Source organism: Biomphalaria glabrata, chromosome 11 (assembly GCF_947242115.1).
Source record: "Biomphalaria glabrata chromosome 11, xgBioGlab47.1, whole genome shotgun sequence".
NCBI lineage: Eukaryota > Metazoa > Mollusca > Gastropoda > Planorbidae > Biomphalaria > Biomphalaria glabrata.
The window spans coordinates 112902-184990 of NC_074721.1; the positions used below are offsets into that span (position 1 = coordinate 112902).

Here is a 72089-nt window from a genome sequence, read left to right on the forward strand (position 1 = left end):
GCCCGCGACACGAGTGTTAGAAATTAAAATGGCCCGCAGGCCGTATAAGGTTGGGCATCACTGGTATAGACAATTCAGCATGAATAGTATTGCATCTTCTATACTTCTTGACGGTTTATAAGCGAACTGGTGCGGTCAAGACCTGTTTCGACTTCTTTCAGTAGATGTTTTAAAATCATTTTCTCCAGACAATTCATTGGAATTGATGTAAGTGCTACTGGACGTAGGTTGATGTTGGAAACAATGATCTTCTTTTTAGGTACTGGAATTATTTGTCATTTGCCAGGACTTGTTGAATATAGCACAAAAGATATAAGCCAGTTATTCCGCACATAGCTTTACAAGTTTGCCACTTACTTTGTGGGGTCCCAAGGCTTTGGCGGTGTTTACTTGTTTAAATATCGTTAGTCACTTCTTGTTTATTGAACAGTTCTTGAGACTGGTTTTTTATTACTGTTTTCAAATGATGCCAATAAATCATGGTGGTCTTTCTCAAGCAGTCAAATCGGCAGTAGAAATCATTTAATTCATTGACAAATTTGTTATTGTCAGCGACGCACGTTGGTTTGCGCTTGGGTACGTAGCCAGTAATTTGTTTCAAGCCACTCCAACAAGCTTTAGAGTTATTTTTCTTGAAAGAGCTTTCAATTTTTTCCTTGAATCTCTCTTTTCCTTCAAATAATTTCTTTTTAAGGGCTCTTTTGGCTAAGATGAATTCAGAAGAACTGCTCTTGAACATTCTTTTCTTGTATAGAATCGCTTCCTTTATTTCTTTGGTCATCCAGGGTCAATTATTACTGAATGTTTTAATTTTCTTCTTTGGTACAATCTTGTTTTCACAAAACTGGATATACGAATTAATGGTTGTGGTAAGTTCATCTATGTCAGGGCAGTTGTTTACAAACATGTCTCAATCTGTTTGCTCCAGACAACTTTGTAGCTGTAAAACAGCGTCGTCAGACCATGACTGGATGGACTGTACTACGGGTTTTGTTGTTTTTAAAATCGGTTTGTACTTGGGTGTAAGATGGATCATTGTGTGGTCCAACTCTCCGATAAATAACGATCGAGATGTGTAGGCCATTTTTATGTTGCTATAACACATGTCCAAGGTTTTATCAAGCCTTGTAGGACAATTAACATATTGACATGTTGTTTTTTTATAACAATAAGCTATAATGTCAGTAGTCATAGATTTGACAAAGACAAAAAAATATATGTTATTTCTAGTTTACTAAATTCTTACATCTTTGAGTTTTTTTTCTCTTCTTGAAGACTTTTAATCTTAGAACTCAACTCTGACTTCTCTGTGTAATGATTATCAAGTATTTTTTGAAGTCTGAAAGTAAAGAAAGGTTAACATTCCTAGTGAATCACAAGAGTTATAAAAATCTAGATCCGTCATCAACCTTTTTTTTTTTCACTCTTTTATATAATAAACACACTTCTATCATGCAAACATTTTGGGAATTATGTAACAAGGATTCAACTGCCTTGTTTTCATTGATCCTTTACATAATGTTAAGTTATACTTTACAATCAATATAGTAATATAGTATTGTCTCTGAAAGATTATGTTGGAGTGTGGTTTTATATGTGGTTACACATACCAGTGATGGGAATAGACTTTACAATAATTTTAAGAAATTTTGCTCCAATTCCCACTCTCCCCGCCTTTGTAAACTGGCCTGTAGCAGTGACTTAAAATAAGATGTTGCAGAAATTTAAAATATTTTCCTAGCATGTAACTAATGTTCTTATACATAGGTTATATAAGTTACTGCAGAGTTCAGCGACAATGAAAACATTTCCATCTACAGCTGACAATCCCTCAAGGCCAATCTAGAATCAGTCCTCTTCAAAATGAATTTGTTTCAACTTAAGTTCATCAAAAAATAATGAGAACTCTCACTGAGCTTCAATACTTTCTTTCTCCTGGAGTAGATTCTTAAATTTGGCATCGAGCTCTCTGTTTCTCTGCTGCTCCTGTTTCACCTCATGCTCTTTTTCTTTCAATGAACTTTCTAGAGACTTGACCCAGAGATCAAGAAAAAAAAATTGAAACTAAATAGTAAAGTAGACAATGTACAGAACAAAAGGAGGGTAATAAAAAGGCTCTTTAATGAAGATATTGTTCTATTCATATAGAATTGAGAACCCTGTTTTATTTGTCTCACATTTTAAGTAAGAAAAAAAACATATTCATATATTTAATAAAAACTTGGTAAAAAAAATAAGTAAATAAATATATTTTTCAAGACTCACAGATTGTCAGCTGTTATATCCAGTTTCTTTACTTCACGCATTCTCTTCCTAAGGTTTTCTTTAGTTCTTTTTGGCTCCTCTAGTTCAACCTGTCAAAACAAACAGCAACTACTACTCTCCAATGAACTTAAGAAACAAAAAAGTGTAAATCAGACTTTCCTAATTAAGAGTAATATAGTTGATTCAAGTGAAAGAATACAATGAGCCCTGCATTCTAAAGTTCAAGCATCAGAAAATGATGACAACGTTTTTTTACAAGTGTGAAGGCAAAGAAAGATGGTTGGGACCTGGTCTTTCAAGATGGAAAAGTTTTTTTTGTGAGACATGGCGGTGTATTTGTCAGAGTGGCACTAAACGGACTTAATAAAGCGAGCCTGGGTGAGGAAGAGAGTACAGAAGATGATGAGGAGAACACAGAAACGATTCAAGACGTCGTCAAGAGTGGTGTAAGCGAAATATTTGATGGAGATTGTGAACTTATTAGAGATGAAAGTAACACAAGGACAGACATTCATTTTGTAGCTTGTTTGAAGCCAAATGAACAAACAGAATACAGAATGGAAGCCTTTTAGAAAAAAAAAAGTTTTGTGAATACAATGAATAGTTGAAAATCTGGGCAGAGACCAGTAACATTCTGTAGGATCATAGCTCAAGTAGGAAGAAAACAATTTTTGTCATGGTACAGGAAATAATGTTAAGTGACTTAATTCCAAGAATAAGTTAACTAGTCCAGTGGGCTAAAAGTGGAGTGTGTGAGTGAACGACTAGGTAAATAGGTCATTCTTTTAGATGACCTTGAAGAGATGTTTAGGTAAACATGCATGAGTAGTCAGGACTAGGTAGAAGACTAAGAATTATGTAGCAAGAAAGGCCAGGCAACACGAAGCTTCCTAGATGAGTCATTGTTCAGTGGTCATTATTCGACTAGTAGTTTATGTACTTCAGTTATTTGACAATATTGTAAGATAGCCAGCTATTTCATAAAAGTGAGTCATGTTAATTTTTGTATTGTTGGATAGCTTATTTGATTGAATCAAGTTTGAAGAAATTAAACTCAAGAAAGATATATTCTAATTAGATTTCTTCAGTGTGATTGAATAGAGACAATACTACTCTGCAAAAGAGCTCATGACAGTGAGGACAAATACAATATATGCTTGAATCTTACATAAAATTTTTCTATTGCAGATTCCAATAGATGAATATGGTTTGTGTTGTTATCAACTACTTCTTCAAATAAATAGTCAGCTCTTTAGTGGGTGGAGGCGCGGTGGCTGAGTGATAAAGTGCTTGGCTTCCGAACCGGGGACTGGGGTTCGAATCCTGGTGAAGACTGGGATTTTTAATTTTGGGATACGCGGGTGCCTCTGAGTCCACCCAGCTCTAATGGGTACCTGACAGACATTAGTTAGGGAAATGTAAAGGCGGTTGGTCGTTGTGCTGGACACATGACACCCTTGTTAACCGTAGGCCACAGAAACAGATGACATTTACATCATCTGCCCTATAGACCACAAGGTCTGAAAGGGGAACTTTACTTTACTTTTCTTTAGTAGGTGCACTGCACTCGATAGGTCTCTTACAGCTGGCGGTATCTTTGGTGGGTTGACAGGAGTAGGTCTGTAAAGAAGCTCTTGGAAATGATCGACCAGTCTCTTCTTTTGTCCTCTTCGTCTGTTATCAAGTCACCATTTTTGTCCTTTACTGGCCTCTCTGACATGGCAAATTTTCCAGATATATTTTTGATGACTGGTTACAGTTCTTTGGTACTGTTCTGAAGAGCTGTTTCTTTTGCTAGTGCTTCAATGTAGGTTTGCCTGTCTGTTCTGATGCTATGCTTGATCATTGTGCTTTTCCTTTTGCTGCTCTTGTTTTACTGTTGTTCATGCCTGCTTTCTTCTCTCTTCTTTCCTTGATCTTCTGAAGAGTTTCTGCTGAACTCCACTCCTTGTGGGTGTATGACTTGAGACCCAGTACTTCTTGGCATGTGAAGGTTACTGGGTTTTTTTTCAGTTTCTGACATGTCTGTTCTACTGTCTCCTCTTCTAGGAGCTGGAACTTGTTTGATAAGGTGATCTTCAACTCTTCCTGTTTTGTGCAGTCTTTCAGTGCAATGGTATTGTAATGTGGAAGTTGGCTGGGCTCACTTGTTCAAGTCTTCTTCAGCTAGCACATTGACCTCCAGCTTTTAGCCTTCATTCCGAACCTAGTGAGTCAGGTACAGTGGCTACTAAGCTTGCCATATTTCCAACAAGCTGGGACAGAGCTGCGTGGCTATTTTACATTGGTCGTGGCCATGAAACCACAACCAAAAAAAAAAACAGTTCTTCTTGACCACCCCAGGGCAACCACAATGAGGTGGGGGCTGGAATCACACTAACCAGAAGTGTGTATAAATTCCATAATAATATACTAAATATCTCTACCATTCTAAAAAAGTCTATAAAGTATATATTAAACACAGAATACAGCTAGAAACTAATCTAGATTACTACTACTAGACTAAATTAGATAGTCTCCATGCCATGATAGAATATAGAGACTGACCAAGTTAAGATCTAAATTCAGAGTAGTTCTTATAGTATTGGATCTTCTTATAGTTTTAGATCTTACCTAGATTCTAAAAATCTTTATCAATTTTTAGTATCATCTACTCTGTCACTATGTAAAGTCTAAATCTAGAGTAGATTTTCCAGATCTAGACATCTAGCTTAATCGTGACGCTAGTCTAGATGACTAGATCTAAATTAATGATATAATGATTAGATCCTAAAATTTACTAGATTTAGTAATTAGTATAAAATTTAGATTAAATTATAATCTAATATTTGTTGATCTAGAACAGTGATGGCAAATGGGGTTGTTCCAAATTTCTTCTGAGTCACGTGGTTATGTTTACATCACATGGTTGTGTTTACATCTCATGCTCTGCTTACTTTTGTTAATTTATAGTGGGAAGCTGAAGTGTTTTAGAACAATAATTGGTGGTTTTAATTAATTAATTAGTGCCAAACTATAATTTGTTAATAATAGGAGAACTTAGATGTTTATCTTTTTTATAGTTTCAACTTAAAACAGATGGTTAAACATTTGACAGATGGTTCGGAAGCGTTGGCCTATATAATAGATTCTATAGTCTGCAGTACTGAGATCTAGATTTCTTGACTTACACATTTACAGTTATCTGCTCAGAGCATCTGGGTAATCAACTCTAGAAAAAAAAAAGTAACACTTTCATCTACACCCCTCCCTCTCTGCCCTAAAATAAACAGGCTAGAACACTAAATGTTGGACAGTAGACCATAAATGTGTGTTGTATTGTCAGATAGGTCTAGTGATTCTAGTCTAGTCGATTATTTGCTTTAAATGATGAAAAGACTGCCAGGTGTTTTTCCTTGTGTATAATAAGGTTGAGTTGTCTAGCAAACAAATAACACATCTGATAGTCAAGGATAAATCTAGATATACTTTTACTCAGTTCATATGTGTTTTATCCAGGACTAGATTTAGGAAGTAGAGCAAAAGGTTAATAGAAGACTTTTTTTGCAGCTCTTGAGTCAGGTCGGCTTTAGTTTCTGAAGTAGTAGATGTTTAGATAATACAACATTCAACAGTTATCTTCATTACGTATTAAACTTCTTGTTCGACATTGTTCATCAGCATTAACTGCCTTAATATTTTTGGCCTTACACCTGTGTTATTTCCTTATTATAGTCTTACCTCTGATTAGACTTATCTATACAAGACAAAGAGAAGAGGTGCCTAGAAATTAAGATGCAGTCCTTAATATAAGAATTACATTCTATAATTTAGCACATCATATGTGTAAGCTACCTTGAGTATTAAAAGAGGGTAAAGCTCTTCGCTCACATGAAAATCAATAGAAAAATCAAGAAAAAGAATTGAATGAAGGCCTACAAGCGAAAGGTCATAGAAAAACCTGTGATAGTAAGTGAATGTGTTTTGAGTGGCTGGTAGTGCAGTGTGTGTGCCTGTGTAAGAAATGACCAGTTGATCTTCATTGTAAATGGTTGAGTGAACAGCAAAGAAAGTGTGTAAGTCAGGACTGTGTGTAAAAGTGGGTCAGACTCATAACAAGATGCTGGAGTAAAGGAGACGAATGGAAGACTAAAAAAATTCAATGTGTTAATTGAGACTCTTGTTGTTATAGTCTATTACAAAGCCTTTCACCTTTCAAAAGTAAAAGAACCTCTTCTTGAATTCATAGCAATGTAATAGATAGCCTATAGGGGTGCACCGGATAGTCGCTCCGGCTTCTGTCAAATATTTGGCCTTTTTTCCCCATTCTGCCATATTTGGCTCCGGTCGAATATCACTGCCAGGTAGTTGGCCGAATAGTAAAAAGTACACCTATTTAATATGCGCAAAGTGGACCTCCTTCCATCAATGTCTGTTATAGAATGTATTAATGTTAATATTAAAACATAATAATGTGCTTAAAAATAGAGCCTACATGAATATGTACCAAACATCAAATATTATAAAGACAAGGTGTGTTAATATAAATAAAAATGAAACTGTACATTACATATGTGTTTTACATATAGAGCAACAAATGATATGCAATTTCATTTTGTCTTGACCTTTGAGGGGGTTAGTTAACATGTTAAGATGTTATATCCCTTGACTACGTCATGCTGTGCGGGTATATCTCCAGATGTAGAAATGAACAACTCCCACCCCTCTCTTTATTTGTTTAGTCCATCACATTGAGTCTATTGATAGGTGACAACAATTCAAATACGATGGATGTAGGTTTAATGCCAGCATATTGACACTCTCTAGAGGTCACACCTTACGAGAGAGTTTGTTTACTTGGTAGTAAATCATTAGTAGGGGGGTGGACTTCAAGCCACACCTCTATACGGGTAACCAGGTATATTTTCAGGGGTAGAGATGAAAAACTCCCACTCCCTTTTATTTTAGTCCATCACATTGAGTTCAATGATTGACAGGTGACCACAAGTCAGATACGATGGAAAGGGGCATATGGGGGAACTGAGTTTGTTTACTTGGTAGTAAATCTTAATTAGGGAGCCACACCTCTACACGGGTAACTGGACAATAAGTTTGCTTATTTGTAGAAAAATCTCAATCATGTGACTGTACTAGTGGCCACACCTCTTCCTGTGTGCCTAGTTACTTGGATATAAATCTCAGTTAGCTGGAATAACTAAATGAGTGACCTTTTGCTACACAGAACAAACTCAAAGCATAGCCCAGTTATCCAGTAACTAATTATTTTGTAGAAAAAGTACAAGTCTCAGATTTGTGTATATTGGCGTAAAAGACATGACCAGGCCTATTTTATTTCACTCAATTTACTGATAGAGATTGAACATTTTTAAGCCAGAATGGAAAAACACAATGTGCTAAGGAAGCATACTACACTGTAAATAAATATTACGGTTGATCTAATTTTCCTAACACCTATAGGCTTATTACCGTGCCATTTTGTTACAGTTACAGAAACCACAATAAAATCAGAAATAATTAAGGAAGATGTGTTTTTTTACATAGGCATAGGTTCTTTGCACAATAAAATAAAACAAAGATGTGCATATGAAGAAAGTTCATTTCATTGTTTAATTCTATTGACTTATTTTATAATGGAAAAGCTTACAGTAAAGTTTAAAATCACATAAAAGAAATTGATCTACGGCACGCAATAAAATCTAGCAAAGAAATAACAAACATATACTGGAGTGTTAAGAAACACTTAACCCCTGTAATTAGTGTGCGAGTATACTAAGTCTACATGCTTGATTGACCAGGCCAATCCTTTTGCCTGACGACCACTCAACACTGTTGCATATGCCCAAGGTAAAAAAACGTGTGATGGTCAACACCATCAACAATACAAACTACACTAGGACTATATGTGTAAGCCCACTACATCTATCTGACCAGGTTGTTACAATCAGTCAAACATACAGTCTATTTATGGGTTTTTTTGGTAGGGAGGGTGTGGAGTTTTTTTTTCTTCTATATTTGGTTTTCCTAAAGCTCTTAGACCTATACAACTGTAGATCTAAACAGATCTCAATAATAGGCCTAAAGACTACAATTAAAACTATGTTTCGGCACCATCTAAGGTTCAAGCTATAAATAGGTATTATTGATGCTCCCGCTGTTAACCTAATATCATTTACATCAAATGGATTAATCTAAAACAATAAATATTGATCTACAACGCTTCAGATTCCAACTAACGCTTCAGATTCCAACTATTAACTAACAGCTATTATCAGTATAAATCCCTTGAAACCAGAACCAGAAGCGGTCTTTGGACTTTAAATTTAAAGTCTGATGATCAGCTTTTGGTCTGAAATTCATGAATACATACATCTACCCACTATACAAGCCAGATTTTACTTTTGAAAAATTTACTTTAGTAACTAGTTACATATTTTCATTGACCCTCCCACACACACCCTCTACAGTTGGTTGCACATACACAGACACTCATGCTACACAGATTAGTTAATTAGGCAGGGTTGGGTTAGGGCCCTAACCCTAACCAGTAACAAGAGTTTAAAACAATATGGTATATACAAGGAAAAAAAAATATAGGTATGTTATTTAACAGTTTTGCAAAATTTTCATCAACACAAGGTATTTACAAGACATGTAGGTATCCAGATTCGGACGAATATCATATTTTACTATTCTGCAATATTCAGCTCCGGCCAAATATAAAAAAGTACTATCCGGTGCAAGCAAGCCTTACATCTGATAACAGAATATATTTGTAAATGGGAAAAAAAAAAGGATTACCTCGTTTCCATCGCCTCTGTTTCCTTCATCTATTTCAGCAGTTCCTTTCGTTCAGTATAATTTTTCATCCACTATAGGAAACATAAAGATGTTAAGAGGTGGCTTAGTAAAGCATTCTGGATTAAAATACAACTACATTCATGATTCTGAAATCAAGAAATATCAATTTTAATATTTAAAAAAAAAAGATATGTTGTATGCATAGTTATTTGCTTGTTTCATAATCTAGAAATCTAGAACTTGTCCAAAAAAAAACAACAAAAAAACAATTAATTAGTTTCAATAATAATACATTCTGAAGTGGATGTTGTCATCTGTGGAGAGCTGATGTGTTCCTCATGTTCGTCCAAGATCCTCTGACTTTTATAGCCTTTTGGGACCTGAAAGAAGGAAAAAATTTCAGAATAAAAAAAAATAAATTTTGCACTAGTTTATTTTGTCTCTTAATTCAGTCTTTAAAAATCTGATCAGTTCAAATCAGACTTAATGTTTTAATATTATGTATTAATCCCATATTATTATTATTTACAAGCACATTTCAGTTTGAACATTTGTCCAATGGCTACTTTTTTATACATTCTATAAGTTGCAGATATTACATTTTGGATTAAAAACAAATCACAATTGTGAGTGGTCAAACTGTAATGTACCAGGTCATGGAGTCTCACATAATCTCAACAGATAATGCCTTAGGCCTGGCAATACACTTATCAATCTAAAAAATGGTTTTATATCCAACTTTTTTTTTTAAATCAACTTAAATACTACTAAAATCAAACATAAACTTTTCAAGAATGCACATCATTTAAGAGGAAAATGACAATGCTGTAAACATATAAGACAGACTCATGCCAAAGGGAAGGACAAAACAACTTAAATGCACCTTAAACGTGTCCTGGTATGATAAAGTCAGTCATCTCCAATATGGTATATCTTGATTGCACCTGGAGATTTGGTCGCTCACTTTTTTTTTAGCCAAAGGGAGGGGGAGAAAAGATCACCTTCACAATAAAATAAATCCCCTGTGAAACACAAAATTGAAAAAACATTAAACATCAGTTTGAAAATAAGCACGAGGCCCAATGGCTGAACAGTAAAGCCCTTGGCTTCTGAACCAGGGGGCCACAGAAACATATGACCTTTACATCATCTTGCGTTTTGATTGCAAGGTTGGAAAGGGAACTTTAACCATACTTTTTAAAGCTGGATAGTACAATCCTTCAACATGATTTTCTGTGTCAAGCAGAAGGTTGTACTTTTCTTACAGCCCCTAACAACAACAACAAAAAAACAACTAACCAACCCCTGCTAATACTCCAAGATTAGCCTTCTTCACCACCACCGACACATCATTTCCTGTATGACCAGGTGTTGGCCCTATTTCTACATCCTCATCTATGTTGAAGGGCATCCCCTGCAGGAAGAACAAATAAGACCTGCAGTATCAAGAATAAATAAAGAAAAGTTTATCCATAATGTGCAGTGACGCAGGGTAGGACTCAGAAAGATATTTGTAAAAAAGTAAACATGAGATATTCACTTAACTGATGGCTTCTTCAAGCTATTTCAAGATTGAAATGATGTTTTTATGCAAACAAAATGATTTGTATTTTTATTTATTAAGAAATTAATTTGTTCTGATTTTTTATACTAAGTTCTATTTTTTTTTATACTAAGAAATTAGCACATAGAAAGGATCTGACATATAAATTCATCATACTCTGTGTTGCCCCCGAACTTAAAGGAAAGGATAATGATGACACTCTATGTAGTTCAGCAGGCAAAGATATTTAAAGAAATGAAACATTGTATGCAATTATTAATGACAAATGAAAAGTAGTTGATAAAACAAGCCAATTGCTTTATTTACTAACAAATGAAGGAAATAGGGAAAAATTACTTAGCTATATTTAAACAGTCAGTGTAACAATGAAGTTTTCTATTTCTTATCTTGTTTTACACAAAAATAACTAATGTCTAAATCAGGCTACATCATAATGCCATGGTATAGCAGAAGAGGAATTTAAATGGAATGTGATGAGTTGGATAGTTTGATTCTGTTTGAGAACTGCCTTAAGATTTGAGAACATTTATGAATGTTTGAGTGTTTAAGAATAAATTTGTAGAACAATCACATTTTCTGTCTACATTAAGATGTCTGTCCAATCTTTCCATAGAAAAGTTACATTTAAGACCTGATTAGAATAATCTCTGAGTTTGACAAAGAGCTCTTCAAATGGCCCAGCGACTGATGAACTTTTACTTCACCAGCTATATGGATATTAAGATAGCAAAGGGAAGCTTCGCTAGTTGCATTATTATGTCTACAAAATCTTTATCTATGCAACTACTACAATCATAGGGGAGCAATACAAAGAATTTAAACTGTGCCTGCACAAAACACTAAAAACAAAAAATATTAGTCTGTAGATACCTCTTTCAACTCATGCAGTAAGTACTGATTGTCGCGTAGTATAGACAAGTGTCTACTTCTTTCTCCTAACTCTGTGTTTTTTATTTCCTCTACTGGTAGTACGTGTACGGGGCGAGAGTGTCTTGTATTTTTTTTGTTTTGAATTGTTTTGCTACGTCACAAAGTCCGGTGACATCTATCGGTCATTCTTTGTCATGAGGCAGTTCACCCTCTGAGTTTGATTGTAACGGACGGTGTGTTGGCCCGTAAAACGTTATTTGTCTGTACCAGTTTCTCAGACTTATTATTCAGTTGGATTCTTGGGACCCCTGTTTAGGGTGAGTTATTCGTTTGAGATATCTATTATTGTATGTTGTATGAGGTTGTCACTATTTCTATTTTTAGTGTAGAAGTTGAGAGTATTGTGTTTATTTCGTTTATAGGGTGCCAGTGTTGGAGTTGTGGGCGTCGCTTGCCGTCTCAGAAATACATATTGCAGTTTTTTTCATTGTCATTGTCAAACTTTACTATTACCGAGGTTGGCAGTGTTGTGACGCCAGTCGGTCAGAGTCTGGTGGACCATAAAGCCAGGGTGACAAGTTAATAGCCGTAGCAAAGGTGCTTAAATTAATTATTGTATAATATCTTTATATATACCTATTATATATATATATATATATATATATATATATATATATATATATATATATATATATATATATATATATATATATATCTAATATATATACTGTCTATTTGTCATCCTCATTGTACATACACATATATGTTTCATACAATTAAATTCATTTATTTTTGTTGTTATTTAAACTATTCACCTAGTTGTTTACTGTATGTACGACTGTGTGTGAGTGATGTTCTTGTCAGGTTGAACCCCGGGACCTTAACAGTATACAGGTAGTTAAAAACGCAAATAAATCCTAAACCTGACACTGATCATGTTGACAAATATCATAGCCTACACAATGGACAGCTCCAGAGAAGAGGTTGAGGTTGCCAATCTGTTTTATGTGTCCTTTTAAGCAAATAACATAGTGGATGTCTTCAGGTTTCAAACCCTGGTCACTCAAAGCTGCAGAGCATACACAGATTCTAAATAGTAAAAAAAGATCTTAACTCTTATTTTATGTAAGTCAGATCTTATGTATGTGAATTATGTTGGAGAAAGTTATTTTAGGTTGTCAAAATGCAGGCCAGATGACTAGTCGCAAGAAAATGATGTACTGGAATTGTCTCATGAATGGCTTGGCCTCAAAGAGAAGAGTACTTGTCTTAAACTAAAGAGTACTTGGCCTAAAAAGAAAAGGGTACTTGGCCTCAAAGACAAATGCACTTGACCTTAAAGAAAAAAAAGTATGTGGCCTCAAAGGGAAGAGTACAGTATTTAAATGTTTCAAAGTAGTAACAATATGAAGACAAATATAAATTGTGTCTAAACATCTGTTTTAGTTAAAAAAACAACAACATTATTTGTACTGTGACAAGTGTTTTAAAGTTGATTCCTTATCATGGTGCCCTATTGACTACTGATAAAACCATAAACAATGTATGGTCATGTTACAACATCATTTGTCCTTCATCTGGTGAATTATAAAGGGGGAAAGAATCAAGCAAGGAGTGGACAGAACTGACTCTGTGACTGTCATTCTGAGTGCAGAGAGGGATGCAAGCAACTAGGAAACAGAAGAGATGGCTGCCTAGTTATTTTGGTATGTGTTTTAGAATGTCACCACTATGGTCCAAAGTTAGAACCAGACTGCTTCTATCCCTGCAAGAGGTTTTGGCTAGGACAGTATTTCTCAAACTGTGGGGAGTGACAATTTGAAAAAAATGTGAAAGGGGGGTGGAAGAAAAACAGCGAGTCAATGAACATTTAATACCCATACATAAATTTGGATTCTATACATATTGTAAATATTTATGATAAATAAAATCAGAATATTGTTTTATAATAATATGTCTTCTTTTTCATTACATTCTAAAAGCCTTCATTGTAAAAGCCTACAGCGCTAAAAATTTCTCCAGCCAACTTAAGGCGGCACAAATGAAATTCTTATTGTTTTCAACCAGCAAATATTTGAGAAATACTTGGTTTGGAGATGAAAACTGATCTTAAAGGCTAAGCAAGAATTCTAGTGTGACCCACAGTACCAAGAAGAAATAGGTAGGGTACCTAACTTAGTTGGGAAAAGTAAAGGCAGTTGGTCATTGTGCTGGCCACATAATCATCTGCACAATAGATTGCAAGGTTCGAAACAGGAACTGGTGAAAGATTAAAGCATGTTAATCATTTTTTCCAATTATGGTCTAATACTTTAAGTGCCTTTCTTTCTGAGAAATAGTTCAAAAAGACATAAAATATCTGTCTGAATTAGCCAAAATGAAAAACTAAACATCTGTAAAAATGTTAAGAAATGCATGAGTCCAAGTATCAGTATTATATAAAAAAAGATTTTACTGGATGAAAGACAGATTTATAGACAATTAGCAATACAAAGCTATTTAGATGGAAAATATTGGATCTAAGCAATCCTACATGTATTCAGTAGGTGACCAAAGAAGTTCGGATACAAATCTAGTCTGGCCTATATAAAGTTCGGATACAAATCTAGTCTGGCCTATATAAGGTTCGGACACAAATCTATTCACAAAGATGTGCAGATCATCTAGAGGTAAATATATCCTAAAAAAGGGAAAATAAAAAATGAAAGTAAAATTAAAGTTTACCTTTGAGAAGTAAGTCCCTTTCCCCAAGGGTTCCCGGTATTAACAATAATGTTGCGGTGGGGACCTTTTAGTAAGTGTGACAGTGCTACATGATCTAACAGTTCCTTCAAAGTAAACGATATATTAACATCATTGTAGATTTTGAAAAAAAAAAAATATGTATTATACAGCAAATTTCATAATATTAAAGTAGGAGAATAAATTGGTCTAAAATTTTATAAATCAAAGGAATGAATATTTTCTTATTCATTGGTTGTTGTTTTTTTAAATGTTGCTCTAGTATAAAAAAAAAAATATGTGTTACCACATCTTTTCAAACTGAATCAAATTATGAACTTTATTTATGATGAAGCCTTTTAAAAGTAGATTATAGAATACAATAGCACTAATTATCAATAATAACACCATTTGTATGCAATTATAATTATTTGACATCTAGCTTAATTACAATAGCTTATGTGATGATTTGGGGGGGGGGGGTAAAAGGGAAAGAGGGGGGGGGTCAAATCAAACCCAGAATAAATCATTGAAGTCATTATATCACAGATCTTGCAGTTAGATCTAGATCAACTAGGACAGAGAGAGAGAGAGAGTGCATGTAGGTCCCAATAGTATGTCAGAATATGTATGGATAGATAACTGACAACTTATTGAGCTGAGAAGCCATGGTCTCTAAATTAAAAGTTTTACCATCTATTGGCAAATACAGAATAGGTTTTAAAAAACAAAAAAACAGAACCTTTAAATCCAAGGGTTTCAGTAATATTTAAACATTAAAAAAATGTCAATGGGTTAAAAGTTATAAATGATTAATACCATTAAGTCCTTAAGTATTCTTGAATAAAAAAAAATGATTTCAAGAAAACAAAGAAAAAAAATAAAGTCTATACCTTTTGAGTCCAGCTGGGTGTAACCTTCTGTTAGAACAATAATGTCAAACATTTTACAGTATTTCTATATTTATTTATACAGAATGATTTTAAAGTCAACAAGCTGATTTAAAGATCTGTAGGTAGAGAAAACAAAACGTTAATAAATAACAGCCATTTCATAACAAAAACATTTTAGACCAGTCACTTGCAGAGTAAGACTCAGCCAAAAATTGGAGTAAACGTTAAAAATTATTAGAATAGTTTATGCTTTTTGGACACCAGAGGCCAAAATTTCAAAGTTTGACTTTGACAGCGCATTATTTGATAATTGTTTGACATAGAAACGAAAATGAAGTACCAAAATGTTCTTTAATTTAAGAAGAAAAGGTTGTCTACTTATTTTTGTACCCCTATCCTATATTTTTTATTATATTTAAGGTCAAAGAGACCATGTGTCATTATTTAATTCAGACAGATTTGTCACAGTTTATTTGATTTCGGACACCATAATTTATTTCAGGCTTCAATAAACTCAGATTTTAATTTTATATTAATATTAACTAAATTCTAAGATACCCCATGCATTTCCCATAAGACAATATAGATTTATTTTTAATTTCAAAGTAGTTTTGTCATACTAAAATCAGTTTATATTGTATGACTGAATAGAGTTAAATGATGAAGATTGTAGCCTATATTAATTTGTAGTTTATTTTATGTTTGCATGTTTTATTGAGAGCTTTACTTTAATTTGGACTTTTTATTTTATGTTGTGTGTATTAATTTTTCACTACTCTTATTAATATATAATTTTAAATTAGGTTTTATTTTTTTGTTTTGTGGTTTCTGAGCATGAACATATTATTAATATTATTTACTTTCACCAAAAAGTAAAAAAAAAAAAAAATTAAAGAAAAAAAAAAAACAAAGATTTTTTTACAGGCTTAGAAAGATTTATATACAGCTGTATTCAAATTTATATATTTACAATTTCAATATTATTCACAATTGGTGAAAATAAATAAAAATAAAATTAAAGTGACCATCTTTAACTTTTTAACAATAATATCACAATAACAATAATTATGAATGCTATAATATAGCATGAAATAATGAAAGTATTTAATATAGAAATGTAAAGAGTTAAATAAATATGTATGATAACATTTTTTTAAAAAGTTTAATGTGAACTAACGATATTGATCGGGGCAACAGGCGGAACACAGAAGGTTGAATTTTTCTAATCCTTCTGCATTCTGAGGGACTGTTGTGCAACAAGTGTGCCACCACTGATCGCATTGTTCACATAGAACCTAAAGAGTGCCTTTGTTTCTTGTAAGGCAACCAGCAGGACAATCTTTCATTTGTTTACATAGAACCTAAAGAGTGCTTTTTGTTTCTTGTAAGGCACACTAAGGCAACCAGCAGGACAATCTTTCATTTGTTTACATAGAACCTAAAGAGTGCCTTTGTTTCTTGTAAGGCAACCAGCAGGACAATCTTTCATTTGTTTACATAGAACCTAAAGAGTGCCTTTGTTTCTTGTAAGGCAACCAGCAGGACAATCTTTCATTTGTTTACATAGAACCTAAAGACAATCTTCATTCCCTACTCAAATGTCCTCAGAGAAGGAAAGTTCACTAAATTTTTCAAATATAATTTTGTCATGAGGTTTGGAAAACTCTGTGTTAGGAGATTAGCCAATATTGAAAAAAAACTTCCATATGAGGTGGAAGGTAAAGGTGAATCAGGTGATGTTGCTGGTAGAGTTGAGGAACAAGAGCCAGATGGAAGAGGTGGTTTATCATGGGAGGTTGAAGGAAGATGTAGAATATCATTGGAAAAGGAAGCAAAAGGTGAGACATCATGAGTGATGGCAGGACTGTGGGAGGCAGAATCAAGAGTTAAGACATCGTGGGAGGTGGGAGAAATAGGTAGGGCATCATGGAGTGGGGAAGCAAGAGGTGAGACATCATGAGTGATGGCAGGACTATGGGAGGCAGAATCAAGAGTTAAGACATCGTGGGAGGTGGGAGAAATAGGTAGGGCATCATGGAGTGGGGAAGCAAAAGGTGAGACATCATGAGTGATGGCAGGACTATGGGAGGCAGAATCAAGAGTTAAGACATCGTGGGAGGTGGGAGAAATAGGTAGGGCATCATGGAGTGGGGAAGCAAGAGGTGAGACATCATAGGAGGTGGAAGAAAGAGTTTGCACAGCCAGTGAGGCAGATGACAATGTTTGTGGTCTGTATAGTAAACTGGGACCCAACTTTCCAGCCTTGATTTAACTGTTTCTGGACTGAAAGGGTATATCCCTGCAGCCATAAAGCCTTGCTTGACTAACTCAATTTTAGCACATTTTTCCCATGTAGGCTTAAAAACCTTAGCAAATGTTTCTAAGGACACACCATCACCAGTTGATGCCACGTGCTATCTTAATGCATCCTTCCAAGCATTCTTAATGGCAGCAAAAAATGCCTGATCAAGGGGCTGCATCAGGCTTGGGGAAGAGGACAATTCAAAATGATTTGGTAATCAAAACAAAGTTGGGATGTTTCAATGAGGGAAGTGTGAGAGGTGTACAGCCCATCAATAATCAGAAGAATGGGTTTGGGGAGATGGCTAGTTAATGGGATGAAGGTATCATGGAGCGAGAGTAAAAAATGGGTGCCATTGGAAGAAATTTCAATCGGTGCTTCTGGAAAACCTTCTTAAAGATTTTTGGTTGGTATTCTTTTGTAAGGATAAAATTATCTTATAAATAGACTATATTTGATAAATATTTATTCAATTCAATTCTATTTAAAATAATCTGGAGTTAAAATCAAAAAATTGAATTTAGAATCTCTAGTCTAGAATTAATTGATCTAGTCTATAATCAAAAAGAATTGTTTAAAAAATAAAAAGCAAAGAAGAATGAAAAAAATATTATAGGCTAAGACTAGATTAGAAATAGGAAAAAAAATTATTTAGTAAATAGAAAAATCTCATAGACTATCAAAAGAAAATAGACTAGGTCTGGTCCATAGAAGCATAAAAAAAATAAAATAATTTTGGCTTTTTTTTTTGGTCATTTTTATTCTTGGAGAGTTGTCCGAAATAAATTATCCATCGCTTTTTAAAATCTGAATCGCAACACCCCTTTAAGATTGTAATGACACATCTTTGAAGCACAGTCAATGTAACAAGTGATGCTCTGTCTATAAATGAAGCACAGTCAATGTAACAAGTGATGCTCTGTCTATAAAAGAAGCACAGTCAATGTAACAAGTGATGCTCTGTCTATAAATGAAGCACAGTCAATGTAACAACTGATGCTCTGTCTATAAATGAAGCACAGTCAATGTAACAACTGATGCTCTGCCTATAAATGAAGCACAGTCAATGTAACAAGTGATGCTCTGTCTATAAATGAAGCACAGTCAATGTGACAAGTGATGCTCTGTCTATAAATGAACGTAATTATCAATTTTGAAAGTGCACAACATTTAACAGGAACCAAAAAAAAAACTTTTCATCCGGAAGCTAGCTAAGTTTATCCAGGTGACAGAAATAAAAATGGCTTACCATGCAACTTTAAAAATGATGTATACTGTCTGGAAAATATTGAAAACGAACGAAAGTGACATAGAATTGATTGAAAATGGACATGCACAGTGCACAAACCCTCACTTTTGCAAATAAATCGCGTCAAAATGAGGTAAAATCAACAACACTTCAAGTTGTCCAAATTCATGTAATGTCCGGAATAAATAAACTACTCTATCTAAAGTTCAATAAGCACTACTAGATTTAAATATTGTAACATCTGTCTATATTTAGACACAAATAAATACTCTGCACAATGCATCATTGAGAACTCAAAGAGCTTGAGAAGTCATGGCTCCAAATAATGTGTAAAGTAACCAATGACTAATAAATCACAGCCAATACTGTACCACTGACAACATGTAACAATGAATGTACAAATGCTTCAAAGTAGATAACCATACTGATGTACCAAACTCTACTGGCCTCTCCACCTCATCCCAGGCTCGAACTGGATTCAACTGTTCTGTACCACCTTCACACTGGACTCACTGTACTGAACTTGACTTTGTCTCGTACTTGTGAAGTGTCCTCACTTTGAATCCAAACCAAACCATTTTGACTGTCACCTTCTCTCTTTACATAGGTTCCCTGAAAGCCTTCTCAAAACCGATAGAGCTTCACTTGTCCTTTCTGGATGTCACATAACCCATCCTATGTGACTGGCCTCAGTACTGTTTACAACACAAATCTATGCTGAATGGTTGCCAAGCACTCGCCACTGTTATCTGTGTCAGCTGAGTACACACACACAATTCCCCTATCTGCATTGCCTCCACAGTTATAACAATATCAAGACTTCAAAATTAGATCTCTAGGCCAAAAGCATGTATACTATATAATATATATCATATATATATATATCTAAAAAGACACTTCCTGGCATTGACGCCTTGATCTTAATATTTAATTTTTTTTTTGCTTTAGAGGGAGATACTACTGACACCGTCAAGCCGGTAAACTTGTGACCTAATTACTGAAGCAATAGACAGCGTGGCACTGCCACTTGCATAACATTCTTCAAAAGGGTCCTTCGATGGGAAGTTTTACCACATGATTGTGCATATCTAGTCATGTAAACTAATACTTTGATATATAATTACTAAATTAGATAGAGACTTATTAAGTTATTAGTTAATTTATATCATATCTAGATCTATACACAAAAACTTCAAAAAGCACTCACTCGGTGTCAGTCGCTCACTGCACTGTCACTAAGTCTAAACCCCTGCTCTAGTCACGCCTAGTGTCACAAAACGCACTGTCACTGGCCTGGGCGTGACTGGGACACTGTCACTGGTCCTAATAACTAGAGTCTAACTAGACTAGTAACTTATTATCTTATATAACTATTATAAGTACTATTTAGTACTAAGACTAAGTTTTAAGTAGACTCTACTTTAGTCAAGTATTAATTAACTGACTGAGTTAAGTATAGTAAATAGTATATAAAGTATACTTCCTAATACTATAGATCATTAGATCTAGACTAGATTGCTGATTGATTTAGTCTTTTGACTCTTTTTTTATTTTTAGAATAGTCGATAGATCGATCTAGTATCTACTACTACTACTGTAGTAGTAAGTAGTACTACTAGAATCTACATTAATTTAGACTTAGACGCCTTAGCAATAGATCTTGAGTCAGACGATCTAGACTGCTACTACTTACTACTAGACTAATCCATACTTACTCATAACTCATACTCATAGTATGGCATAGTATTACTATTACTATTACTAGTATATATATAAGTATAAGATAATAAGTATTACTAGTATTAGTAAGTATCATAATCATGAATGATCATGGTTTCTAGATCTAGATGCGGCAACCACTGAACCAGTCATCTAAGATTCTAGTTCTAGATAATAAGAATAAAAATAAAGAATAATAATAGATTCTTATCCTAGATAGATCTAGATGTCAGTCTAGATTTAGATCTTAGCCAAAATAGAATCAGCGGTAAAACTAATCAGCTAGCTAGGTACTTACTTTACTTAGTTATGCCTAAGGCTAAGCCGGCTAAGGCCCATCTAATTAAAAATCATGTAAAAATTGTAACAACGAAAAAATCTTATTTTGTTTAACAGAAGAGCTCATTACTACCCAGACGAAAACCGTGTCAAATAACCCCCTTTTTTTTTCTCTCTGATGTTGATCCGAAACGAATACCCATGTTTGAAATGAAAAAAAAAGATTATACGAAACATTTAAAAGTATTTTTTACTGACAGTACCATAGATTATATATAGTCTATGACAGTACTTATATCTATATGTCTATACTAACTGAACATGCTATATCAGATCAATGACCTCCACGTTATTTTCTTTGTTATAATAATAAGACTAGTCTTTGAGTCCGAAGATTATATCTTATTTTATATAATTATATAATACAGGAATGCAGTATTTCGTGAGGCTGCGCAGTCCCAGCTGTGACCTACTTATTTTGCCACATCCAGGATAAGCATAACCATTGTCCGCAGGTGGTCGATTTAGATTTTCTTTTCGCCGTCTGCGTTTGTCCTAGGCCCCCTAGGGAGCAGATTTTCATTTGGTCTCAAATGTGTATCTCGCGGCCTTCGTGAGTTACCTCCAGCTGTCTTGTTCTGAGGCCGCATGCAACCAGGTACTCTCTTCTATGTCAGCCAAAGAAAGTTGACGCCTAAGCTGGTCTTTGACTTGTTTCCGTGGGGCGCTTCTGTTACGTCGATCACCTTTTAGTTCACCAAAAAAAAAAAAAAAAAGACTGCCTTTGGCATACGTTCGTCTCTCATTATTATAGCTTTTATATAGCGCTACTTTCATGCTTATAACATGCTCAGAGCGCGTTTGGTCCAATCTCATTTGTGGACCAGTGGGAGGAGGGGGTATCTAGGAGTTGGTTTTCCATGCTGCCTTTAGGCGCTCAGTAAACACAACTCTGCCCGAGTCGGGTGTCGAACCTCGATCCCCCTTCTAGGTAGCCAAGCCAAGCCTCTCAACCACGCTTCCCACGGGATACGTGCCCTACCCAGCGCAACTGTCGCACCAAAAAAAGTCCCTCTATACTGTCCATACCGGCGTTCGCAAGGACATTGCTGTTTGTAGTGCGGTCTTGCCGTCGTATATCCATGATGGAGCTCAAGCATCTTTGGTGGAAGCGCTCAAGAAGTCTTAGATGTTTCTTATATAGTGTCCATGTCTCAGAGCCATACAGAAGGGTTGAGAGAACCACCAACTGGTAGACACTAATTTTTGTAGGCAGGCGGAGCGATCTGTTCCACCAAACTCTCGCCTGAAGGCGTCCAAAAGCGCTACTGGTCTTGGCGAGACGGTTCTCAACTTCCCTTGAAAGTGAGGCGTCATTTGACACTATACTACCTAGATATGTGAAGTGGTCTACCACATTAAGGGGCTGTCCGTTTACGGCGATCCTTGGGGCTGAGTATGTTTTATTGGGCGACTTCTGGAACATGAATTCTGTTTTCCCGAGGTTAGGGTTAGGCGGCAGCGTATGTAAATTCGTTTACCGCGTTCTGGAGGTCATGTTTATTGTGAGCTAGCAGGGCGCAATCATCGGCATAGAGAAGCTCCGTTATGACCATCTCCTTTGTTTTTGTATGGAATAGTAGATGTCGAAGATTGAACACATTGCCGGTAGAACGAAGCCGGATATAGATGCCTTCGTGCAATCGCTGCCTCAATGGACCCATCATTATCGAAGGAATCGCTTGCAAATGTCCCCCAGAAAACTATGAGAGAGGAGCTCGACGACCTACCGACATCTGAGGAAATTGAGACAGCAATATCTAAACTAAAAAAAAAAAAAAAAAAAAGGCACCTGGCTCTGATGGACGCTGAAATATTTAAAATGTCGCCCTAACCGAGAGGCTAACAGACTTGTTCGCTCTACGCTGGGAGAAGTGCGTGGTCCTACCTGAACTTCGAGACTCCGTAATCATATCCCTATACAAAAAGGGTGACAAGTCTATCTGCTCAAACCTTAAAACTATCGAGGCATCACACTTCTGTGAGTAGCAGGAAAGATCTTTGCTCGAGTGTTGCTCGACCGACTTACCCACTCTTTAGTGGACTAGGTCTTATCTGAAAGCCAGTGTGACACAGAGGTGCCCTTTCTGATCACTTTCCAATAGAAAATGGCGTAAAGCAGGGCTGTGTACTTGCTCCTACTCTATTCGCTATCTTCTTTCTTAGTTATAATGCATTTATCACTTACTTGATAGAATGGCACCTTCCTTCAAATTCTTTGGAGTGAAAATACCAATCTCAAACATATAACATGTTATATCCTCATGTTTACTTTCACTAACAAGAAAAGTACGTTTGTAGAATATACATCATGCTCAGTTTCCCTTTATTCCCAGTTCCCACTTACTTCAAATTTAGCATATTCCACAGCCTTTAGGTCTATATTATCTCTCCTTATTAATATTTTATACATTTAAAGTTTACTTGAAATTAAATAATTATTTCCATTGGTCTAATCTAAATTTTGAACAAAGTTAAAGAAATGTTGAGCTTTTTTTTTTTTTTCAATTATTTCAAATCTTGAGCTATAAGTCAAATGTGATGAACAGAGCAACCAGATCAACATGACACTGAGTCAGAACTAGAGAACTAAAAGGTGTAGTTTGGTATTTAAAGTATAGAAGCCACTTGATGACCCTATTTATATATCCCAATAAAATTTGTGTGATGCTTCTTACTCTGTTGTAAATTCTGCCAAGTAAAAGAAAAATTGATGAAACTTGAAAACAAGATTAGAAAATAAATAACTTTATTTTCACTCATTAGAACATTTTGTTCAGTAAGGCATCAGTTGTGGTGTAATGACAAATGTTATGAAAAGTAACAGAACTAATTCTTGTTAATCCATGAAAGCAATAAAATATCAGCTAATATAAATCACATATTACAATATCACTAAGCTAATTTTAAGATCTAATAGTGCTAGGGGCCTTTAACAAAAAAATTGATTGCTATAATTATAAATAACAACTACTACTCGTAGCATAGTCATTGTAGGGTCACATTTCTGTGGCTTAATGTTAAAAATTACACCTTATTCTATTTAAGATATTGATTCTAACTAATGGCAGTTAAACTTGAGTATGGAATGTTTTTATGTACAACACTTCTGCAATTAAGTAAGTAAGTAAAGTTCCCCTTTCAGACCTTGTGGTCTATAGGGCAGATGATGTAAAGGTCATCTGATTCTGTGGCCTACAGTTAACGAGGGTATCATGTAGCCAGCACAATGACCAACCGCCTTTACTTTTCCTCAACTAATGCCATGTACCCATTAGAGTTGGGTGGACTCAGAGGGCACAAACTTCTGCAATTACGTGATAGATAAATAGTTACATATCTACCAGGCAGTGGCCTCGAAGCACTTCATTATGGCTCTCAGATTTGGCAGCTACATGCAAAGCATTTAAGGGTGCTAGAAGGATTGAACCAAAGGAGTCTGGGTTTAATTATGGGCATAAAATGGCAAGAATACACTAAATATAAATACAGACTGCCACAATGAAACAAAGATGACCCAAAGAAAAACTGAAAGACCAGACAGACAGTTATAATAGAGCTTATGGTCTGTGTTGATAATAAAAAAACTTCCAACTTCCTTAAACTTAAGACTGTCATAATAAACAGCAATAGAAATTATGATATGAATATTTACAAACACATTATACAAGTAGTTTAACATATAAGTTATTCAGAAAAATCAAAACACCAACAAAAAAAAAAGGATTCAAGACAATACATGAAGATCAAATAGCTATTTCTACTAATTCTTTATGTACAGTACATATTTATAATAGGACAGCTTATTTATGTATTAATACAGTTGTAGCTGTGTAAAATACAACCATGCCTAAATAGCCTACCTATAAATTCAACCTTGCGAGCTCCTACAAAAATGGTCATATTATTTTTCTTAATTTGTGTCAAAATAGGAGAAATATTTGAGCTTTATTTTTGTTCTTTCTAGAAAAAGATAAATGTGGATGCTCTTTCTCTTTGCTCAATTTAGGAAACCTTGAGGCCTAGTTATATTATTTGTACATCAACAGAGATGACAAATTTATCCAAAAGTAGTCAATTTTATTTAAGGCCTCTAGTTCATAACTTAAGAAAATTTAAACTACTAGAGTGAAACACCTCTTGTTCATTTTATTACAAGTATTGACATCAAACATATTCCAATAAAGCATACTTTTAAGCAGAGGATATTCTATATATATATATATTCATAAATATTAGATATAGAAGCACATGTAACAGACATTTTCAATTCCACAATTTTTATGAGAAACAAATGGCTAGTGAAATGAAAGACAATTTACATATTTAAATTCCATTGTAGAACTTATTGACTAAAAGAGTGTAGTAGCTTGAACTTAAGAAAAATCTTAACAAAAATATCTCGACATATTTCTTTTACAGTCAAACTGTGTATAAACACAATTATTTGTCTAGAGTCAATGCCAATCTTGGGCATTAAACTAAAATATATGTTTATTCAAATACTGGTAGGATTCAACCAATCATTGACATGCTTACAAGTAGGCCTACTGTATCTCTTGTACTGGATTTTTTAAGAAGAATGAAGTGGCTTTCATTTGAATTATAACCATTGATTGGTATAAAAAAACAAACTTTATACAGCTTTTACAAAAACAGTGACTCTTTAAAAGGATGTTATTAGTTCATTCACTTTTTTTTACTTCTCCAAGATTGTTCATTTATTTCTGGCATTTTTGTTTCTTTTATTAGAGTTCTTCCTGAAAAATATAACAGTAAAATAGAATCAAAAAAATACTTAACAAATATTTTTAATGAAGATCTATGTACTTACTACTTTATCTACACTAATAGCTACTAAACTGTAACAAATAAATACATTTTATACATTCATTGTCCAGTTCACTTCAACACAGTGCTAGGAGTTAAAATCTAAAGTAGGATTTTATTCAATAATTAATTTGCTATGGAAGCACAAAGAGTGTTTGATTCTGTTTTTGTGATCAGTGTCTTTATAATTGTCCAGGTGAGAGTAAATGTTAAAATTGTGACCCAGAGGGTGTTTATCTTTAAAATCTTTATAATTTTCTTAATGTTTTCCTCAAATAAGTATCCAAGTATGGTTTGTGTTAAATGCCAATGATTGTACTTTTTAGGGCGTATTAAGTTTATTTTTAATGTTCAGATTACCAAACCAGGCAGATATTGAAAATTAAAATATTACAGATGAGATCATAGTACATTGACAATATTTTTTGTAATGCATAATAAGGACATTGTTTTAGTAGTCTTAATCTTTGTTGTCCATTTTTGGTGATATAATTGGGTGATATAATCTGTGTGTGTAGTGAAATATAAATATATAAAGTGTAAAGCATTACTATTTTAGGGCATAATTACCTCTAACCGAGCCATTTTTTTCTCTCCAGGCTCACCAATAGCACCTCCTTGCATAGGCACAGCACTCAGAAATTCTTGAAATGCCTCAGCAGCATCCATTTTATTGCACTAAAAAAAAGATAAATAACAATAAAGTGTAAAATAATTGTGTTGATATGAAAACAAGAAGAATATGTTCTTACAAGTCAGTGGCATAAACTACTTGGCTATAAGGAGGCTTCAGTTCGAAACCCAACTAAGTTGTTTGCTGACGGCCTAAATCAGCACAGAAAACCTTAACCCATATACCCCTCCCCCTACATTTCCACACAAAAAAAACCCTTAGAGCAATGATCATGTTCTAAGCATGAAAAAGATACTATGCAAAAATGTTAAAAATATATAGAATGTATAAAGTCTATATCCTTTCAGTAATTTTGAGTACGAGAACAAACACATTCAATGATCCTAACCCTTATCAATAGTGCTATCATGGCCAAATTCAAATTTAACTTTCCATCAGGACAATCAGTAACAAATGTGGTATGGACTGAGCAATGCAACTCATGTTTCCAAGCCTGTAACATACTTTTTACTTTTCCTGTTTTCTACATCAGGAATTCCACGTGTCTTTTAACCTCTTAACATGACGTGAACATTAAATCAGGCAATGTCAACTGAGACTGTGACAATCATGACCAACTGAAGGGAGTTGCCCAGAACAGACACCCATGGAGTGGTACTGTTAAAGCCCTATGCCCTCCTGGGAGTCAAAAGGAATAAGTCAAGTAAGTCAACATTGTGACCATCTATTGACAATTAGACAAGGTAGACATCCCTGTGTTAAAATGAATCATTAGAAAAAAGTAAAAGATTATTAATACCTTAAAAATAGTGTTTTAATTTGCATCATTGACTTGAGGAAATTAATACAAGTTACAAAATGTCTTTAAAATCTATTCAATCTATTGTTTTCATGAGCAGGAGTTTTTCTACTTATAAACGTGATGTTCAGCTGAATGGCAAAAGCTGCATGGCTAGCCATCAAGAGTGTAAAGTTTTGAATTGTGTGCATGTTCTCAATGTTTCAAGGAAGTTTGAAAAGATTCCACAGAACAGCACTAAAATGTAAGGACAAAAATGGAAAAGACAGAAAGGAATGAGTCAAAGTAGATTTTGTTGAGTAGAGCCTAATGTTAAGGCTTGTGATACTATAAAAAGTCTCCTTCTCAACTGGGTGGGCATGATGCATTTGTTAAGATTTAAGGGTGTGTCCTTGAATTTAAGCTGTGAGGGGATCAACATAATCAAAGGTGAGTCCCAGAATTCACTAATTTCTTAAATGAACAGATGGCATCGTAAAGAAAAAAAAAAGGCTTAATATAGGAGAAGGGAATGTCTTAGTAATCCCTAGTTTGCTTGATGAATCAATTGTAAAGTGAAGGGGGAAAACAATGCAAAATACAAAATATACTTACATTCCTGTCTTTTAAAACAGATGCATCTGTTTCCCTGGGAAGGTGAAGTTCCTCTTTTAATTGTGCTACTTCAAATAATAACTCAGCTACTTTTTTCTGATTGAAAATAAAACATGTATAGTTACAATAATTGCATGCAATATTTAAATGACATTGATCACAAGGTGGTGTAGCTGAGATATTCAGTTACAAGTGTTCAAAGGAAATACAATGACCATTAAAAGAATGATAAATTAGAGTTTCTTAAACCTTGCAAGAATAACATATTAGTAAAAGGGTTAAGTAAACTTGACTCGTAAAAACAGATTACAATCTAAACAAGTAAAATTAAACATACTCAATGCTGAGTCCTTAAATTGGTGAAGAATCATTGTATTAATTAAGAAAAAGGCAGGGTTTGTAAAAAAAAAAAAGGCATAGGAATTTTTTTTTAATGTTACAGTTTCCTCAACAGTTACAACAGTTAGACAGTATCTTTGATACTTACATCTTTGCCAAAGATTGACCTCTCGAACTCTTACATCTTGCGGCTATAGGCTGATTCAATTTTCTTAATAACTTGAAAATTTGGCACTTCAGGAGCTTTCTGCTCACAAACTATTGAACACAAAAAATTAGAATAATTTTATTCCAGAAAAGTCAAAATTATACAATTATTCTAGCTTGATCATTTGAATTTGGTAAAGACCAATGACCTTACAAACCACAGAGCTAAATAAATAAGCACAGAAGAAGCTTTTTTATTTCATTAAGTTGTTTTATTTTGCAGTTTTCTTGTTTCAAAGTATTAAATAAAAAAAAAAAAGTCATGATACTAAAAAAGAATTGAAATAAAGTAGCAAAGCTAATAGGTTAGAGCCATTAATGCATTTGTTTATGTTTTTGTCATGTTCAGTTTTTTCCTTGACAGAATTTGTCCATTTTGAGATGATCTCACATAGTTGTAGTGGGTCAAAGTTATCTATCTTGTTTAGTGATGCTCATTTAATAAGACTATACAACTACAAGTGTCATAAGTTGTATTTTCTTTTGAACTTTTAAAGTGTTTAATTCATACAAGAAAAATAATGTGACTTCCCTTTCCTAGGTTTTCCAGATAAGTTTTCCCCTCAAAAAAAGCCTACTGCCTACAATGACAACTAGGTATGGATGGGCTGCCTGGTCCTTTTGACTTTTTTACTTATATAATTTACTTTTCATGAGCAAGCATAACAAATACCACATACATCTATTTACAAACCAAAGTAATAACCTTCTGACATTGTTAATGGCAAGGGACTATCATGAGAACCTGAGCTAGAAATTTCCTATTATCAGAATGCAATGTCAAACAACTAAGCAAATTTATTTCTGAAAGTTACAATAAAATATTTGTTAGTAATAGGGCAGTCTTACCTTCTGTGTGCTTCAACATAGCTTGTAAAACTTTGTTGTCTTTTTCAAATTTCTAGAAATCAAAATGAAAGGTTTTTTTTAACCAATTATAATTTTTTAAATAAGGTTTATTGTACATCCACTCCCCTCATTAAAGAATTTTAAAAATTTGCCCTTCCATCTAGACCAGGGGTGGGCAAATTATGGCCAGCAGGCCACATGCAGCCCACCGGAGCATTTTATGCCGCCCGCTGACACCCAAAAACATTATATATGCCCACTTAATGTGTAAAAATATAATGATTTTAAAAATCTATTTAAATTATTGAAACTTCTGATTCTTATGACGAAGATGCTAAAGAAACATTTCTTTATATGCCATTCTAATAAGTTTAAAGTAAAGGAGGATTTTTGTAATTGGTAATATGTCGAAACATTTAGTCAAAGACACAAACTCAGGCCATTTTTTTTATTCAGTACTATAAAGAACTAGTTGAAAATGTTGGGTTGGCATGGAACAAGATGGCGAGTTTAACAACATGGTGTCTGAGCTTTGACTGAGAAAAACACGCACAAAGCTTTCCTAATAAAAGAAAGAACAATATCCCAACCATAAACTCTTACCTCTACACTGGAAAGTTTGTGAAAAGCTGCATTGAATATTAGACATGGTATTGACCCAATTATCTCAGAGCTCAAAGTTATCAGAGCTAGGGGTTTTGATCACAGGCAGTTCAGAGAACTACTTGGATATTTAGAAACATATCATTCCCATGTTCGGTACTACAGTGTTATCCGCTAGCTTAACATGTTCAAGGTAATGAGAAAAACTTGAGATCTCAAGGAAGAAATTGTTTTGTTCCTGTGACTTTGTAACTAATATTTCTAAGGAAGAGTGAAAGATAGCCTTTATGTTTGCCATCAACACTATCCCAATTGGTTATTTGCACATGAAATGTATGTGCATGTTAAATCTTTTCAAACAAAGTCATCCCATTTCTCCAGGCAAGCAAGTAAAGACAGGTTTTGACATTTGCTGAAATGTGAAACTATTTCTAGCAAAGGGGTTGAAAAGTACAAGACTTATTCTTTGATTGTGGAATTTGAAAGCAAATTTTAAGAAGTCAAGAACTTAGAAACAGTTTTCAATATCATCAGTTCACCAATTAGCTGATTCAACTCTAGAGGACACACCTCCAAGCAAATAATGACCTGAAAGAGAAGTTCAAGTAAGTTCTTCCACAGGAGTTTTATGGGTCTTTTCTAGAAACTGCATTTCCAAACTTAAAAAACATTATTAGGGTCCACATACATCTTTGAAAATATGATTGAAAATAAACAAGTGTAAGCAGTCAAGAGGATAACAACCAGTAAGCTAGTTCCACAGTTCAGGAACATTATGCACAAATGTAAACAGTTAAATACTTCATATTGACAACAACTATAATATTAATGTCTTCGATTCCGAAGATTAATGATGATTACAGTGTTTCACATGACTTCACAAACCCAGTTGCAACCTGCATATTTTCCCGCATTTCGTTCAGACAAAGCCATTGTGGTGAAATGTTATAATGTTGGAGGCCACTATGAAGAGATTATTAGTAAAATTAATTTGTTGTAACTTTTCAATAGGGAGTGTAAAAAATTAAAGTAAATGTATATTACAGTAAATATGTGAATTAAAAGATAGTATACATAGTTAGTTATCATTTTTTTCTAAGTTGTAAGTACATATATATACAAATGTACATGTGCGGAACCCCATCCCCAATTTTTTTTTAAATGCAGCCCTGGATGAAAAAATGTTGCCCACTCCTGATCTAGACAAAACATTGTTCCTTAAGGTACCCTTTCTTTCAAGTTAACTATTCAAAGCTTTAGAGGAAAATATTTTTCTTGTTTTTTCTGTGTTTAAAAACTACTGACATAGACTTTTTTTTAGGATCATTCACTCAAGAAATTCACCTGAAGAGTCATGTTCACTCTTTGCAGTTCTTCTTCTTTGGCTGTCAGCTGAGATTCATGATTCTGAGGAATAAAAAATATTTTGTTTACTCCATTTGTAACATAGTTTGCATATTTTCTATTTTTTACACTTTGACTTCTGTATCAACCTTTATTCTACTGCAATGTTCTGAACTTAGGGCTAGTCAAGCTTTCATTGTGTTTATTTCCTCCTCCATCTTTTCTTTAAGTGACTGGTTCTAAAAATAAATCTGTATTTCCTGTTCAAACATCTCTGGGCTTATCACCTTCGATGAAGTCCAGTAGGGAATCTTCGCTGGAGGCGCCATTATCCCGTTGATGGTTAGAAAGGCTTTTATCCAACCACCAGGCCTGGACATTTGGCTCTTCACCCCTGTCCTGTCTGAGGGCACCCAACGGTAGGCGGCCATATCGGTTGACTGAATGGGAAAACCGGGCCGTGCCGTGTACACAGCGCACCGTCCCCGCTCTCATACCACTCGCTATAAATGGTCGAGGACAGTACTAACTGCGGGGAGCTTGTCTCATATTCCTATTCTGTAACCGCCACAATTCCGTGCCGGAGTCGCCACTCCAGGCTCCTGGTACTGATGACGACCCCCTTTGTGGAACGGCGTGGCGGACTTTTTGGACTGGGTTGCAGGTTACTTGTTCCATTCCCACCCCGAGTGAGATAAAAAAAACAAAAGCTCACCCAGGGAGACCCTGCTAGAAGGCCTAGTTCGCTACTCGTTCTTAGCCTGTCGAGATCCACCTCTGGATGTTTCCACCGGAGCGCCACGCTGAGGCGACGGGTAGCTGGAATATCCTCCGGGGGCTTATCACCAGGAGTTTCTCCTCAAGCTCTCGGACCTTACTTTCCAATAGTTTTTTCTCTATGTCTGTTTTACTATCCCTTTGTCGTGACAGCGATTTCTCTTTAGAGATCAATTCATCCAGCTTATCTTTTAAAAGTTCTTCTTCACGTTTCGGCTGGTCATTATTCTGTTGAACACATTTCTCTTGCTACACTAGGTCCATGCTTTTCCTATCTTGACTGATTTCAAGCTTATCCATCGCACATTTTCTTATCTCATCTAAACCATTTGCAGTGTTCATGTCTGTCTGGATGTCAATGTCTCTTTTTTCAGTTGTTCAAGATAAATTGCTTTCATCCTCCTCTTCTCCTTCACTGATGCAGTCTACTGTTGGGGGCTTGGAGCAGCTGTGGTCCTTAAACTTAATAAAAAAAAATTAAGCATTATCAATAGATAATTTTAAAGAAAACTCTTGTCTTTGTTACCTAAAAAATTGAAAACAATGCAACATCTTTTAAGTTTGAGAGAGTGGTGTGAGACAATCATCACTTGAAATCATCTTTCTTTACATCTTTATCACGTGGACTTTAACCATTTTAACATTTAAATAGAAAAGTTTACAAAGTGGGATTCTTTTAACAGGTAATGTAAATGGTGTTTGAAGCTTAAATGTTAAACAAATAAAAAAGTGTTGTCAGTAAAGTTCCCCTTAGTGAAATATAGGGTTATCTGTTTCTGTGACCCACAGTGTCACAAGGCCTGCATGATGACTAACAGCCTTTACTTTTCCCCACTTAATGTCAGGTACCAATTAAGGCGCCCAAAGATCCTGAAATGAAAAATTCCAGTCTTCACCAAGAGTTGAACCCGGGACCCCCGGCTTGGAGGGCTAGCATTTACCAGGCCTCCTAAAACAAATGAAACATGACATATAACATAAGCACAATAATTGCTGACAGAAAAAAGTGAACAAAATCTGGTGAAACAAAGATAGGCTCTGACATTACCCTGGGTAACAATACAGGTCTACAGACCAAAATAACTCTACTGGCTTGGAAGCTTTTTTTTTCTGGAGGGACCTGTATGGCACAGTCAGATGTTAGCTTAGTACCTGGTCAACGTTGGCAGTTCAGAACTCTATGATTTAAGAGCTTATGCTTCACCAAATGTTATTAACTTTATACTTAAGTACCCTAGTGCTGCTTTGAAGCCGAAATGGATGCAATCTCTTATTTCTTTACAGACAGTAAGAAACAAAGTCTTTAACAACTATCACTATCAGAGATTATTGTCTTAACAGACTCATCTAGCCCAAGAAATCTTGATAACCTATACAGTACAGTAGTTACGCTGAGGTTGTCAATTGTAGTCAAACTGAATTTCCATTAGATTGGATCAATAAACATTATCTTATCTTATATAATGTTGAATTTTAACATCACTGTGACATTACAATAGATCTTTGGTAACATAGGCATCATGGGAAATGAATAGGCAAATTATCCATGGAAAAACCCAACAGACCATTTAATTGCCACACTCAAAACTCAATGTTAGCAAGCAATTAATTGCATGACCATGCAAAAACAAGCTTTATCTAAACAGTATCAATTTCATCCCCTTAATACAGCTATCTACTTTCTTTCAACTTAGAACAGGACACAAAGCTTTACATTTTCACCATAACAGAATAAACCGCAAACATTGCGCCCAGCCTCTTGAAACTGTCAATCATATCTTCTTTGAATGCTCCAATCTAATTCACCTTAGGCAGACAATATTACAACAACCTATCATAACCAACACTCAGTATGGCAGTGTGGAACAGCTAAAAAAAACATTCTAATTTTTCCTTGGCACAGATCGCAAAGGAGCTTACAGCTCAGCAACAAAAAGCTGGCTAGAAGAAGAAGGAAATCTTCAATACTTCAAAACTAAACCTATTCTATTTGTCTACTGTAAATCATATCTCTTGTGTATATATACACATTTTCATCTCAAATCATACATGATTTTTTCCTGCTTGCAACACTGAATTATATAGATAGACATACTAAGACAGCGGCAGAAATTTTGATAGAACTTCTTGCAAATAAAAATTTAATAGAGTGAACATTTGTTTTTAATTGTATAAACTAAGTTGCTCTACTACTGTCTGGACCAAGCATTCACACAATTTAAATGTTTCACATTAAAAAAGAATATTAAAGGAAAAGTAGTATTGTAACATCAAAAACTTGGATAAAACATTCTAATTCATTTCTTTTGTGTTTTTTTAAAGGTTAAAGGTTAAGAATAATATTTCATTCTTTACTGTGACCAACCTGTGTGGTGTCAGCATCTGCTACATTGTCATAGGTGAAAATTGTGGGCTCTGGCTTTGTGTGAAGAATAATGGCATTGTCTGCAGTGTTAACATCCACAACTCATGGTGCAAAGTCTTTTTCACTTGGATCAGGAGGGCGAACTCTTAGCAATATTTGAATTGAATTTCTTTGTAAAGATGTAGACAAAGAAAGCAGGTTTACAAATACCGAAACTTAACATATAACATATTAAGCTAAAAAAGGCAAGTGACTTAGTTACAAAGCACTTAGCTTCTAAACAGAGGGATCTTAGGTTCCAATCTGATTGATTTTGAATTTCAGGAATTTAAGGATGCACCTGAGTTCACTCAACTCTAATGGTTACCTGAAATTTTTTGGGGAAAGTAAAGGCAGTGGGCCATTGTGCTGGCAGCATGACACCTTAATCAGCCATAGAAACAAATGACATGTACATCATCTGTTCCATGTATTGCAAGGTCTGAAACTAGGTACTATTAAAATGCTTAAAAAAATAAATTAGAAAAAAACATGACTCTTCAACACTAAATGACTAGCACTGCAACCATGCATGTGTTGAGTTACTCAGCAGCTTTACTATTGATCTTAATGTTAAAATTGTAAAAACAAAAATGGTTTGAAAAAAAAAAAGCTTAAACGAAGTGTAATTGTATCAATTAGTTTGGATCAGTCATGTAATCAAATTTCTAATAGATTATAATTATAATAAATTATAATAAGAAATTATAGTAATATTGAACAACAACAATAAATCTGTACGATTAATAATATTTTTATCAATGTTTTTTTTTAGAATTATTTCATGCTTTTAGCTTTCTCAGTATGCTATGACACTTATCTGGACCAGGGTGGATGTTACTGTAATTGATTTTTAAAGGCATTTAAAAAAAAGGGAATGACCTGAATTCAAACTAGTATCCAGGCTCATGCCTTATTGGGCTGAGGTGCTAACCAGTCTGTTAGTGAGGTACTTATGACTGGAAGATTGTATGTTTGTTTCCATTTAGAGGGGCAACCTATAAAGGGGACATTCAATTTATACCACCACTTCAGTCAAGTAACAGAACAATTTCTTTCCCTCATTCAAGATATGAAACAAAATAATACATTACCAATAGTTTTTTTACTAATTTGTTAAATTATTTTATTGATTGTTGTATTATCAGGTAAAAGAAATAATTGTGAAAAATTTCAGCTTAATCCGAGATTGGGTGTCAGACATAACATACAGGCAGATAGAGAGTTGATATATAAGCTTTGTAAAAAGGTTCAACACCTAATGTATCTGGCATAAGCATCACTTATGTTATAAGAAATAAACAAGTTAAATAAGTAAATAAAGGTAAACAAAGATTATCAATTATGCTTAATGTTTTGTTATAAATTACAGGGTGATTTTTTAAAATACCGGTACATTAAAAATAATTTACAATTATGAAAAACAGTATGAAATATTGTGCTCTAAAGAAAATAATTAAATAAAATAAAAATGCTTAACCTGATTGATGGATCCATATATATTGCAGCTGTAAATTTAAAAAAATATATTGTTAATGTGTTGTTCTATCCAAAAACAAAAAATGTGTTCTATAAACATTGAAGTATAATTAAATACATAAATATTTAAAACAAAGCATAATCATTTTTATGCAACAGTACATCAGAGCTATTAGTATTCAGAGAAAAAAAGAAAAACAAAGATTATATTAAGCATCTATAGCTGTATCAATAAGTTTGGATCAGTCATGTAATTAAATTTTCAAATAGATCTACACCAGCATTTCCTAAACTTTTAACATATGCATACCTAGCCTCCCCCTAACTGAGATGACAGATCATCTGTTCCTGGTTGTTAATTTTAATCTGAGACACTGTGCCACATCTGTTCCTATTTTTTCAATTTAATGCTGAAAAAGTAACTTTATATAAATTTTAAATTTGAAAAGGCAAGATATATTTCAGAACTTTTTCTTTTAAAACCGGATACACATTTGTAGCCTTTGAAAAAGTCAATTAGGAAATCAGAGTGCTTGTAATGCTCTCCATTAATCATTTGACTGTTAGAAAGTATTTCTCTTAAGGCCAGATATGGATCAAAATCTCTTCAACCCAAGTCTTGTCTCAAGGTTCCACAAAGGCAGCAACCATTTTTAGATTGGGTTGTGCCACATACATAGTGCCCAGACTCCAGTCATGAGCCCACTTACTACAAGGGGGCAAAGGCCGTGCTAACCACAGGTTATTTCTTCATATACCTATTTTGTAACTACAAAAGCTGTGTAAGTACCTCTATTCTGTGTCCTTAATTTGAAAAACGAAGTGTCGGACTTGCTGGGTTGTCAGGTCTCTCTTTCTGTTGGTGATATGAAATGATTATTTTATTATTGTAGACAAACAATATTAATTTTAATAAGACTCAAATCTCATACACTAACTGTAACTAAATCTCCATAGTGACCTCTACTAAATCTCTAGGATCTAGGATATTCTATATTATAACAATATTAATTATAAAATGGTACTATAAATGTAGACCACTTCACATATCTCGGTAGTATTGTGTCAAATAACACCTCACTTTCAAGGGAAGTTGATAACCGTCTGGCCAGGGCCAGTAGCGCTTTTGGATGCCTTCAGGCAAGAGTTTGGCGGAACAAATTGCTCCGCCTGCCTACAAATATCAATGTCTACCAGGGGGTGGTTCTCTCAACCCTTCTGTATGACTCTGAGACATGGACACTATACAGAAAACAACTAAGACTTCTTGAGCGCTTTCACCAAAGATGCTTGCGCTCCATCATGGACATACGGTGTTAAGACTGTACTACAAACAGTGATGTCCTTGCAAACGCCAGTATAGACAGTATAGAGGGGCTTCTTATGGTCTGACAGTTACGCTGGGCAGGGCACGTATCCCGTATGGGAGACGAACGTATGACAAAGGCAGTCTTTTTTAATGAAGTAAAAGGTGGTCAACGTAACAGAGGTGCTCCACGGAAATGCTTCAAACACCAGCTTAAGTGTCAACATTCCTTAGCTGACATAGAAGAGAGCACCTGGTTGCAGGCGGCCTCAGAACGAGACAGCTAGAGGTCACTCACGAAGGCCACGGGATACACATTTGAGACAAAAATAAAATCCACTGCCAAGGACAAATGCAGATGGCAAAAAAAAAATCTAAATCAACCACCTGCAGACAATGGTTATGCTTGCCCTGGATGTGGCAAAATATGTAGGTCACAGCTGGGGTTGCACAGTCATGGGAAATACAAGCATTCCTCTCTAATCTTGGGACTCAAAGACAAGCCTTATAATGTATATAAACTACTACTACTAACTACTTTTTAACTAGATCTAGATCTAGATCAAGTCAATCTATCTAGTTAAATCTAGTAGTAGATATACTAATTACTTAGATCTATAGGATATTATTATTATAGGGGCTATAATTATTAGTATATTATTATACTTACTATACTAGGCCTATGTGAATATTATTATCATATTTGTTGGTAATACTTTAGATCAGCGCTCAGAATAAAATGTATCCAAAATTTAATTTATATCACAATAGTGCTTTTTTTTTAAAATTCATTTTGTTATAAAAAAGTTACTTTTATTTTTTACTTTACATCATTAAAGTGCCTTAGCGACTGGTCTGTGCGCTGCTGAATGTTCAAGACTCAAAAGTGGCCGAGTTTTATTTTTGAAGTGTTAGGGGAACGAAACAATTACTTAAGTTTATATTTTTACCACAGACATAAAGGCATATATGTCTGTGCTTTTTTTTTTTTACCTGCAAAGTTTCTAAGGACAATAAGAAGTAACAGAACAATATTTGTTATGGGAGATTGCATACAATCAATTTAGGCCTATTTCGAAAATAAAATTTGTAAGAAAGAAAATGCTTGATGACTGCTTGGTGGTTTGGCTTCCTAACCGATGAGTCTCGGGTTCGAATCTCGGTGAAGAGTGGGTTAGGAATTTCTGGATTTTTAGGGTGCTCCTGAGTCCATCCAGCTCTAATGGTGCCTGACATAAGTTAGCGAAGGTAAAAGCGGTTGGTCGTTGTGCTAGCCACATGACATTCTAGTTAAGCGTCGTCAACTGCCTTATGGATTGCAAGGTCTAAAATAGGTGCTCTATATATCTGTCTGTCTGTTAGGGGTGGACTGGGTATCAAAATCGGCCCAGTCATTTCAATACCATCCGGCCCATAAATTGTAGGCCTATGTTATATGATGGACATCCAGATCTAGGTCTACCTGACTTCATAATCATTATTTTAAATTTGATAATGTATCGAAAGCTGTACACATGCTTACAGTGAACACTGTGCCCTTATAAGGAATAAAGGCTTTATATTGCTTTTTAATCGCAAAGTGTATAAACCCTAAAAGGATGAAGCTCTATGGATGTAGGCTATTACATTATTTCGGAAAATATGATATATTAAATTAATAGGCCTTAGTAGAGTATATTTAAAAAAAAAAAAACTACTTCGCTCAGGGGCCACTTCCCCTGAAAAAAGAATATTATAAAACATTTAACAATTTTTTAAAAATATACTCTACTAAGGCCTAATGCCCATATAGCCAGTCACCCCTGTTGTCTGTCTATCTATCTATCCAACACCCCTAAATCAATCAATCAATCAATCAATCAATCAATCAATCAACCAACCAACCAACCAACCAACCAACCAACCTATCTATCTATCTATCTATCTATCTATCTATCTATCTATCTATCTATCTATCTATCTATCTATCTATCTATCTATCTATCTATCTATCTATCTATCTATCTATCTATCTATCTATCTATCTATCTATCTATCTAAAGAAAGTAAAAGTGGTTGGTCATTGTGCTGGCCACATGACACTTTCGTTAACAGTAGGCCATAGCAACAGATGATCTTTACACTATCTGCCTTATAGATTGCAAGGTCAAAAAGGGGTGCTTACTTTATTTATGGCTGTCTGGTGACGTGGTAAGAGTGCTGGGCTACTGTCTCATTGGTACCGGGTTCAAACCCCGCCCGTTGCTTTACACAAGCTGTTCTGGCAAAGGTTTCTAGGATGTATTCATCTTCTATTCTGATGGAACATCCGAAACATATGAAAGGAAATTAAAACAAGTTAATACTCAAAGCCGACCAATGACTAAGAAAACTATTTTTAGAAAGATAAGCTGCTCTAGATGACCTGAACTACTCTCCAGGAGTTCAATAGAGAACTTGTTAAGCCAGTGCTATGTGTACAACATTTCAATCCCATGGTCTCACTTGACTTGGTAGACAGGCCTGAGGGCATGCATGTTGATTTCCACGACATGTCTTTTTCATGATCGATCGATCGATCGATCAATCTATCTATCTATCTATCTATCGATCTATCTATCTATCTAATCTATCTAATCTATCTATCTATCTATCTATCTATCTATCTATCTATCTATCTATCTATCTATCTATCTATCTATCTATCTATCTATCTATCTATCTATCTATCTATCTATCTATCTATCTATCTATCCGTACTTCGGTCTGTTTGTAGGCCAGTATATTTCTATAAGCTCTCTCTCTCTCTCTCAGCAAGAGCTTTTCATGGGATATCAAATGTGGACATTTGGTTGTCAGGTTTTGTGTTATGCGCTCTGTTGTCTCACTCGTGCATAGTTTGAACCTCGCCCGCCACCCCACCAACGCCGTAGGATGTAATAAACTTCATATTGAAAGAACATCGGAAACTTGTAAAACATACACCTCTATACATTATATCATAAATTATATGTGTTTTGAAAGTCATTTACTGTCAGTTGTTACTGTCTATGCAAGATAGTTGATCCAGCACAGACAATTTAACGATTTCTTTTAAAAAATAGGCCTACTATATGGCCGTGGGGGATGTGTGGTCTCAGGTTCTAATTTCGGTGAAGGCTTGGTTTTTGATTTTGACACCTATGAGTCCATCCAACTATAATAGGTACCTGACATTAGCTGGGATAAATTAAGGCTGTTGATCGTTTGTCAGCCACATGACACCCTCATTCGCTAACCGTTTGTCAAAGAAAAATAATCTCTATATCATCTGCCATGTAGACTGCAAAGTCTAAAAGTGGGTAGTTAATCGAGTCCAATCGTTATAGAAGACCTCAACATTGACCTGCTTCGTCACAACCTTTGACCCAGTTTAGACCAATAGATCGTCTCTGTTTGTGCCTTGGATAAAATCTCTTTCAATGACAAGCACGTCCATTCTTTGATGTTGCCTTCTTCTTTCTCCATCTGTTTTTTCTTTTTTTTTTACCTGGTACTTTTCCCTGAAGGAAGGCATTTACAAGCCCTGAGGATATTGTGATATAGCCATAGAGTTTTAGTTTGCGTTTTATTGAAAGTAGTTAGCAAGTTATCGTGGGGTCCATTCGCAGTGCTAATCCTCTCTCTAATCTCTTCATTTGTTTCCAAAGAAACTATAAAGCTTAGTATAAATATTTTTAATTCATTTATTGAAAGTAATGAGTTCCAATCAGATATTTTACTGTGTTGTGCTAATAGGAAGAATAGGTTTGTGCCTGTGCTTTAACGCTGCTAGGTCTCTCAATGAAAATTTCAAAATTATTACTGTCATCTTCCTGTCATAAGTACAAATAAATTTTTTGGGCCTGAGACTCTCCTTATTGGGCCAGAAAATCAAATTGGATATGTCGACATACATAACATCCAAAACAATACACGAATATCTTAGATCAGGGGTGGGCAACCTTTTTGTATCGAGGGCCGCATTATTTTAAAAATTGGGAATGGCGGGCCGCATATTTATATATAACTTATAGAGACACTCTAAGCTAACTGTGTAGAATTTCTTTTAATTCATATTTACACTGTATTATATTCACGTTTCTTTTTTTTTCCCACACTTCACGTTAAGGAATTACAACAAGAGTTAGCAATTATTTAAACCAATTTTACGATTTTTTTTTTCAAATTGCTGTTGTCATTTTACATTAAAATATCCTGACAAATATACAGTTGTACTTAATGTGCAGTATTTTACTTTTTACACTCATGCATGATGTTTCGGAACTGTGGAACTAGCTTACTAGTTTCTATCCTTGTGACTGCTGTCAAATTACAGTCAGTCAAAATCGACCAGTAGTAATGCTTGTTTAGTTTCCACAAAGGAAAAGGCTTGTTCACTGAATGAGACAATATATGTTCTGGAAGTTAAATGTCGGGACTAGAGAAACTTGCCCATCACCAGAGAATGCTGACCATGTCCTTCAATGGTGCATTCTAAATCAAGAGACCCGAACAAGACTGGCCCAAAAACCCTCCTAAAGAACAAAAACTAAAAAAACAAACAATTTTTATTTGTTACTACTAGCTCTAAATCTATTGACTAGATCTAGTGAAATCTAGTCTAGATTATTCTAGATTACTTGATTATCTATCCTTTTCTAATTCTAGGGCTCTACTCTAGTCACACTAGATCTTGTATATAGTTCTAGATCTAAAATAATTTAAGAGTCTACTAGTACTAGTCTAGATCTATATCTAATAAGTCCTCTATGTCTAAGAACACAGATTATAATAATTATATTAGAGATCTAAATATTTATGTCTAAATCTATAGTCTATACTAGACTTATTAAGAACTAAATTTACATAATGATACATAGAAATCTAGAATCTAGAGATCTATCACCTTCTAAGTCTATTTCTAGATAGATCTAGAGTCTAGAGTCTACTTCTAGATTAATCTAGATCTAGTTATCTAGTGCTAGCCCTACTTCTAGATCTAGAAACTAATTTAGACTATGTAATAAGAAAAGTAGATCTAATAGCCTTATTTAGGCCTTAGACTTACTGTGTCTAAGTCTGAGTCAAGTTAATTAATTAATTTAGGTCTAGATCTAGATCTTTAATAACGTTTTTTTTTTAAATCCTTTTGAAAGTTTCTTAGATTACTTAGAAACCAGTTCAAGGAGTTAGTGTTAGAATTAGAATAGTCAGATCTATTTGATCTATCAAATGATAATCAAATCATCTAAAATCTAAAAAACAATCTAGTCTAGAATCTAGACTAGATTAGATATAGATCTATTGAAATCTATTCATTCTAATCTAAATCTAGTCTAGATTTTAGATCTAGAAGTCTAGTGACCTAGACCTATCTAGTAGCCTAGAGTCTAGACTAAGACTAGATTCTAGATTGTCTAGATGATGATACTAGATAGACCTAGCTAGAGTCTAGATCTAGAATCTAGTAGAGTACTGTGGACACACACTCACACTGTAGTAGGTAATAAGTAGAGCCATTCACCATTGTCGTGAAAAGAAAGGGATTTGAATGGAATATTTGGCTAATTAGCACTTACTAGATTCTAAGAATAGATCTAATTCTAATATCTAGACCTAGACTACTAGATCAGTAGATCTAGAGATCTATGTCTAGAACTAGATCTAGATCTAGTCTTCAACCATTTCTTCGTAAATTTAGGACACACCGGGTCCGGAAGTAGATGAAATGTAAACAATAAACACAGACCTATATATATTTTATTTTGCACTCAGTATTTTCAATTCGCACTATTAATAAATAATGATAAAATGGCAATTTTTTTTTAGTGTCGGAATTCAGACTTGGCGGAACAAAAAATCGTGAATGCGGAACGGCGGAACATGTGAGCTTTTTTGATGATTTTGCGGGCCGTTTCCGCATAATGCGGGACTATAGGCATGTCTGCTGTAGGTGTCAGCTGGCCGCATAAAACATTCCGCTGGGCCACATCCGGCCCCCGGGCCGTAATTTGCCCACCCCTGTCTTAGATGCAGTTGTGGGATGAATTTTAAACATATCAGCTAATACATAGGCAGGTTTACCTAGAATATTTGAAATAATGTGTGTTAAAAAAAAATAATTTGTGTACATTCATAATTATAGTAGTTAAATTAAATTATATATATATATATATATATATATATATGTGTAAATGTGAGACAGTGTATTTTTATTTTTTTTTTGTACCTGTATTATATCCAAGCTATCCAATGAGAAATATTAATATTATTTAATATATAGATATATTTATTCAAATCATAATATGCATTCATTTATTTGTGGAAATAAAAGAAATGAATTGAAGTATTGTTTGTATATTAATTATTATTATCTTATCTATTAGTATGAAAAGAGGCCCTTAGTGAAACCTGCAGTACCAGGTTCGAATCTCGTTAAAGACTGGTATTTTGAATTTTGGGATACCTCTGAGTCCAACCAGGTTTAATTGGTATTTGACATTAGTTGGGGAAAAGTAAGGTGGTTGGTCATTGTGCTGGCCAAGACATCCTCGTTAACCTAGTCCACAGAAACAGGTGACCTTTACATCATCTGCCTTATAGATCGTAAGGTCTTTAAAGTTAACTTGTTTATTAAAAAAACAAACATTTTATTTCAAGATCAATTTTTGTAACTATGTAACTGTTTGAATAACAATGGACGCCAAGAACTAGTTGTTTTTTTTATAAAGTATCTTAGTTAGTAATTCAAATCAAGATATCTGCCTGGTCATACATTTTGTGTGATGGACTGTTCAGACTTACCGATCGTTCCGGGTTTAAACCCTGCCCATTCCCATCCCCTGTGGAAATCGGTTCTAAAAAGTTAAATCTAAATCTAATCTAGATTGAAAGATTCTAGTCAAGATTATTTTCATAATTTGCCTGTTCTGTATTATGCATACAACAAAAGAAACAATGAAGTTAATTTTAAATAATAAATCAAAATATTTAGAAAAACAACTTGCCTTAAATTTTCTTCTTTGCTGCTTGTTTTTTTAATATGTAGTTTTCAAGTCCTTCTCAAGTCGTATCGAAATAATTTCTTTTACCATCATTTTTATTAGAAATCAGAAATTAGATCTAACTCTATATTCTAGACTGCCGATACAAAAAATAAAATGTGATTTATTTTTTATTTATATTATATATCCAGAGATTTAAGTATTCTATTGTATATAGAATTAGAACAGGCCCAGCCCTATGTACAGTATAAAAAAATCACTTAGATTTAGATCTAAATCTATACAGACTCTATATTTGTTTTTTTCTACAATAGTGCTAACATTTTTTTAAAGATCTATATAGATCTATTTCAACAATAACAAATGTTTGACCTGAGTTGTTGATTTGTTGATTTGAGGCACATCGGCACAATTTAGGCCATGTCGTGCCTGCAGTCCCTTGACCTGAGTAGTTGATGTCTTATTTACAAAGTGAATGTCAAAGTGGTAATTAGATCTAGACCTAGAATCTAGACTAGTCATCTTGTAGAAGAAAATTAGATCTAGATCTATACATATCTATGGGAAAGGACCAATAGCGAACGCTTTTGTGCCAGTTTTTAGTTTAGAATTTATAACTCCGTAATAGTTTAACTTATTAAAATAATGAAAACATCTGCGGACTCCTCAGCTATTGGGCTATAAAATTAAATTTGACTCTTTTTTCCATATCAACTATTAAATTTATAATTCAATTCAACTTGCGGTAGGGGTCGGACCTAATCAGCTAACGCAATTTTCGCGGGAGTCATAATGAGCGAAAGGCCGTAAAAATAGTGAAATAGCATGTTAAAATATAGGAAATTATGCTTCAATTAGTTCTATCATCTAACTTCTTCCATGAAGCATTATAACTATTGTCCTCCTTGTGGCATAAAGCCTAAATTTGTTTTCACTTTCTCATGCTCCACATCTCCTTTCTCTGCTTGGAACTGATGTCTATATAGCCTATGAAACTTGCGATCAATTTTTTTTCTTAAAAGAAATAAAGAAACTACAAAATTCTATCACGCCACCTTCCTATAGGCTACTCCACGTCGTACTACTCTCCATTTCATAAACTCTCGTTACTGCAACTATTTTTTTTAAGAAATTATGTTCAGTGCACTTAAGCACCATCAACTCGATCCCCCCCACACACACAAGCTGATTGACCCAAAGGCAGATCCCGAATGCGATGGATTGATGATGTATGGAGACAGATCTACAACAGCTTGGTTTTCGGGCATGGAGACGAAAGGCTCAGGAGAGATCTTGTAATTTTATAAATGTATATTATATGGTAACTCTTATATTTATTACTAAATATATAGTTCACGTTTTTTCCGATCCTGAAATCGAATATTTTCACCTGGAAAACTCTTGGAGATCTGAAAACCTAATCTCAGAATGGTGGGGTAACCCTGTGAAAATGAATTCTGCACTTCTTTTAAACATTTATACACATATTAATCTCATTAATTTGTAACAAGAGGTTAACCAGACAGTTAAAAAAAAGGAGGAGGGCAAAACAGAGGTCCCCCCCCCGTATCCCGTATAAGCGCTATTAAGATCAACTGAAGCGTCATTTCACCCTCACTGGCATAGAGGAAAGTAGCTGCCAGCATATGACCTCTGAGAGACTGTTGGAGAGCTGCGAGTCAAACATTTTAGACGTAAAGAAAATGCCGGAAAATATGCTGTTCGCAACTGGGCATAGTCATGTGAAACACGTAGTGATGCACTCATCCTTAATCTTCGAAATCGAAGACGTTGGGTTAAGGTTAAAAATAGGCCTATTATTTTAATATTTCAGTTTACAAACAATAACAATAGATAAGACAAAAAGAAAAACAGATTAAATCAGTAACTAAATTATTATTAATTTTAAATGGCTTTTTAAGCTTATAATAGGGGTTTCGCTGAATAGGTTTTCAGTTAAAAAGGTCATTTTGAGCGAACACCCCATAATATTTTTTTTTCAACGGAATGAATAGCCTTAGCTATTCTAGCTAACTATTTCCTCGTCAATTTAGAAGCATAATATGCAAATCGCCTTAAGTTCGGACCTATTCTCGTTTATCTGGAAATGTTTTGAGAATGAAATTTCCATACATGTCAACTTTGACCTTTAGCTACGCTTTATTTTATGAGGGAAAACAAAAGTGAATATGTGGGAAATGTAGAAAAATGTCTTTGTAACACCATTTTATTAGTTCTGCAGTTACTTTTGAAATAAATAAGAATGGATAAAAAAATACTGGGAGGTGTTCGCTTTGTATGTCATTTCGCTGATGGGTCTTTCCTATAGATCTAGATCAGATCTTGTACTAAAACTTGTAGTAGTTATACTTATAGATCTAGATCTAGTAGTGAAATCAGATCCACTGAAACTTAATTAAGCGAACTGTTGATAATCTAGATAAATCTGTAGATCTAGTCTAGAATTAGATCACATGTGTATTGCAAGCTTTGATAGGCTTTACTTTTCTAATTATTTCTAAGTTTTGATTGAGAGACATCAGTTATGGCAAGGACTAAAAAAAGGATAATTTGTTTAGTTGATCATCGAATTGCCACATTAATTTAATAGCCCGGAATAAGTTCAATAAGTTGAATAAGGCCTCTAGTCTCTCAGCCTAGCCTGCCGGCTAAGTCTTGGTCTTATAAGTTCTAGATCTAGAATTACAAATCTACAAGGTCTATTTATTTTTAATTTTTTTGCCTACATATAGATTTAGAAGTTGAATAATAAGTCCACACGTAGTGTACAGAAAACTTTATCAGCAGTCGTCAATCGAACGTAAACCAATATTAATATGGTTGTTTATATTGGTAAGGGCGAAACCAAATACCGGAAAAATCCAAATGTCGGAAATAATACGATACTAGATCTATAAATAAATATTAGGAGATTATAAAACTTGTCTTCGAAAATCAAGATATCTCTTAAACTGTCGCTTCTATTTAAGTGAAATTTCGTACACAGGTTTCTTTTACCTCCTAGATGCTTACTAAGAACGGGTTTCGATAGAATAAAAACGTTGGGACCACAATTTGCGAAAAAACACAGGCTTGCTATCAAAGCTTTGTATTTTATTATTGGTATTTCCCAAATCAACTTAATAAGGAAATTATAAGGCTTGTCTCCGAAAATCAAGATATCTCTTAAACTGTCGCTTCTATTCAAGTGAAATCTAGTACACAGGTTCCTTTTTACCTCCTAGATGCTTATTAGGAACGGGTTTCGATAGAATCAAAACGTTGGGACCACAATTTGCGAAAAACCACAGGCTTGCTATCAAAGCTTTGTATTTTATTATTGGTATTTCCCAAATCAACTTAATAAGGAAATTATAAGGCTTGTCTCCTAAAATCAAGATATCTCTTAAACTGTCGCTTCTATTCAAGTGAAATCTAGTACACAGGTTCCTTTTACCTCCTAGATGCTTACTAAGAACGGGTTTCGATAGAATCAAAACGTTGGGACCACAATTTGCGAAAAACCACAGGCTTGCTATCAAAGCTTTGTATTTTATTATTGGTATTTACAAAACAACTTAATAAGGAAATTTTAAGGCTTGTCTCCGAAAATCAAGATATATCTTAAACTGTCGCTTCTATTCAAGTGAAATCTAGTACACAGGTTCCTTTTACCTCCTAGATGCTTACTAAGAACGGGTTTCGATAGAATCAAAACGTTGGGACCACAATTTGCGAAAAACCACAGGCTTGCTATCAAAGCTTTGTATTTTATTATTGGTATTTCCCAAATCAACTTAATAAGGAAATTATAAGGCTTGTCTCTGAAAATCAAGATATCTCTTAAACTGTCGCTTCTATTAAAGTGAGATTTAGTACACAGGTTCCTTTTACCTCCTAGATGCTTACTAAGAACGGGTTTCGATAGAATCAAAACGTTGGGACCACAATTTGCGAAAAACCACAATCTTGCTATCAAAGCTTTGTATTTTATTATAGGTATTTCCCAAATCAACTTAATAAGGAAATTATAAGGCTTGTTTCTGAAAATCAAGATATCTCTTAAACTGTCGCTTATATTAAAGTGAGATTTAGTACACAGGTTCCTTTTACCTCCTAGATGCTTACTAAGAACGGGTTTCGATAGAATCAAAACGTTGGGACCACAATTTGCGAAAAACCACAGGCTTGCTATCAAAGCTTTGTATTTTATTATTGGTATTTCCCAAATCAACTATAAATAAATATTAGGAGATTATAAGACTTGTCTTCGAAAATCAAGATATCTCTTAAACTGTCGCTTCTATTTACGTGAAATTTCGTACACAGGTTTCTTTTAACTCCTAGATGCTTACTAAGAACGGGTTTCGATAGAATAAAAACGTTGGGACCACGATTTGCGAAAAACCACAGGCTTGCTATCAAAGCTTTGTATTTTATTATTTATATTTCCCAAATCAACTTAATAAGGAAATTATAAGGCTTGTCTCCTAAAATCAAGATATCTCTTAAACTGTCGCTTCTATTCAAGTCAAATCTAGTACACAGGTTCCTTTTACCTCCTAGATGCTTACTAAGAACGGGTTTCGATAGAATCAAAACGTTGGGACCACAATTTGCGAAAAACCACAGGCTTGCTATCAAAGCCTTGTATTTTATTATTGGTATTTCCAAAACAACTTAATAAGGGAATTATAAGGCTTGTCCCCTAAAATCAAGATATCTCTTAAACTGTCGCTTCTATTCAAGTGAAATCTAGTACACAGGTTCCTTTTACCTCCTAGATGCTTACTAAGAACGGGTTTCGATAGAATAAAAACGTTGGGACCACAATTTGCGAAAAACCACAGACTTGCAATCAAAGCTTTGTATTTTATTATTGGTATTTCCCAAATCAACTTAATAAGGAAATTATAAGGCTTGTCCCCTAAAATCAAGATATCTCTTAAACTGTCGCTTCTATTCAAGTGAAATCTAGTACACAGGTTCCTTTTACCTCCTAGATGCTTACTAAGAACGGGTTTCGATAGAATAAAAACGTTGGGACCACAATTTGCGAAAAACCACAGACTTGCAATCAAAGCTTTGTATTTTATTATTGGTATTTCCCAAATCAACTTAATAAGGAAATTATAAGGCTTGTCTCCGAAAATCAAGATATCTCTTAAACTGTCGCTTCTATTCAAGTGAAATCTAGTACACAGGTTCCTTTTTACCTCCTAGATGCTTATTAGGAACGGGTTTTGATAGAATCAAAACGTTGGGACCACAATTTGCGAAAAACCACAGGCTTGCTATCAAAGCTTTGTATTTTATTATTGGTATTTCCCAAATCAACTTAATAAGGAAATTATAAGGCTTGTCTCTGAAAATCAAGATATCTCTTAAACTGTCGCTTCTATTCAAGTGAGATTTAGTACACAGGTTCCTTTTACCTCCTAGATGCTTACTAAGAACGGGTTTCGATAGAATCAAAACGTTGGGACCACAATTTGCGAAAAACCACAGGCTTGCTATCAAAGCTTTGTATTTTATTATTGGTATTTCCCAAATCAACTATAAATAAATATTAGGAGATTATAAGACTTGTCTTCGAAAATCAAGAAATCTCTTACATTGTCGCACCTATTAAAAAGAAATTTCTTGCACAGGTTCTTTTTACCTCCTAGATGCTTAGTAAGAACAGTTGTTGACAGATTCGAAATCTTGGAACAACCTATAGTGATAATCTGCAGGCTTGCTTTAAAGCTTTAGTATTTTATTTTTGGTATTTCCCGAATGATCTTAATTAAGGACTTAATAAGGCTTGTCTTCGAATCAAGAAATTTCTTAAATTAATTGTTGTTTGTAATCCATTTTTTTTTTGTGATTGCTTTTTCGGAATCGACTTTTTTTGTAATGACTGTTTTGAATCGGACCTATGTTGGTTTTTTTTTTTTTTTTTTTTTTTGTTGTTACTTAGAATCAACTTCTACTCTTTTGGTGGTGGCTGATTGAATAGACTTGTGCATTTTTCATAGCCGCTGCTTGGACTCTATATGAACATTATTCGTAGTTTCTGTTTTGAATCGACCTGTTTGTTATTTGTAGTGGCTATTTGAAATCGGCTTGTGCTTTTTTTTGGGGGGATGGATCTATAAAATCGGACTTCTGAGTATATTTAAGGGGGGTGCACAGTGAGAAAATATCGATCTAGGTCAAAAATATCGATATTTTAAAATTAATTGATTTTAATAGTTTAAAATGTCTAGAAAACGAATTCCCTATCAGAATACTAAACAAAACTGCTCTTTATACATCAATTTTGTATTTTAAAAGTAGATGTATAAGCAAAATTTTGATGTTTTGGTTAAAAATCAACATTTTGTAAGCTAAAGTTGATAAGCTAATGTACGCTCTTATCCCTAACAGATGGTATCGATACAAAGGTCTACTTTTCTAGTTCCGATTATGAGCATGGTTTCTCATTCTATAAATATAATCTTTCAAAATACGTCACTACCTCTTTTTTTTCCCTATATCCTCATATACACACCCACTAAGCCATATTTACGCATGCGCACTATCAAAGCTACATTGGTAACTGTATGACAACAAAATTTGCACGCATGCGCACATGACGTGAACCGGTCCTTCTTCTGTAAACATTTGAAAGCTTCCTTCACATCAACACTCGATTCATTATTCAAACTCAGAAATGGCAACAAAAGGTTATATGTTTGGAAAGAAAAAACGTTACTGTAAGCCCAGAGGAAGACATGCTTCAAAGACAAATGCATAATTACAAAGGTAAGTCTAGATCTAGAGTTTTTTATTTACTAGACCAGCGTGTGCTTACACATAAAATAATGAGATAATCACTTTGCTTCATCAATCTTTGAATTCGACAAACGCAACGTGTTTATCATATCAATGAATCACATCTAGATCTATATATAGATCTAGACATTAAATAAATATAATGAAAGTGATTGCAAACATAGAGATCTATCCTTTTTTAGATCTAGTATAGATTAGGGACATAGATCACATTAGAACTAGAATGACTATGACTAGATATTCTAGATTGACTAGATCTAGACATCTAGATCTAGATTCTAAATCTAGATTATCATGAAGTTGTAGGACTTCAACTTGGTCTTTTTTTTTTAAGATCTAATACATATATCAAGGTTCGTACGCGGTCTGGAAAAAGTCTGGAATTTCAAAATTCAGATTTCAGTCTTAAAAAAGTCTGGAAAATTGCTACTTTTCAAGGCAATTTTGTTAAATGTCTGGAAAAAAGTCTGGAATTTGAAAAAAAAAAAAATCCGATGTCATTCAGCCCTCAGGCGCCGTAACCGGTAAAACGCTAGGCTGCTAGATCTAGTTGGGCATAGAGGCTTCCATTAATAGGCCTACTAGATCTATCTATTGTGAAAGCACGCGCAATCCACAGCATGTCGGTGAAATGCCAGCCAATTTCTAGACGGTGTACTGTAGACTTAAATCAGATTTAGTAATATGTAGATCTAGTCCTAGACTAGTAACTAGTTTATTATGACTGCTGTTATCTTATCGTATATAATACAGATGTTACTTCAAAAAAGATAATGATTAGAAGATGTTATTCTATATTATCTAGATGGTCGATCAAATTTCAATTAGGCTACCAAAGGTCGGGAAGTTTTTGGCCTAGATTTATTTATGCATGGGCGAAACTCCCCCCCCCCCCCTTTTTTTTAAAATAAAGAAAACAAATATATCTCGTCAATGACGTCAATATAGAATATATATATAGAGAGAGTCTAGATCTTGAGTCTAAACCAAAAATATTTTGCAACAAGAATGTCTTACTAGATCTAGGTCTACTACTAGATTTAAAAGTCTCGATCTATTCGCGACTTAGATAGTTTACTAGATCTAGGTCTACTGCTAGATTTAGTCTCGATCTATGACTATGCGCGACTTTTATTACTAGATCTATATCTGTTCTAGGTCTACTAGATCTACTAAATTCTAAATTCTACTAGACTAGATTACTAGATTTAGTCTTGATCTATGCGCCACTTCTTAATAGATCAAGGTTTTCTACTAGCCTAATGTTAGCCTCAATCTATGTGTGATTACCCCCCCCCCCCCCCATTAAATAAAGAAAACAAATTATATTATAATATATCTAGTCAACATAGAATATGCCTATAAGATCGGTAAAACTTCCCATCGAAGGCCCCTAGTTTTTTAGGTTAATTATTTGGCAGCTGTCTATGCGCACTTGAGTCTAAACTAAAAGACTAGGCCTTTAGAATGACTTCCATTACTAGGTCTAGAATTAGATTTAGTCTTCATCTATGCGCAAATTAGATTACTAGATCTAGGTCTACTACTAGATTTAGTACCAAATTTAGTCTCGATCTATGCGCGATTTCCCCCCCCCCCTCCCCATTTAAATAAAGAAAACAAGTTATATTATATCTAGTCAACATAGAATATAGATCTAGATCTTAGTCTAAACTAAAAGATAAAAGACTAGAGCACAAGAATGACTTAGATTACTAGGTCTGCAACTAGATTTAGTCTCTATCTATGCACGATTACCACCCCCCCCCCTTTTTTTTTTCCCCAAATCTATTCAATGTAGAATATAGATCTTGAGTCTAAACTCAAAAACTAAAAAGACTTAGAATACTAGATCTACTACTAGATTTAGTCTTGATCTAAGTCTAGATTTAGATCTAGCATACTTAGCATATAGATCTATAATTATAATCTAGTATGGTTATGATATAGATTTAGATCAATATTATCAATTTTTACCCCGTTAAAAAAAACAAGTCAGTATTCACATAGGCATAGGCCTATTGTGAATTAGACATAAGTAAGCCACTACTACAAATTAAATTTCAAGTTCAATACAGTTAATCTATCTCTAGATCTTTATTTAAAATTATCTCCTCCAATAGAATTATAGGCCTACTAGAGGTAGGCCCTCTAACCTAGGCTAGTCTAAATAAGTCTTTACTTTTTAACTAGTGTCTAATGTTTACGCCACTAAATATCTATATAAAAATTATAAAACTGTTGGACTAGTTATGAGATTAAGAATAAGATTTTACAACTAAGTTAGGCCTATTGAACTATATAGGGCCTATTAAATTTCCCAAGTCTAAGTGCTACAAGATTAGTGACTTTTTTTCCCCCTTGTACCGTATGTTCCTTAATAATTGAAAATTATTATTACACCCTAGTCCAAACCTCCCACAGTACGACAGGGGTTAGTTATTGGCAGGGTTTGAACCCAAGATCACGAATACAGCAGTCCAGAGCACATATGGCATGCTCAGGTAGCCATCCTTTTTACTGTTAGTAAGTCTGGAAAACATAAATGTCTGGAATTCATTTTCACAAAAGTTGTATGAACCATGATATATAGATCTACATGTAACATGTCACTTTACATTTTTTACTTTTGATGAATACAATATATGATTCCTAAAATGCATTATAAAATTTAAAATAATCTTTATGTTGTACATAAATAGATGTGACGTGTACTTTCATACTATTGAATTTTTTTTTAAAGAACCTCTAATTTTTTTTTATTTGTTTGCAGCTCTGTTTTGGATACAGCTGGATCTGAAGCAGCAACAACGCAGCCTGCAAGTGCAGCTGAACGAAAAATAATTCTAACTGCAATTACTAACGCTGATAACACCAATAAGAGGCTGCCTGAAGATTTCATATACGTCATGATGAATTCAATGGAATTGACCACAATGGTCTGCTTGTTGTGCTGTCCACATTGCTTCGACAAAAAATTAACCATGTGCATCACACAATCAAAAGGCATGGCTCATTTGATTAAAATCAAATGCCTAAATTGTGAAACATATTTGTGGCCTGACTGGACCTCAAAAAAAAGTAATAATGTTCATCTGGATATTAATGTCCGCGCTGTCGCTGCATTAAAAGAATCTGGAATCTTGCATTCTAAATTTGATAGGTTTTGTGGACTTATGAGTATGCCCTGCATGCACAGAAATACTTATAACAATCTAGCTAACATAGTCAACACTGCTATAATTGAAGCTGGTGAAGAATGTATGATTAGGGCATCTGCTGTTGTGCATGGAAGAAACATTTCACAACCTCTGACTACAGATGATAGAATAAGTTCAACAGGCTGTCCTGTTATTACAGTTTCTTTTGATGGGACTTGGCATAAAAGGGCCACTCATCTCATTCAGGAATTGGCAGTTATTGATTTTGATACTGGACTCGTCATCGACACCGAAGTCCTATCAAATTATTGCTGTGTTTGTGATTCAAACTCTGCAGAACTAAATTTTGATGCCTCTAAGCATATGTGTCAAAAAAACTTCAGTGGCTCAGCAAATGCAATGGAGGCCGCAGCAGCATCCAAAATTTGTTCTCACTCTGTGGCATCAGAAAACTTGTTTATGGCATGATGCTGTGTGATGGTGATAGTAAATCACATTCATCTGCCATTACCAGCTCAGGATATGATGTAGAAATCTTAAAAGAGGACTGCATTAACCACATCTCAAAAAGAATGTTTAATGCTTTGAACAATTTAAAAATGTCTAACAAAAAAGAACTAAATTATAGGCTTACAAAGCCAAAAATTGAAAAAATTTACAAATAACTATTCCAAAGTTCTGCGCCAAAATGCTCCTGACATTCAAAAAAATGAAGCTGGCTGTTATGGGCTCATTTTTTTCATATGATGAGCTCAGACCTAGATCATAACCACAGGTTGTGTCCTGATGGCACTACATCTTGGTGTCACACTTTAAGAGATCAGAGGCACTAAAACAGCCATACAAAAAACATAATCAGACCATCACATCAGAAATAGGAAAACTGTTATTTCCTATAACAGACACAGATCTGTTAAAAACATGTTCAAGAATGGGAACACAAAACGCCAATGAATCTTTTCATTCCCTCATTTGGCAAAGATGCCCCAAAACAGAATTCGCAACATTAAAAACTAAGGACGGCGACATACCTTGCTGTTTTAGCCTTCAATAATGGCATTAAATCAGTTTTTGACATATTAGGCGTTCCCTGGACACTAAAGAACATTTCTTTTAGTGAGAAAAAGCAAAATGTCAAACTACAGCTTGTTGTTAGAAAAAGAAGATCAATCACATTAGTGTCCAGGAGAAAAAAATTGAAAAAGCGAAGAATTGAGCATGAGCACCGGGCAGAGGTTCTAGAAGGTCCAACCTATCAATCAGGCCATTTTAATGAATAGTTTTTTTTATTATCTATTATGTTATATTATGTAAATATTCCCTTTTTTTTTTCATTTTTATGGTTGCAATAAATATTTTATATCATTTTAAAAACTTTAAATGCGTTTTTCTCAAAATGTATTTTTAGGTGCATGTTGTCCACAAGAATCTCAAAATCTTTAGTTCTGTATAATTTAGACTAATAATTTTTCACATGTAGTTTATTGATAGTATATCATAGGTAATAGGCTGCAAAAATTTTAAATGTTTAATTTTCATAAAAAAAAGAAAAATAATGATGTGACAGCAGGTGAAAAATGTGGTCGAAAAAAAAAAAAATTAAAAAAATTCATTTTGAGGTTATGATGCGTCAAAATGTATTTAACCCATATACATTTTTTTTAGTATACACTTCTTTCACTACATCTTTAATTAGGTGATTTAATGGCTGAAGGTTACAACACATGACTTCTGAACCTGGTAAAGACAAGGGCTTTGAGATTCAGAATATTTATGATACCTCTAAGTCCACCAAACTCTAATGGGTACTAAAAATTAGAGTGTGGTATCAGCCAGGATAACCAACTACTTAGTAGGCTAAAGTTTATATTATTGATTAACATGCATGGCTAGATTCAGTGGCGTCACTAGGGTCGGTGTCACCCAGTGCGGTAGGCTCAGGTGGTCCCCCCCCCCCCCCCCAGGAAAACGAAATCTCTCCCTAAAAACAAACAACTATTGTGGTTTTTTTTTTTTTTTCTTAAAATTGAACAATAAAACTGTAGGCTAAATTATTGATTTGTTACACCCGAAATTAGGCAGTGTTATCACGGATTGGAAAGCAGGAGCCATCTTTCAAAAAGCACGGCCAATTTGAACAAACAAATCAATTAGCTTGGAGATGAAATCCACCTACTCAAAACAATCATTGTCCCAACGCCACCTTGAAAAAAGACTGAGCAGTGACGGCTGAGAAGGATCATTTGAATAACATACCGAGATAATGCTACCAATAGAGAAATATTTTCCAGCACATGCATTCGCCGTCTACGGAAAGAGGCGACTGAACGTCGATTGACATTTGTGAGATATATCATTAGTGTCAATGTGTAATGCTGAGTTCTTGCTTCCTGAAGTACTCTAGACACGTGACAAGACGAATATTATAAACTAACTGAAGCTCGTTTCAGCAGACAAACATGAAGTTTATTTTACTACAATAATAATGCACTGCACTCCTTGTTAGTGCTACAAGTCAAGAAATAATAAACAATCCTATCCGCATAGCAGCGGTATCAAATGTATCAATCACGTCCGCATCTCAGCGGGTAACAATAAGAACAATTACTACTAGTGACACTGGAGCTTCAACTATAGATATCCATTGAAATACGAATAATACCTTAATATTCAATAAGCACATAATGAAATCAACTCTCAAATATTATTAATCAACAATCATTAGTCCATCGACTTTCATCCTATATACATATATATACACCAGTCCAGGAAGCAACGTCCAACCTTCCTGGACCGGGGGCAAAACCTTACTGACTTGACTTGACTTGACTGAACTCAAAGTCAACTTTATTCATTCTACTTCCTGTTTTCTACATCAGGAATTCCACGTGTCTTTTAAACTCTTAACATGACGTGAACTTTAGATAATGCAATGTCAACTAAGACTGTGACAATTAGACAAGACGAAACATGTTTACTTAAGTCATCCTTAACACGAAAGCCGAAAAGAGGAGCGCAAAAACATGCCGTCAACGTTTAATCATGGTGTCACACCGATTCAAGAGGAAAGTGTAACGGACTTAGGTTAGTTCTTTGAGGGGCTATTTTTTAAATGCCCCAATTGTATATTGTCAAGAGAGGGGTGTGTAAAAAGTGAAATTGTGTGTGTGTGTTTGTTTATTTTATTAGTTGAGTTGTAGATTGTTTTTAGCACGGGGTTTTTCAGGGGGGGGGGGAGGGGACAATAAGGTTTCCTGTGGTCCGTCTAGTCAGAAAGCTGACCTTGTCTGAGTAGGATGCTGGTGATTGTTTTTCGGTTATTATGCCTAGAGTAAGGAGATGTTATATTATTATTCTTGCTATGTGTGCGTACTGAATATTTGGGGTAATGCTATGATGTGTCATGATACCCTTATGTAATATATTATATTGTTTGCAGTAAATAAATACTAATTTTCTACTCCTTCGTTGAGTGTACTTTATAATACGCTTGTAGAGAACTACAGTTTGGGCATAAATTAGCTCTCAAAGAACTAACCTAAGTCCGTTACAGAAAGTAGCTGTGGAGAAAGCTTGCAGCCCTATGTGTCGAATAGCGCGCGAGCGCTTATGTCAATGTGTTTCTCAACATTTTGCATTAATAAAATGTTACTTTCGCCACTCAACTGATCAGATAATTTGTTAAGGAGGAGCGCCTTAATCTCATTCAGAGTTGTCTGGGGGGATCCCCGGGTGCCAAACGTTTTTCTACATTTCTGAGCTTCATAATCTCTTTCCCGTGGCGTGTACAACGTAATATTTTTCTCATAATAGGAAAATTACTAGTCAAATCAAACTGAATTCAGAAAGTTTAGTACATGCTGATTCTAAAATGTGAGAAACATTCGAGGTAGAAATTTGTATTTTTAAAAGTTGTTTTTTTGGGAAAGTGCATTTTCTCGACTTGGGTGTCACCCCCTGATGGGTGCCACCCGGTGCGGCTTTGCACCCCACGCCTCTCCCCATAGTGATGCCACTGACTAGATTTAAACATGAAATGCGTAGGACGTATTTATCTTCTCTTTTGAAGTTATGTCTGTAATCTATATATATTTAAGCTTTAAATGCATGTGAAAATATTAGAGTTAGTAAGGAAGATAATGTGAAGTAGATTGTAAACTAAAAGAAAATGTTTTTGTAAAATAAAATATTGTATTGTCTTCATCACCTCATATCTGAACACAATATCATAATAAAGAATAAACAAGTTGTGCTTTAATAGGTTTGTTAATTGACCTCAAAACAAATTTAAATAATAAACAGGAGTAGATTCGACTGATGAGATATCGGTGGACTAATTTAATTGGCTGTCAAGTAAAAAGTTGATTAATTACAGTTATGATTGGCTTATTCTACGACTTTAAATTATTAGGCTACCAACGCAGTTTGCACAGCACTCAGAGAAAATTATTATAGTTCGCCAACAGCTATAGAGCACAACGACCGACCGCTTAAAAATCCCGAAATTAAAAAATCCCAGTCTTCACCAAGACTCGAACCCAGGACCCCAGGTTTTGAAGTCAAGTACTTAACTACTCAACCATAGCGCCACCGGATATGTTACTTACGTGTAATTATTTCATTGATTGCTTACTAGTCCATCTGACAGACACATCATACACACCCAGTCTTACATAAAGTAACTAATCTTTTACAGACCAGTGTAACAAACCGTGTTAGTTATTATAATGGTAGGGCTAAATTCATAGTTGCACGAGATTGTAAGATCCTGGTCAACAGGTCCAGGTGAATGTGTGTAAGGACAGATGAGAGAGCGAGTTGGTGACTGGGGCACAAATGAGAGAGAGTGCATATACTTTCAGAGGGTTAGTTTAGACTATAGTTTGGGTTTGAGTAAGTCGAGAGCTTATTAGTAGGAAAGTCTTATCGTAGATAGTCCTTGTTGGTGAGCGTTGTATTTTCTTTTGCGTTTATCTGCGTACTGGACGTACTACTTAATACGTAAATACGTAGAATAGTTAATAAAGTGTTTCATTAACTATAAAGTTCTGAGATGTGTCTATTTAAAGAGTAGCCTATGTTCATAGGGCCGGATTTAGGACAGGACATGGTGGAGCTACTGCCCCAGTGAATCCACAAGAAAGGGGCCTCCACAAGATTTTAAGTCTCAAAATTTTGACGTTTCAGCCACTTTTATGTTTGTTGTTTTTTGTTTCGAACATTTTTTCCGACAAAACTTTAAATTTTACGATTGACAAGAAAGAAGTGTATGCTTGTATCATGCTTACAACTTAGAAATGCAGTTTCGAATCTCTACGGCAGTGCGTCAAACCAGGACCTTACCCTCCACAAACTCAAAGATAAATTAAATGTACCTTCTTTGTTTTAAAACTTAAAAAATACAATAAAAATTTTGTTTAAGAGTCTATAAAGTAGAATAAATTTACAAGTAGGCCTACTTTGTTTCTTTCTTCCAAAACATGGCATAGAGTTTTATTATTAATAAGTGGATTTTTTAATTTATGATTTTGAAAAAGTGTACGGGGCTCTACAAAATTTCTACCCCGGGGGCCTCCACATAGTTAAATTTAGCCCTGTATGTTCATGTTACACTTTTACAAGTTAAGATGTTTCTGTCGTCAAGAAGCTAACTAAGGCTTAGAGTCGCTTTCCAGTTACCCAATCCCCTAGACAATGACGTTTACAGCCAGGGCAACTCTTGAGATAGGCCAGCGGTTCTCAACCTTTTTAGTGCTGCAACCCCATAATAAGATTCTCCACTAAGCATCGAACCCCAACCGTAATTTTTTATTCGTTCACGGACCAAGTTCAATCGCAATTGGCTAATGTTATAAAATCCTAATCGTAATGTCTATATTTGATATTAAACTGTTACTCAGCCCTGAGTTGTCAAGTTCTTTGAATTGGTTGTGTCGTGTGGTACAGTTTGCAGAGAATCTGGGTAGTGAGAAACGTTACAATATATATATCTTTGCCAGTGCTACAAAGCCAAGCAGCTTAATGACTTATAAGTAGATTAGCAAAGTATAAAAGATATAATGAGAAACAAGGTAGTCTTAGACCAAGCTTAATTTAATGATTTAGATATAGTCTCTTTTTTTTCAAGACTTTGCAGCTACCTTTGTGTACAAATAAAATGACATTGTGCAAAATTTTGAACGCCACAGTCTTTAGAAAATGTGAATATGTTTATCTTCATGCATAGTGAAAACGAGATTGAATGAATTCTTGTGAATACAATGACATTGTGCTTATTTTTGTGTGAAATTAACAAATCTTTGGTATGAAGTAACATTTTGTTTACACTACAGATGATTATATTGTGATTCGCCTCCTGTAACCATATTTTCTTCATAGAGAATGTATGTTTAACTCTTATAAAATAATTGATTTAATAGAGAAAACTTTTTCAAAGTATTATTATAAAAATTAAAGTGAGTTTACTACTTAACAGTACTTTGTAGTTGGGCTTCTAAGATTGTAATTGATTAACTTTTAAGGCCCTTTTTTCATTGCTCTTTTTATGGTCACTAATAGAAGTTGCTGTAAACTGCTATGCTCCTCCTGACATCCTCCAAAACTTAGTCAGTCATCATTGACACTTAAACATAACAATTCTCAATCTTATCATTGACACTAAATCATTACCATTCTCAATCTTATCATTGACGCTAAGTCATTACCATTCTCAATCTAATCATTGACACTAAGACATTACCATTCTCAATCTAATCATTGACACTAAGTCATTACTATTCTCAATTTAATCATTGACACTAAGACATTACCATTCTCAATCTAATCATTGACACTAAGTCATTACTATTCTCAATCTAATCATTGACACTAAGACATTACCATTCTCAATCTAATCATTGACACTAAGTCATTACCACTCTCAATGTAATCATTGACACTAAGTCATTACCATTCTCAATGTAATCATTGACACTAAGTCATTACCATTCTCAATGTAATCATTGACACTAAGTCATTACCATTCTCAATCTAATCATTGACACTAAGTCATTACCATTCTCAATGTAATCATTGACACTAAGTCATTACCATTCTCAATGTAATCATTGACACTAAGTCATTACCATTCTCAATCTAATCATTGACATAACATTCTCAATGTAATCAATGACACTAAGACATTACCATTCTCAATGTAATCATTGACACTAAGACATTACCATTCTCAATGTAATCATCGACACTAAGACATTACCATTCTCAATCTAATCATTGACACTAAGACATTACCATTCTCAATCTAATCATTGACACTAAGGCATTACCATTCTCAAACTAATCATTGACACTAAGACATTACCATTCTCAATGTAATCATTGACACTAAGACATTACCATTCTCAATCTAATCATTGACACTAAGGCATTACCATTCTCAAACTAATCATTGACACTAAGACATTACCATTCTCAATCTAATCATTGACACTAAGACATTACCATTCTCAATCTAATCATTGACACTAAGGCATTACCATTCTCAATGTAATCATTGACACTATGACATTACCATTCTCAATCTAATCATTGACACTAAGTCATTACCATTCTCAATCTAATCATTGACATAACATTCTCAATGTAATCAATGACACTAAGACATTACCATTCTCAATGTAATCATTGACACTAAGACATTACCATTCTCAATGTAATCATCGACACTAAGACATTACCATTCTCAATCTAATCATTGACACTAAGACATTACCATTCTCAATCTAATCATTGACACTAAGGCATTACCATTCTCAAACTAATCATTGACACTAAGACATTACCATTCTCAATGTAATCATTGACACTAAGACATTACCATTCTCAATCTAATCATTGACACTAAGACATTACCATTCTCAATCTAATCATTGACACTAAGTCATTACCATTCTCAATGTAATCATTGACACTAAGTCATTACCATTCTCAATGTAATCATTGACACTAAGTCATTACCATTCTCAATGTAATCATTGACACTAAGTCATTACCATTCTCAATGTAATTATTGACACTAAGTCATTACCATTCTCAATGTAATCATTGACACTAAGTCTTTACCATTCTCAAACTAATCATTGACACTAAGACATTACCATTCTCAATCTAATCATTGACACTAAGACATTACCATTCTCAATCTAATCATTGACACTAAGGCATTACCATTCTCAATGTAATCATTGACACTATGACATTACCATTCTCAATGTAATCATTGACACTATGACATTACCATTCTCAAAGTAATCATTGACACTAAGACCTTCCATTCTTAATCTAATCATTGACACTAAGTCATTACCATTCTCAATCTAATCATTGACACTAAGTCATTACCATTCTCAATCTAATCAATGAGGTTAAGATGTTTCCATTCTCAATCTAATCATTGACACTAAGACATTACCATTCTCAATGTAATCATTGACACTAAGTCATTAACATTCTCAATCTAATCATTGACACTAAGACATTACCATTCTCAATCTAATCAATGACACTAACACATTACCATTCTCAATGTAATCATTGACACTAAGACATTACCAATCTCAATGTAATCATCGACACTAAGACATTACCATTCTCAATCTAATCATTGACACTAAGACATTACCATTCTCAATCTAATCATTGACACTAAAAAATTACCATTGACAATAAGACATTACCATTTTCAATATAATTATTGACACTAAGACATTTCTATTCTCAATGTAATTATTGACACTAAGACATTACCATTCTCAATCTAACCATTTGTACCGTCTTGAATGGTGTGAATGTTGATTGAATGGTATTAGGGTCTCTTCTGACCTTGATGTAGTGTTCTTGTATTCTTAATTAAACACATCACATATTATGGATAAAATAATCACAAACTCCTCTCTGTCAGACAAATATTTATTACATCAAATAATAGTTCAGAAAGTAGGCAATCTCAGCCATACAATATCATCACGAATTATTTCACATCAAATACAAACTACATCCATAGAAAAAGCTCCAATTAGGTACTCATATTATTTAATCCAATTTCATAAAACAGAGACACCTCCGTCTCTTGATACATCATGGCGCTAACTTACTAAAAAAAACGTTGTGTGATAAAAAATGGTACCTCTTTGCTTGACAATGTGTAAGACCCATTTTCACGTGAATTGAAATCATCTCATGCATCTCACTCTAATTATAGTGTTACACCATTGACACTAAGACATTACCATCCTCAATCTAATGATTGTCTCACTGTTATCATTGGCACTAAGACATTACTATTCTCAATGTAATCATTGGCACTAAGACATTACTATTCTCAATGTAATCAATAACACTAAGACATTACCATTCTCACTGTTATCATTGGCACTACGACATTACCATTCTCAATGCAATCATTGACACTAAGACATTACCATTCTCAATCTAATCATTAACACTAAGACATTACCATTCTCCATCTAGACAAAATTTACATGGTCACAGTTTAAAAGTGAGGAAAGCAATAAACAACAATTAAATTTAAGAATCTATATTCATTACCCAGCTCAAATACAAACAGATGCTTAGATAATAATAAATAATTAATAATATAAATAAAAAATTAGTATAAAAAATATCAATAGTGCAACAACTTGTATTTTTTATTTTTTTTTTGCATTTGCACAGTAACAGAACTGGTATAGAAAAATACAAAAGACATAAATGTGTGAGCCACCGCTGGGCCAAAGTAAAAACACAGCATATTTGTATTTTTTTAAGCATTGTTCACCCCAGCAGCAGTAAATCTCTACATGGCAAAATAACAAAGCAAAATTTGAGTAATGGTTTAATAATAATAATGATGCTGAAGATAAAAGATGAGTGCAGTGTTTTCATAAACCCTATTACAACCTACTTTCCTCTATGGCAAAAAGGTGCCTGAGTTAATCTTTATAGTGCTTACAGGAGCACCCTGTTACGCCATCCTTGAAGATACCATTTGGCATGCAGTCGCCCCCCATGTGGGATAATTTTCCAACCCATCACAGCTGTTGAATGTACATGCAATCACTTGCTAATCAATATAAAAAGGAAAAAAAAAATTTAAGTTATTTCACATCCAATGTTTATCTCCCTTCCTTTTCTTCCTAGCCATCGACTACATAATGAGGAGAGCAATGAACCAGGCTGCCTTTGGTATTCCATGGCATGAACAACTCCGATTGACGGACTTGGACTTTGCTGATGATGTTGCACTACTCGGGGAAACAAATAAATGCATTCAAGAAATGACGGAGAGCCTAGACAGAGAGGCACCCAAAATTGGACTCCGCATAAACTTGGATAAGACTAAAATTATGCAAGTGGGATATAAGGCAAAGGGTGTCCCCGTCAGACTTGGCGAGTCAAAGCTTGAAGAGCTGGACAAGTTCACGTACCTTGGCAGCATCATAACAAATGATGGAGATGCTTACCATGATGTAGCGTGCTGAATAGGAAAGGCAGGGAGCATTTTCCAAAGGCTGCAGCCTATTTGGACTAGCCAAGCCATTGGACTCGAGACAAAAATACACCTTCTCAACACAATCGTCATTCCAGCTGCTACATATGCATGTGAGACGTGGAAGTCATCTGTCAAAATTGAGAAAAGACTAAATGTGGCTCAACAGAGATGGCTGAGACGGATTTTGGGAGTCAGTTACACAGACCGGATCTCAAACAAGGAAATCCTATGCCGAACTGGGAGTCGAACACTTAGTGAGGTTGTGACTGAGCGTCGCATGAGGTTTGCAGGACATGTTCTACGTCAAAATGAATTACGCACACCAAGAGTTGCGATAACATGGAAGCCAAAATGAGGAAAGCGCAAACAGGGACGTCCTCGTATTACCTGGCGACACACCTTCATGGAGGACCTCAGAACAGTGGACACCAGGTGGGAGGAGGCTTCAGACATTGCCAGTGACAGATCATTATGGAGACAGCTTGCCGCCCAATGCGCCGAACGGCGCGGGAGGACCTAAGTCTAAGTCACATCCAATGTTTTCACATAATTGTAGATGCACAACATTATCAATGTGTATCATTTGACACACTGAGTAAATTTACTCAAATGATTTCAGAAAAAAATTTCATATTTATTTACAATATTGATGTGCTGTGTCAAAATATTATTCTAAGTTTTGCCATAATCAAAAAGGATTCATAGAGACATGTCAATCAAGTTCAAGGTTGACCTTGCATAAGACTACTATAAATAGTCTGAGTGTAGTATTGAAGTACAATAGTAAAAAATGTTCATGTTTGTAAACATTCATTGTAGTATTCAAGTGTGTAAAAAATTCAACAATATTTACATTGTTTTGAAAAAAAAATTCAGGTCAACAGTTCAAGTAGTTTACATCTCATTGTTTACATTGCTGTGCATGCTCAGTAGTAAAACAAAATATGTACACACAAAATAAACACATCTGGTATTTGTCATATTACAAGTTGACAATAAAATACAATGAGTAAATAGATGATCTGTTATTGATCATAAGCATAATAGGTCAATAGCAATTGAAGTGTCATGATGACCCAAGAGAAAAATGTAACAATAAAGTGTCATGACCTATTTGAAAAATGTGTAGAATGTTAAGTTGACTTAGTTGACTACTACTACTTGGTTCTAAATGATTTGTACTGGTTATTTACTCTATTAGAATGTCCTGGCTGATGTGTTTAATGTCATTATTTTCACTTGCTTCATTTTCATGTATTATGTATCTGGATAAAAAGTCAGCTATTACATTTTCATGTCCTGGAATGCTTTGTAAATCAAATTTGTAATCTGAGAGAATGAGTGTTCATCTGTTTATCCTGTCATTTTTTAGATCTTTTCTTTTTAGTGCCAGTTAATGGTTTATGATCACACTTAATGCTAAAAAATCTTCCTAACAAGTAATTCTTGATTTTTACAACTGACCATACAATGGCTAATAATTCTTTTTCAATCACTGAGTATTTTCTTTCTGTTTCAGATAATGTTCTACTGATGTGTACTATTGGCTTAAAAAATGACTCCCTTTGCTGTAGTAGGCATGCCCCAATACCAGTGTTGGAGGCATCAGTGTATAGTGATAGTGTTGTTGTTGGGTCAATACTGGCTAATTCTAGTTTCTCATTAAATTTATCTTTTAAGTTGCTTAATGCTAGTCTACTTTTTTTCATCCATACAAATTGTGTTTCCATGCTTCTTTTTAGTAAATTCAACAAGGGGTTCAATTATCTGTGCATACTTAGGAATGAACTTTCTATAAAAGTTGCTAAGTCCTAATAATGATCTCATGTCTTTCTTAGTCCTAGGTTCTTTTATGTGTTTAATCTTTGTTAGGTTTGTTTCAGTGGGTGTAATTTTGTCATTAGTAATGCAATATCCTAAGAATTGGATTTCAGGCTTGGCTAGGTTTAATTTCTTGGGGGCTAATGTCATGTTGTGTGTTCTTAGTCTTGAGAATATTTGCTCTAGTACATGAATGTGTTCCTGTTGTGAGTTGGTGAAAACACAAATGTCATCTACATAAGACAATACATTATTTATGCCTTCTAATAATTTTGACATGCATTTCTGAAATGTGGCAGTACTATTTATTAAGCCGAATGGCATGACATTCCAGACGTAGATACCTTCAAGGCCTGGCATAGTGCATTTGAATGCAGTATATTCCTTAGAGTCAGAGTCCATTTTAATCTGCCAAAAACCTCTGTTTAAGTCCATTGTTGTGAATAGGGATGATTTACTTAAAGTTGTAATTATACTGTCAGTGTCTGGTAGGGGTTCTGGGTCTATGATTGTGCATTTGTTTATTTCTCTAAAATCACAGCAGATTCTTACGCCACTGTCTTTCTTTTTTACAATGACCATGGGTGATGCATATTTACATGTTTCAGATCTCTCTATCTTCCCATCTTTAATTAAGTTGGTCATTTCTGTCCTAACTAAGTCCTCGTATGCTTTAGGAATACTATAGGCTTTTGTTTTTTGATGCATTGTCTGACAGTAACTTATTAGGGAATCCAAATTTAAGAAAAAGTGTTTTTAAACAATTACATATTATATGTCAATGGCCTTTATATCTTTTAGAGGAAATGCTTCTGCCCATCTAGTGGACATGTCAATGATACCCAAAATATATTTATTCCCTTTACTGCTGGTAGTTAGGGGTCCCATTATGTCCATGGCTATTTTGTCCCAAAAATAGTGAGATTTATCTGATTTTTCTAGTGGGGCTCTAGTCACTGTTTTTTGTTTGGCACATTCTGTGCAACTGTTTACATAGTTCTTAATGTCTTTTCCCATCTTTGGCCAAAAAAAAATTGTTGGCTATTTTAGCATATGTCTTTTTCTTCCCTAAGTGTCCTGCTGTGGGATCATCATGTGCCATGTTTAATATTTTAGCTCTTAAAGTTTCAGGGATCAGGATTTGAAGTCTGGTACAGTTTTCTTTCCTGTTATATCTAATGGCTAAGTTGTTAATTTCTATATGGTGGTTATTTAAATTTATCTTGTTATAATCTTTGCTTAAGAGGTCTTGTATTGTGGTGTCATTTTTCTGCATTGCTATTAGTTCCTCCCTAGTTATACCTATTTCATTAAGTAATACTGTGGGGCATTCTATTTCTGGTGTTATTTTTTTATGTGATCTGGCTTCAACTAATAATGCCTCATGTTTGAATAGGGAATACTTTTGTCTATCTTCCGCCCATTGCATAACTTCTTCTAGTGTTGGATCTTTTACACCTTCTACATTGCCTATTATTAGATCTTGTGCTGGGGTGTCCATGACTATGGCTTCTAGTTCTCCTGTAATCCAGGGGGATTCTATTAGAACTTTAGCGGTCTTACAAATATCAAATTTTTGTATGTTTGCATAGGTCACTTTTACTGTATTTTCTAGATACTGTCCTGGTTCAACTAAAGAGGCTTTAACTATGATTGCTGTGGCTCCACTGTCACGAATTGATCCCACTTCCTTAAAATTGACATAGGATGGAAAGACCTTTATTTTAGACTTGTTTGATTGCATATAAGCTACATTTTCCTCTCTATGGGTGTTGGTGTTATTGCCACTGTTGTTTCTATTGTTTCTATTTCCGCTATTGTAGTTGTTTGGGTGGTTGTTTGTGTGGTAGTTAAATTGTTCCCTTCTAGATTGTCTGTTGTTGCTATTATAGTTATTGTGTTGGTAGCTGTTTGTAAAATTTCTTCTTTCATTGGGACTTGCACTCTGGTGTGGTCTATATGGTCTATTATTGTAATTATTGTTGTGATTGTAGCTGTTTGGATTGTAGAAATTAGTGTAGCTTCTGTACCTATAATTGTTACTGTAGTTTCTAGGAGCTTTACATTGGTTTTTCACGTGACCTCTTCTCCCACAATTGAAACAAGTCTTGGTGTTAGACCATTTGTATTTATTATTGCTGTTGTTGTTGGATGTTGTTGCTGTGGCTGCAAGTTGGTGTAGGTCTCTTTTGTCAATGGTGTGTCCAGGGTGACTGTCTTTAAATAAATTTAAGTTGGTTATCAGTTCAGTCTCTGTCTTGATCTTTTTTCTTTAAGGAAAGTGAATACCAAATCTGTCACGTTGTTGAGAACATTGTCAATAAGTAGCATGTCTAGGATTTGTGTCGGGTCCTTGATGTCACATTTTGCTAGCTCTAACCATTTTATCATATTTGTCCTCATATCAAATATTATTCTATTAAAGTCCCCATCTTTCTTTAATTTAGTGTCCCTAAACAGCTTGCGATAGAAGTCCGAATTTTTCCCGAAGTGCTCTAGTAATCTAGTCTTTACTGCCGCAGTCTTTCTTTTGGTCTACTGTTAATGTGGAAATGATGAGGGGTTCTCCCGACTAATTCGCTAGTAGGTGTTTGGCCATGTCCTCATTGTTAAGATTGTAAGTGGAGGCAATATGCTCAAATTGGACCAAATAGTTTTCACGTGTTTCATCTTTGGAATTAAATTTATGAAATTTAGAAATGAATGGCTTTGTTGTAGACTGTTGGGTTATAATGTTGGGATTTGTTTTGGCAGCTTCTAGTTTAGCTAACTCTACTTTGTCCTGGCTTTCTTTGTGTTTAGTTTCTAGTTTTTTAATTCTTTCTCATGAGCTCTTTCAGCAGCTCTTTCTTCCCTATCTCTAATTTGTTTCTTTTCTTCCCTTTCCTCCCTTTCTTTCTTTTCTATTCTATCTTTTTCCTCCCTTTCTTTCTTTTCAGCCTTTTCTAATTCTTTTTTGATAAATTCCTTTTTCTCACCCCCTTCTAGTTCCATGACTTTCACTAGCTCTAAAATTTTGTCATAGGAAGACATGTTTAATGCTTTGTGTGCTCAAAATAGTTAATTGAGAAAAAATGTACTGTGTCACACTTATCAATACAATGTATGTCAATTATTTTACATGTGTGTATTATACAATAATAAAAAAATTCAATCAATGGTTATAATGTAATGAAAGAATTTAATGAGAATTGTCAAACAAATGTCTAGATCTAGATCAAGATTTACTCATGAGTTACTCAATTCAGTATTATAAAGTATTCAAATTCAATACTCATAAATATCAACATATGTTATACATGTCTGCTGTTGTGCCAGAGTAAAATAGTAAAAAAAAGAAAATATATGCACAGTATAAGTGAAAAGGACAAACACAGAAACAATATATAGAGAACAACACAGTCTGCTTTAAAGAAATTAATAAAAAGTAGAAATGCGACAGGAGAAAAACAGATATATGGATACAGGATTTTAAACAAACAACAATATAGATACAGATTAAGTACACTGACAGAAATACAAACAAGACTCAACAGCTAAATAAATATTTTCCCACTATATTCTATGACCTCCATACCAACAAGGAGAGCCTCAAACGCATTGGGCCTTATAGAGGTTAAAGAACAAATAGGATAGACCCTAGAAGAACTTATCAAACAAGAAAGTTAACATAAAGAAAAAAATGTGAGTAATTCTGTTGAATAATATCTCCTGACTATATCTAATAGTCACCAATACTTATACTTATATATCAATCAATATATTTATAAAATAATATCTCCTGACTATATCTAATAGTCACCAATACTTATACTTATATATCACTCAATATATTTATACAAAACTCATTTCAACTTACAAGGGCTTCTTATTGTAGATCTTCCATCTTCAAATAGTCAATAGTAATCCAATTGTTGAGTAATCCAGCGAATAATCCAATTGTTGAGTAATCCAGCGAAATAGTAACACTAATAATCCGTTGAAATAATAAGGTAGTATCCAATAGTCCAGCCACAAAATAAAACAATGAAATGAGGTAATATATCCAATGAGTTCAATAATCCAGTTCTATGCCATAAGATGGCTCGAATGCTCAAATTTACAATTAATACAAGTTCTGTCAAGTACTCCAAAATAATCCACAGTGGTTAGGAAGTTCACAAAAAGGTAATCCAAGATAATCACTTAATAGGGGCTTCTGTTAGTTCAAATTAATATAATCCAGTTCTTGGAAAGATAGAACTTCTACAGGTACTTGTATATTAGGCTATGTATTACTCCTAAGTAGCCCAAATAAATAACATCAAATCAGGATATCCATCAGTATGCTGAAAAAAAATATTGACCATAAGTAGAAGAGTGTCTCAACTGGGAGCAATCTTTCTACAAGACCTGAATGGTAGAGACCATGTTAATGTCTTCTGAGTGTGCCAATGATGAATAATGGTGAGCACTCGATGATGAAGCGGTGTATCTGTCATCAAACGATGTCTTGAGTGGTGTAGATCTTTCTTTCAAACAGGTAGATTTTGGAACAGGGTTGTCTTCTGCTCTTGTTTACACACAGGGTTGATGAATCTCAGCATGCAAATGTGGAATAGCTTTGGCAAAGCTATTTAGGTTACTTGAATGATTCGGTCTGCATGTAATGGCGTGACTGGTGTAGCCCCATTTTCTAAAAGATCAATAGCAAATATTCTTTTTTTATGCTTTGTTTAAGCCTGCTTAGCATACTTTATAAAAGTGCATAATTTGACTATAGTAAGTATTGCTTATAATATTAGCTTTTTCTTGCATCAAAGTAAATCAGAAATATTATTTTAAAATCAATTGTTGATTTAACATAATCATCAATTTAGTGGCTCAGAAAAGAAAAAATGTCTGAAAAAATGATTATAATTTTTAGAATAGTTGCGAATAAAAATGTAATAAGAATGCCTTTTAAAACTTGCAATCTATAGGGCAGATGATGTAAATGTCATCTGTTTAAAGGTATCATGATATGGCCAGCACAATGATAAACCTTCTTTACTCTCCCCAACTAATGTCATTAAAATTGCACAGACTTGAGGCACTCTATGATCCTGAAATTCAAAAACAATCTTGACCAAGATTTGAACCCGAAAGCTCTAGCTCAAAATAGCTGCACTTAACCACTTAGCAAGTTCCCCCCCCCCCCTTTAAAAAAATCAAATGTTCCATTATGAATCAGCACATCATCATTTGCAGAGAGAATTGCTGCCAATCTTTTGCCTATACAGGATATAGCTAGCTTAAGTACAATAGAGATAACTTTATTCAAGAATTTTTAACTTTGGCTGAATGTGCATTATGACAAGCTAATTCAGGAACTGGCTTATACTGTAACATTTATTTAAATATTTTAGACTAAAATTACACCTATTATACACTAAAATAAAATGTTATTTCATTCACTATGCCATTATGTTATGGAGTGTTTACCCTGGCCCAGCATCCTCCTCCTTTTGCAGCATTACATGTACTGTAATCTTCAGGGGCCCAAAGACTTTTTCCAGTGATGTAAGCCTCCAGAGAATCATATGTCCTTGGATAATGGCAGCTGTGAACAAAATCACTTTTGCATAACACTTTCCAAAATGTACAAACTATTTAAATATATTAATATATGCCTTTATTCTAAAAACAACCTCATAATAATATACTTATTCTTTTAAAAGTTTCATAGAATTTATTACATGCTAGATATCCTTATATGTTCACCTAGATGTCTACAAGCTAGCAGAGCTGTTTGTTAGAAAGTTGATTAGATCTTTCCAAACTCAGAAAGCCACTTTCAAAACTTAATGAATAGTGAACAATAGATAAGTT

General features: G+C 34.4%; 1 protein-coding gene and 3 long non-coding RNA genes across 8 annotated transcripts; 1 reads left to right on the top strand and 3 right to left on the bottom strand.

Moving 5' to 3' along the window:
- Positions 1 to 9960: 9960 nt before the first annotated feature.
- LOC129921751 (uncharacterized) lies at positions 9961 to 11526 on the bottom strand. Its single transcript, XR_008773715.1, has 3 exons — positions 11498 to 11526; positions 10363 to 10477; positions 9961 to 10085 (listed from the first exon to the last, which is right to left on the bottom strand). It is a non-coding gene; the product is annotated as an uncharacterized LOC129921751 (long non-coding RNA).
- Positions 11527 to 12435: 909 nt separating this feature from the next.
- On the bottom strand, positions 12436 to 15227 carry LOC129921750 (uncharacterized). Its single transcript, XR_008773714.1, has 3 exons — positions 15112 to 15227; positions 14222 to 14325; positions 12436 to 12566 (listed from the first exon to the last, which is right to left on the bottom strand). It is a non-coding gene; the product is annotated as an uncharacterized LOC129921750 (long non-coding RNA).
- Positions 15228 to 25140: 9913 nt separating this feature from the next.
- On the bottom strand, positions 25141 to 42837 carry LOC129921749 (uncharacterized). 4 transcript variants are annotated; one of them, XR_008773710.1, is made up of 11 exons: positions 42465 to 42837; positions 39050 to 39181; positions 36370 to 36435; positions 35581 to 35608; positions 34062 to 34230; positions 30920 to 30982; positions 28973 to 29024; positions 28065 to 28174; positions 27578 to 27673; positions 26121 to 26228; positions 25141 to 25480 (listed from the first exon to the last, which is right to left on the bottom strand). It is a non-coding gene; the product is annotated as an uncharacterized LOC129921749 (long non-coding RNA). The 4 variants fall into 4 exon arrangements; XR_008773712.1 differs by having other exon boundaries at positions 42379 to 42467; XR_008773713.1 differs by lacking the exon at positions 35581 to 35608.
- Positions 42838 to 50527: 7690 nt separating this feature from the next.
- Positions 50528 to 55250, top strand: LOC129921843 (uncharacterized). Of its 2 annotated transcripts, none has more exons than XM_056004997.1 (2): positions 50528 to 50678; positions 53482 to 55250. In XM_056004997.1, the coding sequence occupies exon 2, from the start codon at positions 53618 to 53620 to the stop codon at positions 54335 to 54337; it is 720 nt and encodes a 239-aa protein (XP_055860972.1). In that variant the 5' UTR covers positions 50528 to 50678; positions 53482 to 53617; the 3' UTR covers positions 54338 to 55250. The 2 variants fall into 2 exon arrangements, with proteins under 2 accessions (XP_055860972.1, XP_055860971.1); XM_056004996.1 differs by lacking the exon at positions 50528 to 50678 and adding an exon at positions 52480 to 53212.
- Positions 55251 to 72089: the final 16839 nt, after the last annotated feature.